The 72,089-nt window shown below is 42.4% G+C and overlaps 1 protein-coding gene across 2 annotated transcripts; it reads right to left on the bottom strand.

The window, feature by feature from the left end:
- Positions 1–16,460: 16,460 nt before the first annotated feature.
- On the bottom strand, positions 16,461–69,415 carry LOC128850284 (regulator of G-protein signaling 7-binding protein-like). Of its 2 annotated transcripts, XM_054053307.1 has the most exons (6): positions 69,257–69,415; positions 56,301–56,467; positions 40,978–41,108; positions 21,726–21,876; positions 19,837–19,907; positions 16,461–16,552 (listed from the first exon to the last, which is right to left on the bottom strand). In XM_054053307.1, the coding sequence occupies exons 1-6, from the start codon at positions 69,413–69,415 to the stop codon at positions 16,461–16,463; spliced, it is 771 nt and encodes a 256-aa protein (XP_053909282.1). The 2 variants fall into 2 exon arrangements, with proteins under 2 accessions (XP_053909282.1, XP_053909283.1); XM_054053308.1 differs by lacking the exons at positions 16,461–16,552; positions 56,301–56,467; positions 69,257–69,415 and having other exon boundaries at positions 19,875–19,905; positions 40,978–41,041.
- Positions 69,416–72,089: the final 2,674 nt, after the last annotated feature.

The following is a 72,089-nucleotide window of genomic DNA, read 5'->3' as shown; positions in this document are numbered from 1 at the left end:
TCGTGAATTTTCTGGTCCTGTCACTGGTAGTAGTTTGGCAGTCTTCATAGGAATTTGTATCCCACCTATGCCTGTAACAGTACTGAAAGCTACATCAAGAGGCCACTGAGGAGGCCATTCAGTTTGAGAAATTACAGAAACATCAGCTCCAGTATCCAACAATCCTGTAAATGTCTTTTCCCAGTATGTTAATTGTAAGTGTAGGTTGTTTTGCTGTGACTTGCTGAGCCCAAGACACTTGGGCAGAATTAGTACTGTCAAATCATCCCTGCCCTGGAATCTGAAGGGAAATTTAGGGAACGGAAAAGGGTAACAAAATAATTTGTGCAACCTTCTGATTTATTGTTATGTAGCACAGGGTTTGAAAGGCAGCTGACATTATTTGATTTGCTCCCATATAGTCTGAATCAACTATTCTCGGTAACACAAATAAATCTTTTGAAATCAGTCCTACATACCCTGTTGGTAAAGGTCTCCACTCATCAGTCCCTACTGTTTGAACTTTATGTGGTTCTAAAAGAATTAATTCTGAGACAGTTGCCAGATCTAATCGGGCGCTGCCCATTGTAACGGCTGAAAGGTTGGAGACTGAGCATTTATCAGAGGTGGGGCATGGGTATATTGTACAGGAGCATTCCAAACCCTGTTGATTTGAGGGGCACAGGGCTGCATGCCCCTCTTCCTGTTTCCTGAGAGAGGTCACCCAGTTTTGACAAATTTAGATTTGCATTGATTACTCCAGTGATATCCTTTCTGACATCGGGGACAAAGCTGTGTAGGTTTTATATTTTTATGTATCTGCCGCTTTCCAGGACATTCCCTGCTTATATGTCCTTGTTTTCCACATTTCGGTCTCAGAATCATTTGGGACATCTTTAACCTGATAATATACATTTTGACCTTCGTCTCTATCTTTTTTAACAATAGTCTTTGAAGGTTTGAGCTGTGCCAATGCAGAGTATAAGAACCACCATGTCACAATAACAGCATCAGGAAACTCAAAGCCTAGCATTTTACCTGCCTGTAAGCATTCCCCCACTCGCTCCCACACAGCACTATCAAAAGTGCTGTCTACTGGGAACCAATTGCAATGTTCTTTTACCAGTAGTAATAGTTGTGCTAAATGTTTTTCAGTTACACGATAGCCAGCGGTGTGCAATATTTGTTGCAGCACTTTTAAGTATAGCTCGTGCTCTTGCAAAGCTGTCTGTCCCATTGCAGTATGATCCTGTAGCTTTCCCGTTCAACGGGTGCTACTGTTCCTATTTAAGGAATGTGGCCACAAAAATTTTATATGAATAAAAATAAGCAAACTCACCGGTCAGATCACACAGTCACCCAGAAGAGCCTCACACGGGGCACCAATCTGTGGCGATGAAGGAGATGCAGACCTCACAGCTTTTCTCTAAGTATAATCTTTAATCACCACTGCATGCAGAAGAAATATTAAGGAAGCTCTCTCGCTCCTCTTTTTCAAGCCAATTTATACAGCTCTCTGGTTCCTGAACTGAAGCCAAACAGGATGTTTAATGTTGCTCTTTGTCGCACCCTCACTTGTGACTGTTTTCAGTCACATTCTCACACCTTTCCAGGCAGTTTTCCCAGCCTGACTTTCTCACGCACTCAAGATTCACTGTCCCGTGTGACTTGTTTGGAACCCCTGGTCTTTTAATCATGTTTATTCTTATACATTTGGCATCAGCTTCATGCTTTTATCTTAATCTTGATTAATCTTCCATATACTTGGCACCTCTCTCACAGTCTGGGAATTTAAGCAGACAATGAAGCAGTTATTAGAGAACCCTTTGGGGCTGTCAGAACAGCTTGACCAGTTTTTAGGCCCCGATCTTTACACTTGGGATGAAAATAAGTTTATCCTGAGGGCCCTATTCACATCAGAAGAGAGACAGATGACAAGGATGACTGGAATCAGGATCTGGGAGCGGGAGAATCCCCCTGACACTCAAGGGGGAGTTCCGGGAGAACAGAAATTTCCTATGGCCAGACCCATTTGGGATCAGAACAATGCTGAGGGAAGGAATAATATGTCCCATTATAGGAGATTGATTATCTGAGAGATAAGGGAATCTGTCGGTAAGGGGCAGAATTTTGAAAAGGCTTTTGAGAGTAAACAGCAAAAAGAGGAGCCACCTACAGATTGGTTGGAAAGTTTAAGGAAAAATATGCAGCAATACTCAGGAATAGACCCTGGAAATGATGCATGGCAAGAACTGTTAAAGATGAATTTTGTGACGAAGGCCTGGCCCTATATAAAGGAAAAGTTGGAGAAGCTGGAGAATTGGCATGATCAGGATTTAAATGAACTATTGAGGGAAGCCCAGAAAGTTTGTCAGGAGATATATATACCAGAGCAATATACCAGAACACATTGGCCTTAGACTATTTATTTGCAGAAGAGGGAGGTGTATGTGGAAAATGGAATACTTCTGATTGTTGTCTTAAAATAGATGATAATGTCCAAGCGATAATGAGCCTCGCAACTGAAATTCAAAAGATTGTGCATATCCCAGTGCAGAAATGGAAATCTATGATAGATTCTAGTTGGTGGGATAACTTCCTAGGGGTAGCTTGGTAGAAGAAAGTGGGCTTCTTGTTATTATGTGCACTCAATGGGTTACTCTTTTTACCATGCCTTATACTGTGCTTTATAAGACTGATTTCCAGTGTGGTAGAGGGAATGCAGGTAACCAGTATGCTGATAAATCCACAGATGGCGGCCTCAGGCCAGAGTGAAATGGCCCAGAAGATTATGGTGTTGAAGAAAAGGGATCAGAAGAAAGAACAAGATGAAAAGATACAATTAATATTGTGTAAATTAGAACAAAGTTATGGGCTTCAGCAAAAATGTAATAAATAAAAAGGGGGTGGATTGTGAGGATGAATTCATAGGTTTTGCCTCAGCCATTTCATATGTTTTAATTATTTTGCAAGATGCAACCATTTTTGTACCAGGAAACGGCAGGTAGACAAAGACTAGTCTTTGGGGAATGTTGACACAGTTTAAGATAACATGAAAGAATAAACACTCCCTTAAAAGGAAAGGAATATGAACTGGGTTTATGATGGGGCAGCTGATTGCAGAAGAATGTGAGCCCCAAGTCTCAAGCCAATGAGAGAGGGGGACAGGAAGTCAGGTAATTGAGAGTGAGAGATAAATACCTCAAACCTTTGTAAGCCTGATGTGCTCCACTTGAGGGACGCATTGGACTCAGCTGACGGGTATATTTTAAATAGACTGTTAGGTCTTTGCTTTGAAGATTTTGTCCTCTTTGATGTTTTATCAGTGAGCCAGTGTTTCTCACACTTTGATTTTGGAAATTCATTTGTGACTTGCATTATGAATAGGCTCAGCTGATTAAAAATAAGATTGATCTGGTTTTGGGAGATGGGTCTCTGGGGTTTCTTTTCTTGAGTCATGTCCTACTATGTCTATTTAACTTAACTGTGGGCTCAGATGGAAAATCACACACTTTCTGTACCTAAAATTTGCACTATTCTGGTCCTCCTTCCTGCATAGCATCTACTGACTTTTCTGTTATACTCTTCATTTATACATATGCATATAAGTGGGAAATATATTCTGTAACCAGCCTTTGTCTCATTGCACATGATTGATGGAGAACGCTCCTGCATGTTACGCAGGCCTGAGAAAGGATGCTAAAACTCCAAAACAAGTCTTAGAGAGTTTTATTTGCCAGCATTTTTGGTATCACTGTGATATAAAAGAGGATATTTTCTCTATATATGTTCTAATGAAAGTGTGCAAGCAATGCAGTGACTCTTTACTGAATTTGGGTACATTTTGAATATTCTTTTCAAATTTGTTTTGGCATTAGCTGATGGTTGCAGTTGAAGGATACTGGGTCATTTTTCAGCTTTGTGAATGGTGTTTTTCAGAATGCAGCCACTGAAGCACTGAAATTTAATTTGCAAGGACTATTCATAGCAAGAAAAGTTCTCTCAAAAGGTGTTGTTGGTTTTGGTTTTTTTTTTTCTTTTAAGTAACCCACTATAATCTTTAATTCTGCCAGAGATTCACTATTATAGATGCAAAACTCAAGCACATTTGTATGCTTATTATGTACGTAAGGAGGATAAAAAAGAAGCATGTTATGTGAATGATGCTGGCATTACAAAAACAGAAAGCAAGGAAAGCTGTTGTACTTCTCCTTTTACTACCAGAGGACTCTGTTAAGGAGAATGAGATGAATGGCTGAAAAAATAATCCAAATAAATATATTGTGTTATACTTCACTTTCACATAGGATCTTACTCTCTTTGGGCATTCTAACTTATTAACCTGGGACTTCTGGCACCAAATGATAGCTTAACTCACCCAGAGTGCTTCCCATGTCATCAGATACTGTACACAAAGATTGCTTCTTGTCAATTAGCTCTACTCTGCATGAGCCCCTTTATTGCTTTCAATTTTTTTCCAAATTTCATTTTTCAGCCTGTATTACATTGTGAAAGGACCGGAAGAGCTGACTTCTTTCACTTGTGTGACCAAAACAGGATTTGTTTTAGAGGACTTCTTAACACGTGGCTTGAGTAAGGGAATATTTCATCAATGGTTGTGGTTTTTTTCCATTTCAAGATTCTTTTTTCAGTCTCTGTGGCTAAGTCGGTGATAAAAGCTTTTACGAATTATTAGACCTGAGGTGAAGGTTAACTCGGCAGCATACTTCACATAAACAAGCACTCTGAGTTGCCAGTTGGAAAGGCAACTTCTCTGGTATGGAGGCAATTTATGACATTTTAAAATTTTAAAAAATTTTAAAATATCTTCCAAGCCCATATTCAGTATTGTTAGTTTAAGGCTGAAACCTATTTTGTCAGTACATTCAGGTCCTCCATGAATAATAGTAATACAGCTGGTTGTCTGGTGGTCCTGGGCAGTTTTTGGGAAAAAATGTTGACTTTGGACTATGAGGAATGTTCTGCTTAACTTCCATGTCCTGTCTCTGACTTGCAGGGTTTTTTTTTTTTTTTCTCAAAATACATTGTTGGGGGATTAATTTCTTAAGATTTTAATTTTTTTAATCTACCTTCTAGATGTCATCTTTGAATACAGTAGGGCTTCCAAACCATCCAGGAAATGTTTTGACATTAGCAAAATCTTGTCATGACAAAACGCATGTACTAGTGAGTACTTAGTGCCGAAAATAAATGGCAGTTAAGTTAAATAAGTCATTATATGAATTTGGAACTGTGTGACAAACACATTTGAACTGTGCATTTTGGCCAAATAGGCAGTGAAATCTCTTCTACAGACTCTTGGACTGAAATAATTCTGTTAGTCCCTTTACGTCCCTGCATAAGACACACTACACATTTATTTCTCATTTAGTTCACATTAAAACAATGCTTTTATGTTAAAAATAATTGGGAAACAGCCTCCAGATATTTTACCAACAGATTAATGGGTAAAAGATTCATTCCAAATAGATTTTTATTCTCCATTTCACAGCTGAGTTCATAAATAAACTTCCACAATCTGCTATTTAATCAAGCTTAATGCTTTTAAGTAATTTCTTCAGGAAGGATCTGGGACCATTAAAAACAGAAAGTAAAGCTTGGACAAAAACTTTAAATTTACAGAAATATGAGGGAAGTCATAAAGCACCATTAAATGGAATACCGTTGCACAAACTCTCAAAATTCTTTGAGGCTTTTTCAAAGTAAGTGTTCTTCCTCCTCATTCACAGATTGTAGCCTAGCCTTTTTTAACTTCTCAAAAGTGATGGATGTTCTTTAACTTCTGATATTTTTTTGTAAATCATAATTTTTCTTTTCAAATATTTTTGTCCAGCTGGTCATCTAACATTTGAATGCCAAAAATTTCTCAGAGTACATCATCAAAGTGATACTCTTTTAGGTGTTAGCAGCACTAGCAGTAAAGACAGTGAGGAAGAAGAACTACAGGGATTGCAAGCCATGCATTAAAAAAAAGAGTAAGTTTGGCTTTGTTGGTCTGGTTTTTTTTTCTTTAAGAGTAAATTGGATAATGGTCTGCTGAAGTATTGGGACTATAAGTTTATCCTTTTCTGAGAACTACTATTAGTTCTTTTAGCCTGTACTTTAAAAGTAGATCTTTTACGTCATGTGTTCAGACTTCAGAGATTTGATACGCCCATGTCCCAGAAGTGGCCATGGGAGATTTAAATGGTATTCAGGGAGTACTGCGACCCAGAGCACCGCAAACAGGAGGGCGCAAAAAGGGGGGAGCTCATCAGAGGGGCAGGCTCAAACAGTTTGTAAGATCAGTTCGTGAAGGCAGGGCGCTTAAGGAGGGTGCAGGCTCCGTGCTCAAGAGGTAAGCTCGGTCGGTGAGAGGGAGCCCAGCCATGGTGTCTACCCGGTGAAAGGCTGCATCCTCTGCATCTGCCAGGAGGGACACGTCAGTTCAGACTGAGCTCCCGGGAAAGCATGCAGCTGTCCAGGTCTCAGGCTGCACAGAGTGCCACCAGCTTGCACTGGAAACAGAGGGCAGCAAGGGCTGCATAAGGTGCGAGCAGGTGGACTACCTCCTCAGCCTGGTGGCAGACCTGAAAGAGGAAATAGAGAGGCTAAGGAGTATCGGGGAGTGTGAGCTGGAAATAGACTGGTGGGATCACACCCTGACCTCCAAAGCACAAGAGAAGACACAGACACAGGTAAGACCCCAGGATTAAAAGGATCTGACATCTTCCTCTGCTAAGGTTGTAGGCAAGAGCTCAAAAGGAGGTAGTGAGTGGCAGTGTGTCCATCGATGGGGCAGAAAACCAACCCCGTCCTTGCCCACATCACCTCAGGTGTCACTCCACAACAGATCTGAGGCTCTCAATGTGGAGGACGGACCAGAGGAAAACATGGAGGAAGATGCACCCAAACAGAGCAGAGTCAGAGACCGAAATGGCATAAATGCTGCATTGCTACAACTGCCACAAAGACTGACAGGAGAGTCATAGTTGTAGGAGCCTCTCTATTGAAGGGCACAGAGGGTCCAATATGTCAAGCAGACCCCACTCAGAGAGAAGCTTGCAGCCTCCCTGGAGCCCAGGTAAGGGATGTGGCCAGGAAACTTCCCAACCTGGTGAGAATTACAGACTATTACCCGTTACTGCTGCTCCATGTGGGAGGGGACGAAGCAGCACTAAGAAGCCCAAGAGGGATTAAAAGAGATTTTAGGGCCTTGGGACAGCTACTGAGGGAATCTGAGGCCCAGGCGATTTTTTCTTCCCTCCTTCCAGTTACAGGTGGTGACATAGCACAGCTCAGACGGGTCTAGTCAATGAATACATGGCTCCGTGGCTGGTGTCACCACAATAAATTTAGGTTTTTGGATAATGGGATGGCTTACATGGCACTGGGATTATAGGTTTCAGATGGGATATCCATCCCCCGTTACATATCCATAGTTCCCCATCGTCCTATCCCCACAAGCCTTCATGAATAGCTCCTTTCCAGCTTTCCTGTAGGCCTCTTTCAGGTACTGGAAGGTCACTATAAGATCTCCTCTGAGCCTTCACTTCTCCAGTCTGAACAAGCCCAACTCTCTCAGCCTGTCGTCGTAGGGAAGGTGCTCCAGCCCTCTGATCATCTTTGTAGCCCTCCTCTGGACCCATTCCAACAGCTCCATATCCTTCTTACGTTGAGGATTCCAGAACTGGACAGTCTTCCAGATGAGGTCTCACAAGAGAGGAACTGCGGACTTCTCCGACCCAGGTGCAGGACTTAGCACTTGGCCTTGTTGAACCTCATGAGGTTCTCAGAAGCCCACTTCTCCAGTCTATCCAGGTTCCTGTGGATGACATCCTGTCCTTCCGGTGTGGCAACTACACCACTCAGCTTGGTGTCATCCGCAAACTTGCTGAGGGTGCACGCATTGATAAAGATATTAAACAGCACCGGTCCCAGTACGGACCCCTGAGGGACACCACTCGTCATGGATCTCCATCTGGATTTTGAGCCATTGACCACTACGCTTTGAATATGACCATCCAACCAGTTTCTTATCCATCTTACTGTCCACCCATCAAATTCATATCTCCGCAATTTAGAGAGAAGGATGTTGTGAGGGACTCTGTCAAAGGCTTTACAGAAGTCCAGATATATCACATCCATCAGTTTACCAGTGTCCACTGCTGCAGTTACCCCATCATAGAAAGCCACCAAGTTGGTCAGACATGACTCGCCCTTAGTGAAGCCATGCTGGCTGCCATTAATCACCTCCCTGTCTGTTCCATGATCTTCCCAGGCAAAGAGGTGAGGCTGACAGGTCGGTAGTTCTCAGGGTCATCCTATGTACCCTTTTTAAAAATGGGCACAACGTTACCCTTCTTCCAGTCACCAGGGACTTCTCCTGACTGCCATGACTTTTCAAATATCATGGAGAGTGGCTTGGCAACCACATCTGCCAGTTCCCTCAGGATTCTGGGATGCATCTCATCAGGTCCCATGGACTTATAAATGTTCAGGTTCCTCAGGTGATCATAAAACCTGATCCTCCTCTACTGTGGGAAGGAGTCTACCCCCCTGGTCACCATCTTGCTGTCCCATGACCCAGGAGGGGTGAGGAGAGCAGTTATCGGTGAAGACTGAGGCAAAAAAGTTGTTGAGTACCTCAGCCTTCTCCTCATCTGTTGATACATGATCCCCATTTCCAGTCATCAGTGGGGGTACATTCTCTTTGATCTTCCTCTTTCGATTGACGTACCTGTAAAAGCCCTTCTTGTTGGTCTTTACTTCCCTTGCCAAGTTCAGCTCCAGCTGTGCCTTGGCCTTCCTGACCTCATCCCTACACAACCGGGCAGCGTCTCTATACACGTCCCAGGTTCCCTGTCCCTGCTTGCACTGCCTCTGCAGTTCCTTCTTCTTTTTTAGTTTAAACAGCAGGTCTTGACTTAGCCATGCCGGTCTCTTCCCTTTCCTGCCTGATTTTCTATATACGGGGACTGAGTGCTCTTGCGCCCTGTGGAAAGCTTCCTTAAATATTTTCCAGCTCTGTTCTGCTCCCTTGTCTCGGAGGACCGTGTCCCAGAGGGTCCTACTGACTCACTCCTTGAAGAGCTGGAAGTCTGCTTTCCTGAAATTTAGGGTCCCGACTATACTCCTCGCCTGTCTCGTATCCCTCTGGACCTTGAACTCCACCAGTGCATGATCACTGCAGCCCAGGCTGCCACCAATCCTATCGTCACTGATGAGTTTGCTTGTATTGGTGACCATAAGGTCCATTATTGCTTCTCCTCGAGGGGGGGTCTCCATCAGCTAGACTAAGAAATTATCTTCAATGCACTCCAGGAGTCTCCTGGATTGCCTACAGCTTGCCGTGCTACTTCTCCAGCATGTGTCTGGGTGGTTGAAGTTCCCTAGTAGGATGAGAGCTTGCGAGCGCGAAGTTTCCTGTAGCTGGAGGAAGGCGGCTTCATCAGTTGTCTCTCCTTGATCGGGTGGCCTGTAGTATACACCAACACCAAGGTTCCCGTTGGTTCTTCCATCTTTAATTTTTACCCACAAGCTTTCAACCTGTTCGTGGCTACTCTTTAATGACAGCTCTTCATATTCTATCCCTTTCCTGAGATACAGGGCACATTGCCGGCTCATATCAAGCTTCTCATCAATCAGTACCCCCAATTCCTTTTCTGCAGGCCTATTCTCAATACCATCATCCCCCATCCTCTACTGAAATCATGTATTGACCTGGCCCAGGTGTAGGACCTTGCACTTGGCCTTGTTGAACCTCATGAGTTGCACAGAGGCCCCCTTCTCCAGTTTATAGAGGTCCTTCTGGATGACATCCCGTCCTTCCACTGTGGCAACTGCACTACTCAGCTTGGTGTCATCTGCAAACTTGCTGAGGGTGCACTCGATCTTTCTGTCTATATCACTGATGAAGATATTAAACTGCACTGGTCCCAGTACAGACCCCTGAGGGACACCACTTGTCACGGATCTCCATCTGGACTTTGAGCTGTTGACCACTACTCTCTGAATGTGATCATCCAACCAATTTCTTATCCGCTGACCAGTCTACCCATCAAATCCTTCTCTCTCCAGTTTAGAGAGAAGGATGTTGTGGGGAACCATGTCAAAGGCTTTACAGAAGTCCAGATAGAGCACATCCACTGGTTTTCCCGTGTCCACTGCCATGGTTACCCCATCATAGAAAGCCACCAAGTTGGTCAGACAGGACTTGCCCCTGGTGAAGCCATGCTGGCTGTCTCAAATCACCTCCCTGTCCTCCATGTGCTTTAGCAGAGCTTCTAGGAGGATCTGTTCCATGATCTTCCCAGGCACAGAGGTGAGGCTGACAGGTCAGTAGTTCTCAGGGTCATATTTTCTACCCTTTTTAAAAATGGGCACAACGTTACCCTTCTTCCAGTCACCAGGGACTTCTCCTGACTACCTTGACTTTTGAGATATCATGGAGAGTGGCTTGGCAACCACATCTGCCAATACCCTCAGGACTCTGGGATGCGTCTCATCAGGTCCCATGGACTTATATATGTTCATGTTCCTCAGGTGGTCACGAACTTGATCTTCCCCTACAGTGGGAGGGGCTTTATTCCGCTGGTCGCCATCTTGTTGTCCCACGACCCAGGAGGGGTGAGGAGAGCAGTTGTCAATGAAGACTGAGGCAAACAAGTTGTTGAGTATCTCAGCCTTCTCCTTGCCTGTTGATACTCGGTCACCATTTTCATCCATCAGTTCCCTTGTAAAAAGTCTGTCTCCATCTTTCCTGCAGGCCCCCTTTAAGGACTGGAAGGCTGCTATAAGGTCCCCCCAGAGCCTTCTCTTCTCTAGGCTAAACAAGCCCAACTCTCTCAGCCTGTCCTCATCGGAGAAGTGCTGCATCCCTGTCAGGATTTAGCCGCACCCAGACTGATGGTCATCGAAACATGAGCAGTTTTGAAATCCAATCACTCCCTCCACACACAGGGAAAAGGGAAAGGCAAATTAAAGACAGAGACTTGTGGGTTGGAAAATACAATTAAAACAGCTGTAATGAAACAATAATAATAATAGTAATGAAAATACTATTAATAAGAAAATAACAAAATATGTACAAATATATGAAATTACACACACACACACACACACACACAATGACTACGTCACCACTGGTGCTGCAAAGTAGACACAGGAAAAAGGTCCTGGGATGGACTCAGGAATGCACGGATTCAGGATCAGGGACAAAAAGACAGACGAGGTCCATATTAGATGCTGTCAATCAAAGAAGAGATCTTGACATTTGTGATCTCTCAGTTTGATTCTGAGTATGACATATATGGGATGGAATCCTCTGCTGTTTAGGGTCCAGTTTAGGGTCACCTGTCCTGTCAGCTCCTCCCTGTAAGTGTAACCCTTCTTCACCCCTTTCAGTCACAATGTTCCACCAACTTGAGGATGACCTTCGGCTCCATCGGGATAGATGTAAGCAACAACCTTTCTGCACATCAGTGCCCCTTGTTATTACTTCTAGAGACAGACACTGTCTGAAAACATGCACTTAACTTTCAGAAAATGAAGTCACTCAGATGAGGTTTAGCTGAAAAGTTAGAAAATCAATTCTGCTTTAGCTCAGTTCAGTACTTCACCCTTCTCCATATCCTGAGCAAGCAGGTCTCCTATTTCCTTCTGGAGAGGGCCCACATTCTGCCTACTCTTCCTTTTGTCACTGACATACTTACAGAAACTTTTCTTGTTGACCTTGACATCCTTGGCCAGATTTAATTCTGTCTGGGCTTTGGCATTCCTGACTTGATCCTTGGCTACTCGGACAATTTCTTTGTATTCCTCCCAGACTTCCTGCCCTTGCTTCCACCCTCTGCAGGCTTCCTTTTTGAGTTTGTTTGTCCAGGAGTTCCTTGTTCCTCCATGCAGGACTCCTTGGATTTTTGACTGACTTCTTCTTTGTTGGGATGCATCACTCCTGAGTTTGGAGGAGGTCATCCTTGAATACTGACCAGCTTTCTTGGGCTCCACACCCCTCCAAGGCTTTATCCCACGGTACCCTACCATGCAGATCCCTGAAGAGGCCAAAGTCTGCTCTCCTGAAGTCCAGGGAAGTGAGCTTGCTGAGTGCCCTACTCACTACTATAAGTGATCTTGAACTCCGCCGTTTCATGGTCACTGCAGACAAGGCTTACCTTGAGCTTCACGTTCCCCACCAGCCCTTCCTTGTTGGTGAGAACAAGGTCCAGCGTAGCACTTCTCCTTCTTGGTTCTTCTATCATTTGGAGAAGGATGTTGTCATCAATGTATTCCAAGAACCTCCTGGATTGCTTGTGCTGTGCTGTGTTGTCCCTCCAACGGATATTGAGATGGTTTAAGTCCCCCATGAGGACCAGGGCTGCGCCTATCTGTCCATAGAAGACCTCATCCACTCACTGTATCTGGTCCAGTGGCCTGTACCAGATCCCCACTATAATGTCACCTGTCCCTGCCCTCCCTTTAATCCTGACCCATACTCTCTCCGTCAACTCCTGATCCATCCCCAGGTGGAGTTCTATGCAGTCCGGATGGTCACTGACATAGAAGGGAACATCCAATCCTTGTCTCCCCTGCCCATCCTTCCTAAAAAGCCAGTATCCTTCAAACCCAGGACTCCAGCCATAGGATCCATCCCGCCATGTCTCTGTGATGGCAGTGAGATCATAGCCCTGCAGGAATATGCATGCTTCCAACTCCTTTTGTTTATTCCCCATGCTATGTGGTTTGCATAGAGTCACTTGAGTTGGGCCCCCATGAAGCTGTCTGACTGGCAGGAGGTCTTTTGTGTTGCTCTTCAGGTGCTTTCCTGCTGACCTGTGTTCCTTCTCCAGGCTCTGGGCATCTGTTGCTGTCACTGGCACCAAACTGGGATGGACAGAGGTTCCCCTTCTGTAAGGGTCAGTCAAAGGATCAATTTCTGTCTCAACATTTCCCATCAGGGGCTAAACCACAGGTGCAAGCCTTGTGATGCTTTGTACCTGTCAAAGCTGGTACAGGACGAATGCTTTGTACCTGTCTCTAAGCCCCTACTATTGTGAAAGATCCGTGAAGCAAGACCACTATTGTGAAGCGAGACAGGAAAATTAACAATGGGACTTACAACAGACCCATACCCCAACGGAGCATGCACAAGGACAAATCATCCAAAGTTCAAGGTGAGGATGACTACTAGCCTTCATCAGGGACCCCAAGTCAACCACTGCCGCCAGGAGGAGTGCATGCGCAAGGGGGATGAGACCTGCCTCCAAAGCCAACCATACCTCAGGCACTCCTCTCTTGGCATGTGTGGTCTGCCAGGTGGAGATTGGCATATCTCCATAGGACTGAGGTGGGACAAAGGCAGGTCGCAAGGAGGAACCAGGTACATGGACTAGCATAAAAGACAGCTCTGGAGCAGCTGAATTTCGAAGATCTTCCCCATCGTGAGATCGCATCGATCGAAGACAGAAGCAGAGGAACGCCTTCCAGACCGGGACCCCAGAGATGTCTGTGGACCTGTGGTGGTAGCTATAACCCCCCTTTTTCCTTCCCTTTTCTCCCCGTCCTTTTCCTTATTCTCTCTCTCTCTCTCTTTCTATCACAAGCCGCTTTACGAGCATGATTAATAAAGTTCCGAAAGTTACTGTGATTTAACTCCCTTGACTTGTTGAATTATTGTTTTGCTTTCTTTTTGCACTCCGAGATCATAGCTGAAAAGAACCATCACACGTCCGCTTACGAGTGCACCGTGACACCTTCCCTGACAACTTTAGTTTAAAGCCCTCTTCACCAGGTTGACAAGCCAATGACCAAGGATGCTCTTCCCCTTCTCTGACAGATGGACCCCATCAGTCCCCAGTAGACCAGGTTTCTCAAATTGAGTCCCATGGTCTATGTAGCCAAACTCTGGCTGTAGCACCAGTCCTGCAGCCATTTGTTGATTTGCCAAACTCAACTGGCCCTTTCAAATCCTATCCCTTTGACCAGGACAACTGATAAATAAATTGCCAGTGCTACAGAGTCCCTGGAATGAGAAATACGGGGGGTTTATTCTGCTCTCTGTCCCTGTCTTCCAACTCAGGGGCTGAATGCCCTGGGGATAACTGATCTGACTATTAAAGACTGAGGTAAAGAAGGCATTAAGCACCTCAGTCTATTCCTCATCCTCAGTAGTGATGTTCCCCCAGCATCCAGTAAAGGATTGAAATTCTCCTTATCTCTCTTTCTGTTGTTGATGTATTTGTACAAACATTGTTGTCTCTTACGACAGTGGCCAGATTGAGTTCAAGTTGGGCTTTTGCCTTTCTAACTTTCTCCCTGCATGACCTAACGAGATCCCTGTACTCTTCCTGAGTCGTCTGCTCCTTCTTCCAAAAGTGGTAAACTCTCCTCTCTTCCCTGAGTCACAGCCAAAGCTCTCTGTTCAGCCAGGCCAGTCGTCTTCCCCGACGGTTCATTTTGCGGCGCAAGGGGACATCCTGCTCCTGTGCCTTTAAGGCTTCCTCCTTGAAGAATGTCTAGCCTTCCTGGACCCCTTTGCCCTTCAGGACTATCTCCCAGGGGACTCTCTCAACCAGTGACCTGAAAAGGCCAAAGTCTGCCCTCTGGAAGCCCATGGCAGTGGTTTTGCTGACCCCTCTCCTTACTTCACCAAGAATCGAAAACTCTATCATTTCATGGTCACTAAGCCCAAGATGGCCTCCAACCACCACATCTCCCACCAGTCCTTCTCTGTAAACAGCAGGTCAAGCGAGGCACCTCCCCTGGTAGTTTTGCTTACCAGCTGGGTCAAGCAGTTATCTCCCACACATTCCAGGAACCTCCTGGACTGTTTCCTCTCTGCTGTGTTGGATTTCCAGCAGATGTCTGGTAGGTTTAAGTCCCCCATGAGAACAAGGGGTAGCAATTGTGAGACTTTTGCCAGCCACTTGCAGAATGCTTCATCTACCTCCTCATCCTGGTTGGGTTATCTATAACAGACTTCCAGCAGGATATCTGTCTTGTTGGCCTTTCCCCTCATCCTTACTCATAAGCACTCAACCTTGTCATCACAATCATTGAATATTATATAACTGTTGAATATATATATAACATTGAACATATATAACATTATATAACATTGAATATATATAACTGTTTGGGTGTTTCCTGTGACAGGAAAACAACATCATCTTATCCCTTATCCACCACTAAACCTTCATGCAGTAAGAAGGAATTTGATTGCTGTTGACATGCTGAGTCATGGTGGAATGGCAGAAGGGCTCATAGTCACCTTCCTCATGTATTACTGACTACACGGGCATGGTGACCTGCTCTATACAGTACTTACAGATTGTTATGGGTTTCATAGCGTTGCGCTCTAGTACAGGTTTAGTTGTGGTGCCTTGCCTATCATCCTGAAATATCAGTACAATGAGTCTAACTTGGTCATATCTGTTGCTGCTACTAGCTGTCATTTTAGCATTTATATATCCATAAGAATTTTTTGTCTGTCTTTGTAAACATACATCTTGAAACAGAAACATTAACAAAATTTTTTGTAGTACTCTGGCAACAAAATTAGAAGAAAACATATTCTGGCAATATAACTAGAAACAAGACAATGTTTAATTTAAATAAAAAACTTTATTAACAGTGTAAAATATTTAATAGCTTGCAGTCTGAGATAGTTCTGGCATGCCCTATACGAGTTAATACTTAGTGACATGCAGACATCATGCTACAAATCCTTCTGGAAACAAAATGGATTGGTGTGTTTCACATTGTTTATTTCAATACAACTTATTTTGTGAAGTTATTTATTTTTTTCAAATAGCTTGTAGAGATACTATAGGCTTATGCATTGTATAGTATGTAGGTTTTATGCTTTCTTCGTATTTACAAGTTCTGAGTATTTTAATATATGGTTTGTGTGTCATAAATGAAGATATTTTTCTATGAAGCTTTTAATTTGAGATATAGCAGAAGACTAAATATGAATGAGAGCACTAAAAGGAACTAGAAATTTTGTGTAAATTCTGTTACAATATTGTTTAAATGTTTTAGAACTATAATACTTTTGCTGTTAAATAGTTTTCTATGCTTAAAGACTTAGAATATGATCAAGTATTTTAATATAATACTATTAAGAGTACTGTACTATGCACAAACTTTTAGCTGTAGCTTGAACAATAAAAAAATCTTAAAAATTGCCCATTAGCCATAATTCATGTCTTCTCTGAATGGTTGAAAGTAAGCATGCGAAAAATACTTTAAAAAGTTTTTAAAACATTCTTAGTTATTCTAGATCTATTCCACAGCTAGTTCTTGACCCTCATAACTTTAGACTATTAAAACCCTTATTTTGAAAAGAAGGATGGAGCAGAAGAGAAAAAGCAATAAGCTAGTGTAGAAAATATACTTTATAATCAAAAGTAGTAACGTATATCTTTTCAATGGTCAAATGATAGTGGTTTAATCAGTTATTATTTTCTATATTTAATCTTCTAACTTGAGACAAGACAACACAGTCCAAAGAATCTTCGCTTCTGTCTTCTCACTAATGGGTAAGGAGTCAAATTTAGGAGGCTGCTGTCATCTGTGATGGAAAAACCCACATTTTAATACAGCAAGTACACATGCACACATACAAAAGACTTTATATCATTTATGTGTCCTAACAACATCTACAAGATCAAGTAGTAGATCCCATTGTTCTAGGGACAGAGCAAATAATAATCTGATTTTTGTATACAAGAGTCTTATAATGCTAATTGTCGGGATCTCCATGATAATGCAATAGAAATTTTGGCAAGAATACCAGTTGAATGATGAAACCTAAAGGAAATTACACCTTCAGTACTGGGAGACCTAAGCCAAAATATTCCTGCATGGATGAATAATATTAGGGTCACAAATAAAACCTAAAGATTAGTTTGACATCTTGAAGATATGCAAGTTTGGAAATTGCTGATCCTAAGGTTAAATTCTGGCTTTATTCAGAGATGAAAAAAAAATATTATTGAGTAGTAGTTTGTGTACATCAGTGAGAATTTCCATTTAGAACTCCAACATTGGAACATCTTGGCATATCAAGACTAAAAGCACTTGTCCGGGAAAGTTAGCACGATATGCTCACTCTGTTTCTAGTTAGCTTTCTACCCTATATATTAATTCCTTTTAAATTCATAAAAAATGTATATGTTATTGCCTGTACATATGTTAACTTATGCACTGTAAGCAAACTGTCTCAAAAAATCTTTATAATTTACTTTGAATTTAAGCCATCTTCAGGCACGGTTTCAGGCTAAGAATTAAGCCTCTTTATTTTCCTGTTCTTGTTACATTAGGGATTTGGTTTTGGTTGAAGGCTCTAGATACTACTGTAACACAAATACTTAACTATAAGAACATAGGTAAGAATTCTGAATTTCTTAGCATAGAAATTTCTTCCATAGAAAAAAGCAGGTCTGTGAGCAGTCAATAACATTATGTAACACTCCCGTGGGCTTACAGTCTTAACTCCTTTCCAGCTGTCACTGAAATCAACAGAAAAACACTCACTGATTTAACTGAAAGCAGGATCAGGTCTTGTAAAGATCTGTTCATTCAATGGAATTTAGTCATCTTATAATCATTCTCTTAAACCATGCTTGTAATTCATATAAATGTAAAAATTGCAGTCCAGGCCACTGGCATAGGCTTCCTAGAGAGATGGTCAATGTCCCAAGCCTGTCAATCATAGAATCATAGAATGACTAGGTTGGAAGGGACCCACTGGGTCATAGAGTCCAACCATTCCTAACACTCCCTAAACCATGTCCCTCAGCACCTCATCCACCCATCCCTTAAACACCTCTAGGGAAGGTGACTCAACCACCTCCCTGGGCAGCCTCTGCCAGTGCCCAATGACCTTTTCCGTGAAAAATTTTTTCCTGATGTCAAGCCTGAACCTCCCCTGGCAGAGCTTGAGGCCATTCCCCCTTGTCCTGTCCCCTGTCACTTGGGAGAAAAGGCCAGCTCCCTCCTCTCCACAACCTCCTTTCAGGTAGTTGTAGAGAGCAATAAGGTCTCCCCTCAGCCTTCTCTTCTCCAGGCTAAACAACCCCAGCTCTCTCAGCCGCTCCTCATAAGACTTGTTCTCCAGCCCCCTCACCAGCTTCGTTGCCCTTCTCTGGACACACTCCAGAGCCTCAACATCCTTCTTGTGGTGAGGGGCCCAGAATTGAACACAGTTCTCAAGGTATGGTCTCACCAGTGCCGAGTACAGAGGGAGAATAACCTCCCTGGACCTGCTGGTCACGCCGTTTCTGATACAAGCCAAGATGCCATTGGCCTTCTTGGCCACCTGGGTACATTGCTGGCTCATGTTCAGCTCATGTTCAGTCAGCTGTCAACCAACACTCACAGGATGTTGAAGAGACATTTGGGCAATACCCTTACTGACATGGTTTAACTTGGTCAGCCCTGAATTGGTCAGGCAGTTGGACTGGATGATCGTTGTAGGTCCCTTCCAGCTGAAACAGACTAGTTTAGTCTATATTAATTACCTATAATGCTGTTTGTTCTATTTACTTATACTGTTATTAAGGTTTAATTTATTAAAGGTCTTGGAATATTAAGAAAAATTAAATGCCATATGAAAAATGAGTATGACTATCCATTCTTGAGGCAACAATTCTCAGAGGTCATCTATAAACTATGATCACAACTGTAGTCTGTGGTGCAGCAAAACCACCACTTATGATTCCCTTATGTCTCAGAGCTTTTAAACTCTAGCTCACACATTTCCCATCCTGCTGCACAGGCGATCAACGGTTTTCTGGCCAGTGTTGAAGGGCGGCATAGACACCAGAGAAGAATTCTGTATGCCTTTGTCTCTGTTCTGAATTCAAGTTGGTATATGTTTTATAGTCCCAAAACTTTTCTTTTGTTTCCTTATTTCCATCATGCTCTTTTCTTCTAGGTTAGGCACAGACTTCATGGCATTTTTCCAGAATCTGTAGTGGCACATCTGTATCATGTATTGTAAGCAATTCCCTTTCTCCTTTCAAATAGCTTTCTATCAAGCCATCCTGCCATAAACACTTAATTGTATAATGAATTCATCCATTCTACATTCATCTTTTACCATATTATGATGAACATTAGACTGCTTAATAACTTGGGACAAGATCTAGGACACATTAGACATACTTCATCAGCTGTCAGTGTGCAAAGGCTACACAGCATTTAAGAAATACACATTATCAAGAAGAAACAAAAAATGAAAATTATTATCGTTTTTAACATTGTTTGCATGAAGAGAGTCCCTGTAGATAAGGAGTATTTAAGACTGCTGAGTCACAAAATGAAGGTCCATTGCTAAATACACACATAGGGTGGAGATCCTGTATTTGTATAGGATGCCTCATAGCTGGCTAATGGGAAAAGCAAGCTGTTAACAGTCTCAAGGCAAGTATCTCTTCTGCATATGGTCAGTGTCATATCACAGAAGCTGAAAGCCTTGCAGGGATAAAGCAAACTGCATCACTCAGCAGGATCTCTATCATAGTCTATGCAATTTACACTTTCATCACCTTTGAAAAGGAATGCCTCCTGACACAGGGAATTAGTTGTACTGCTGCCTTCATGTCACCAGGAAAAGCCTATTATTTTATCTATAGATGTTTTACCTATAAACTTCCAAAATACCTCATGTGAAACTCAAGGGGGCAGAGTTCACATATTAAATTCTGGCTCCACTGAATCAGTAGTGAAGGGACTTCACCTAGATTTTTCTTTATACAATTTCTACCAAAACCCCCTAGATTTTTCAGACCTAATGGAAAGTAAAACCTTTACTTATCCTAATTTTCTTTACATGAAGAATATAAAACCTACCTTGATTTTTCAGTGGTAAAGGCATAGTCTCCCTGAGTTTACTTAAAAGGTTTTTCATTTCTCTCATATCTCTGTGGAAATAAACATTTAAAGAGATAAAATAGAACAGCAGTTGAAGACTGAATGGAGAGTGGCTCACAGTATAGCTTTATATACTGAAATAATGGACCAATAAACCAAACTAAATAATACAAAAATCTATTAGGCAAGCATTTGGTTCAAATACATGTATCAGAAGATGCATACCAAAATAAACAGCAGTAGATTTAATAAGTCTGATTATCTAGTAGCATCCAGTCCAAATTTAAGATCTATTCTGGCAGTTGAGTATTAAATGAGCTGGTGGGGACAATGTGATCCTAGTGGCAAAATACACAATAGGCCTTAAAATTAGCACAAGTTAGTACTAATGTTAAGTTAATACTCCTTATCAGCATTTTGTAGCTCGTGCCATGAATGCATTTCATTGTTTATAAGGAAATTATAATACACATAGCTAATCCATGTCACGTAAGCTTCCTGCACATTAAGTGCAAATTTTAGAAACAGTGCTGTTACTCTCACCCCCTCTTTTAAGAGGACTTTGGCATGAAATTTGCTAAAAGGCAGAAGATGGAAAATATGATAACTAAATATCATCTCACAAGTTGCATATGAATGTTTTGAGAGAGGCTGTAAGTTGCAAAAAGATCCCTCTCTTACCGAGAGATGGCAGACCAGCAATTTTGTGTGCAGACTTATAATGTCTTAAGGCTCTCAGGATTTAAAAGCAGTGTGTTCTTGCCTCATTCATCTACATATAAAATGGTTCTTAAAAATGAAGCAGTATGACTTTCTTATCGCACATATTTTTTTCTCTGATTTACTCTCTCAGTAGAACAGAACTTTATTTTATATAAATAAACATGGTAACCATTAAAACCTCAGCAGCAACTTAATGTACAGAGCCATCAAAACAGGTATTTTTTGCAAAGAAATGTTGGCCATCAGGATTACTCCCTACTAAAGGGTCTCAGTTTTGTCTTTCAACTGCATAGTTAAGAGAGTAGGAGAAGTCCACATTGACATATCTGTGGATGATGTTCCACTCCCTTCCTAACACTTCCACGTTCATAACCATGGGTGGGCAGAAACAACTGACATGAACTAAATTCTGTGTTTTTGATTTACGAATGCAGAAGTGCAGGCCAGCAGATTTCAGGTATCACAGAATCGTTTAGGTTGCAAAAGCCCTTTAAGAACATTGAGTCCAACTATAAACCCAGTGCTAAACCATGACCCTGAGCACCACATCTACCGGTCTTTTAAATGCCTCCAGGGGTGGTGACTCCACCATCTCCCTGGGCAGCCTGTTCCAGTGCTTGACAACTCTTTCAGTAAAGAAATTTTTCCTAATATCCAATCTAAACCTCCCCTGGTGCAACTTGAGACCGTTTCCTCTTGTGCTATCACTTGTTACTTGGAAGAAGAGGCTACAATCTCCTTTCTGGTAGTTGTAAAGATCAATAAGGTCTCTCCTCAGCCTCCTCTTCTCCAGACTAAACAATCCCAGTTCACTCAGCTGCTCCTCATAAGACTTGTGCTCTAATAACCACTTAAGATGAGACAAAAGCTGCCTCTTTTAGAGAACCCGGCTTGCTAGCACTATAATTTTCCTACCCTTTGTTTTTGGCAATTACTGTCTGGTAATTAGTCGAACTATGAATGTCGCCTCTTTCCACCCTTCTTTTAGGAGATGCTCTCAGATATGTTAAATGTAACAGAAATCTATTAGACTATTTAATTTACTAACACCTTTTATAGTAGCAATACTGGCCACCTCATTGTAAAAGACAAAATAAATCCTAGACAGAAATTTGGTTTATTTAGGAATGAAGTACTATACATACCTTTCAGTGTTTTCAATATCTGTAGAAACCTGCCAAAAATGCTGTTGAATATCGGTTGGTGATGATGATGATGTGTCTTCTAAAATAGGTACTTTGGAACTCTCCTCCACTTTAGTATCTAGGATCTTGGGTGGGGCACAAGGCTCTTTTCCTTAAAATATTTAAACAAAACATGTATCTCCATTATTTATTAATTAAAACGTATGCTCAGATTATATCATTGATATTTTGAGCTTGATCTTGCACTGATTAAGAACTGTTCAGAAAGAGGGCAGACATCAATCTGCTAATCAGAGTGCTGCTATATGTTACTTCTACCAAACAAAACTAAGAGAGCTTAGAATTTTACTCAGTATTATGAAAATTTTCAGTTAAACTCCAGAGGCTCACATGTAACACAAAATAAGAGTCAGAGGACAAAACAGAACAAAATAAATAGGGAACTAGAGCATACATTCTGAAAGCAACTCCCAAAACTTTGACATTAAAGAACATTGCAATCCATGTCTCCTAGTATTACTGCAATACTAAGGGAAATAAAAGATAAAACTGTGCAATTTTGCACTTGACAATTAAAAAAGCAATACATAGATGCCACCATTCACGGCCCAATACACATTATATTCTGAATTTCCATGTTTACACTTGCCTAATTCATGCTTACTATATGAAAATGAAATGAAGTGTTGGAATTGACTGGGGACTTCATAACAGATCTGTCAGGGCTTTTGTCAGGGAGAGACTGGGATAAAGGATGTGAGCCATGATAGTGGAACATACAAGAGTGTTTAGTACTGGTGGGATTTTTTTGTATCCTTGCAAACCTCCTGGGGATTGTCTGATGGTATTTCTTTTCTGTAGTGGTAAGTACAGCCCTGGCACTCAGTACGGAATGGGACAAATTCTTCTTGTGAGCATCATTTAAATGAAAATTTTCAAATTGGAGTGCACTCCAGAAACATTATTGAGAAATTACAGTTTTTCCCCTCTTAGTTCTCTCACAAAATGGAGTAAACAGTTCTCAGAAAGAAACAAATAAAACTTTCTAAAAACAGAGGGAGCAACATCAATGTTTAAACTAATAGTATGAGGAGCTGAGTAGGAAATGATTTTAGCAATTTGATAAATTTTCACATCAGGAAAATCCTGAGCACTTCGCATAAGGTTTGACAAAGAACAGTAAGAACAAGAAGAGCTAATATAGTGGTGGTTATTTAGCCCATTTTTCTGGGACACTAGATACCAAGGTTGCAGATCATGCTATATTTCTCTTCCACGTCACAAATAAGTACCCCAGCTATCAGTCTTGTAACCTGTTGTGGTTTTTCTTCCTTTAAACTAAAAATTAGTGGATCTTAAGAAACTCTTCTTGAGCAGGTTCTCTAAACTGTTGTATTCTGGTAAATTTTTCCTTTTTTGAAAAAAAAATTTAGCTACTTGTCTGAATGTCAAATAGACATTACCTATACTACAAAGGATATCTGCCTAATGTTTTAATTATCCTTTAATGTCAGTAGGAAGCCTTTTTCCCTACTTCCCCCAGACTAAGTCATCTAACTATGACTCCAAGAGATAGCATGATTCTACTTAACAAGTTTATCATATATGAAAAAATGACGTCCTGTGTCCTTTCTCTGCTGCTTACTTTGGTATCCACTGATAACTTCTGCTTAGCCAGATGCCTCTATGAGCTGCTTTAACTCATCAAATGGTAGATTACCCCAACAAAAGGAAAAATAAAAGGTGAAGAGTTTTCTAATGAGTCAGATCAGTAATGAACGCAGCATTTTCCAGAGCAAGTGCCAGAGAAGGAGGTTGATCTTATGGCCAGAAGCAGCAGAAGGGAGGAAGAAGTGAAGGCAAGATGAGGGTGGTGGGGAGAGAGAGAGAAGAAGGGATCATGACCTTCCTGTTAGTAACAAGCCTTTATGTTGACTCAGTTGCTTATGGAACAGCAGCCTACGCCTACTTCCCAGATTGTGTTTTACTGTGTATCACCCTGTAGATATAACTTCCAAATTCTTTCTAGTTAACTGCAGCTTATGCTGTTATTTTAAGGGAGTTCATATTGTACAATTTTAATTGTTCATTTGTTTGAGCTTCATTATTCATCGCTTTTCCCATTACAAGAAACCCATAACACAATATACTGTTACCAATATCTCACTTACCACTTCTTCGTAAAAGATAATTGCCCCAGGGAAACCATCTAATTTGCCACTGATATCACAAGGTGTTATTGTTGGAACTGGACAGTAGTTTATTCTCCCATTTGAAGTGTTATGTTGGAACTCTGACCTGACATTTGGGGGCATGCTGTCAATAACAACCCTGTCTATAGATGCATCCTTCAGGGATGTGAAAAGTGATTCAATGGAAACAATAACAATCCTAGATGAAATAACAATAAAGGCTTTTTTCCCCAACTTGTGAATAGAAACACTGAGACTACAACTTTTCTTTATTAGCACGAATGTGAGCTCTGGCAGATTTAGCAGAAATAATGGCACATATTTTTTTTCAACTGAAAAGAGCTCTTTACCAGTAATTCTCTTGTACTGTGAACAAATCATGATGCCTTCCTTGAATTTCAGAGCATCTGCTCAATCACTTGAAAACAGTTAAAGAGTCAACTAATAATAAAGGCTTTGCTTGAATAATGTATATGACTCGGGCTTGACATTTCTACTACATGGCACAGACTGTGGAGAAACAAAAGCTTTTTAATCTTCTCATCCTTCTAGTGGGGGTAAGGATATATATTGTATTACACATTCTTAAAATAGGGATATGAACCCTAGATCTTACTTTCAATTTATTCAGTGGAAAGACTTTCATTAATTTCAGTTGGAGTTTGATCATGCACACAGTGTTTTCAGAGGTGTCCATATTCAGTTGCTTTTCTTGCCAGTTGACTAGACAGAGGCTCTTTTTACTGTGAAATTTTTAAATAAAAATTGATGTATTCTTCATCTTCTAGCCTCTGATTCAGCACATCTTTTTATTTCAAGAAGTGGAAAATTCCTTTGGTATGAAATTACATTAATTGAATTAAATAATGCTGAAGATCCAATTTGAGTGACAATAAATAAGAGGATAGAAAATGATCAGCTCAGTAAGGTGACATACATCACCTATGATCACTGTGCTTTATTTTCTTCACCTGTTGTGCTCCTTACTGCTTCTGTCATGCTAAACTATGCACCTACTCTTAATCATCACCTGCTACCCAAACTTACATAATGGGAAAAAAATCTATTATAGGTCCCTCAGAGCTAGTTAGATTCCACTGCAGATGAATAGAAAAGATCTTTGAGTGGAATAACAGAATTTAACAAAGCTGAGAGAACCCATCTCTCAAAGAGAAGGCAGCACTTGTATCAGACTTCTAACTTGGCAGTTAAGAATAAATGCACAAGCTCTAGATCATAGCTCAAGTAAATAAAGAGGAGAATATTAAAAGAGGAATATGAAAGAATCATGTAGAAAGTAAAGAAATGTGGAAAATATGTCTAACAGTCTGATGAACTTAATTCCTGACTTACACTTGGGATATGCAGAACTCAAATATTGTCTCATTGGAAATATCATTATCAAGGAAAATGCAATGGGAACAAGAAACATGTGATGGGAATTGTGTTTTACATGTCTGTTTTTGTTCTATTCATTTTGACCTCTTCAGTGTCCACATGAGAATGGGCGATTCTCTGGATTTTTTAAGTGCTTATTTCTCCACACCTGTGTGCTTCTTTTCTCTTGCATCTTATCTCTCTTACTTAGACATATCTACCAATCTTTAAACAGAATGCTGAGACTGTAGTATGTCAATTAAACAATCCTTCCTTTCTCCTTCAAAACAAATAGCATGTAATTTAAACAAAGCCAAATAAAACAAAATCCCTTCACTGAACTGAGGGTTTCTTTTTGTAATCTGCAACGTAAGCTATCACAGGCTTATAGGTACTGTTTTAAGGAAATACATGTTGTTTTCACAAAACACATACTGGAAAAACAACAATTATTCTATGAACTTCTTGTATGGTATATGATCCACAGTTATCTGTGATTTGATATCATTCTGATGTACCAACAATGCAGGAAAGAGTTCAGTTTGAATTTGCATCACAAAAGCCTAATGTTTTCTGTCCATAGTATGTATAAATGATTTTCCCATTAGACTCAATTCTTCCCTTTTTCACCTAAGTATTCAGGCACCTACCACTCTGGTCAGTGCTGGTATCCTTCTGCCATCAGCTATGTTTATACAAGTCAGATAGTACCAACACATCTCAATTACAGTGAAAGAACCATAATTTTTTCTTTGAGGCTTCCAAATAAACTTGTGGTAAGAATAAACAATATGTAGGTTACAAGCATTAAAGTATTTTGCATCTTATTCTGCTAAATTATTCATTGTATTAGGTTTGTCTATATGTCCCAGTGTGCAAAGACAAGACCACTAAATCAAGGTTAAATCAAATATGTTTTATTGTTCAAATAACCTATTATACCTGGCTACATAAAAAAAACTTATAAGCCTACCGACCCGTGAATTGGTGTCAATCACAGAGCAGGAGAAGGAGATGGAGCATGGTGCTCAGACAGAGTCATAGGTACTGCACCTTCAGGGCATCCCCTAGTAAAAGGTGTGTATGTAGTCCTTCTTAACTCCTACCCACCCAGCCCAGCTCCTTTTATCTTCCTCTCCGGGACTGGAAAAGGATCAGCAGCATCACCCGCTCCTCCTGTGGCCAGCGCGAGAGCAGCTGAGTGCCAGCTTGTTGTTTGTCCCATGCTAACAGTGATTACGACACCAGACCCTATCTCCATAACAGCTACAAAAGTATTTATAACTTTTAACATACTTTCTCACCACAAGCTGGCTAAGAGTTATTGCTTAAGCTAATTCACTACTTTACTCTAAACTTATCTAACATAAAATTCGAGTGTACAATACTTTAACAATATATATATATTGTCTATATCATGTCCCACAACGGATGATTATTTATTATCTCTGATACATTCATGTATAAACACATCATTTAGAAAAAGACACAGGAAAAAATAAAACTTTGAAACCATTTCATATAAGAAACTGTAAGATTCTGGGAATCTAATATATCCTGGACTAATTTTTTCCCATACATATTTAAATTCTATTAAAATGCCTAGAGCTATGTGTAAATAACTGAAAGCAGGAATTACTCTCCTTGGTTGTACACTCCTTTTTCAACAAGTTACAAACAATATAGTAGGATCACCTGATTCTGGACCATAAGAATAATATAGTCTTATAACTGTACATGAGCAGTGACTTATTTTGTTCAAATTCACCATAAATGGCTACCAGCTTCAATCCTTGTACTTCTTTGACAAGGCAGCTTTGACTATTTTTACAGCATGTTTTGAAATCTGGAAAACACTTCCAGCTCATTTTAACCTTCAAAACTGCTGTCCCTTCTTTTCTTTGGTTTGTTATATGGGCTAACTCCCTTAACTAGAAAAATGAGTGCCTTGCTCAAATGCTGCATAGCTAGCTAATAGAATGATTGCAATCTGCAATTTAGGATTTTAAAAAACATTTTCTAATATATGTAATTATATTACCAAACAAGTCAATTATATCTGTAGATGATCCTAAGAGATTAATGTTTTCTATGTAAACATGTATGGGCATTAAACTTCAGTACCATGTACTTGCACAGTGACATGCTATAATGATCCAATAATAATAGTAATATTTTACAGTTCCTTACAATGAAAGGAATATATTATTATTATTGATATATGAATCAGTAAAGCTTTTTTACCTGTTATGTTTACAATTACAAATTAAAATGTAATGAAGTCCTTTATAAAGTACCAATGTAAAACTTTGACACTGGAATATTGTGAATGAATACAGAAATGTATGCTGAATTGCACTTAAGAACTTTGAGGTAATTATGGATTTTTCTCATATCTTGACAACCTTGGTATTAATTTGGAAAAAAAGGGTAATCACATCCAGCAGCTTCCACAGACAGAAATTATGTCAACTACTACTTCTAATACCTTGCTAGCTAAGCCAGGATTTGCTTATGTAATCAAAAGAATAGTCAATGTTGGGAACATGCAATGTCAATAAAGTAAGCATACAGCATTTAAAGGAATTAGAGATGATTTTTGTAAAAACTTCAGAGGGGTACCTAAGCTCATTCAGAATATCTACCTTTCCATGAAACTCTAATACAAATTTTTCAAGTATTACCATGTTTAAGACCTGTGTTTGACACTGTTCCCTAAGGCACAAAGCTATATAATTCAAATGATGGAGTGGAACAAATAAAGCAAAGCCAGTATTAGGAGAGAAGCTTCAGGTTTTAGGTAAGTAAACTCATCTGTTGCTTGACAAAGTCTGAGAAAGATGATTCTATCCAGAGAAGTTCTGCATGAGCGTGGGAATGATGCAGAAGAAAACTAGGCAAAATGTTCTAGGGGTAAACAAATGCAGTGAGATTTCCTGGAAGAGCTGGAACATGAGCTGCCATCTGCCACCCTCCCTAATATGCATTTTCTATGGCAAAAGGAACAGCAAAATCCTTAAAGCCTTTATGTTAAGGACTGCAGGAAGACACAGGAGTTTCTCACAGTGCTGCCCTGAAAACTGGACTCTGTTTTCATGTGATCCTATCCAAGTTGCTTAAACTTAGGTCCTCAAAATAGTTATTGACAAAGTATTTCTAAATCTCTGATTGCTCAACCCAGACTCTGCATTCAGCTGTGACTGAAGCTACTGAGAAATTACCCTGTAAGCACATATAGCACTGCATAAAGTACACTGAAATCTCAGATTCTAAATTATCACTCTTTAGCTTTATCTCTTTGTTCCTTCTTTACAACATGACAAATTGCTACTACCTCACTACTCAAAGCAGTTCAGAAGACACTGCCATTAGTGTGAGTTACTGAGAAAGGTCTGAGGAAGAGAAGGATTCTGCCTTTAGAACAGAATTGTGTACAATAAATACAACATATGACACTGAACAATTGCGATAAAAGAAAGATGAATGCCCAAGTAAATATTAACATGTATATTAGTTAGCCAGGACTCTTGGGAATGTGGAAAGGAGGAGTAGTAAAGTATATGATCAGGTAACCAAAGACTTAATACATGCAAAAAAGTTGAATTAAGGCTACTTGGACATGTTTCATTCTGGCTTTACAAACTTTCTGAATGTTGAACTTTGCAAAAATAATGTATTTTCAATAGTGGGTCTTTTTGGTCTATATATCTTAGAAACAAATTTATTAGAGAGCACTTACCTCAGTTTACTTACTGCATAACACAGCTGGAAATATTTATAGCTTTTGGCCCCATTGTGACTGTTACATCTCAAAGAAATAACAGATTGTCTGACTTTTCTAGCAGAGGTTGTATTACAGCAGTAAGTTAATCTGAAGTACTATAAATATGCAAGACATTCCTGTATAGGAAGCTTGATATATACTATATAATATACATAGGAATGTTTGTTCAGTAGAACAGAAAGATGAGAGATGAGAAGAACAGTGCTGTGAAAGTGAAAATATCCAGAGCTCAGCCCTTCAAACTGTAATGTGGTGTTTCGTAAAAGAGCATGTTTCCCAGTAGGGAACATTGGACAAGCTCCTCTTGGGAAATGAGCATCAAGCATCAGCTCACTGCCTTAGCTTTATCAGTTCTATAGTTTGATAATGTCTGGTCAAGATACCAGTAGCCACATTATTATTTATTAGCTGCAGGTTGGTGAGAAAAACCTACATGTTATTCTACTTGAATCTCTGCTGGTTCCAAAGTAAAAACATAAATTGGTGAAATCTCATGGGAGATTTAAAAACCAAACAAACCATCTATCCAACAGGCAAGAGGACTAGAAAAAAAGAAAATATTCATAGAATCATGGAATGTTTGAGTTGAAAAGGACCTTAAAGACCATCCAGTTCCACGCCCCCTGCCATGGGCAGGGACACCTCCCACTGGATGCTCAAAGCCCCATCCAGCCTGGCCTTTAACACCTCCAGGGATGGGGCAACCATGACTTCATAGAATCACTAGGTTGGAAAAGACCTTTGAGATCATCAAGCCCAACTGTACCTGTCCACTACTAAATCATAACCCTAAACACATCATCCACCCATCTTTTAAATACCTCCAGGGATGGCGACTCAACCATCTCAATGGACAGCCTGTTCCAGTGCTTGATAATACTTTCAGTGAAGAAATTTTTCCTAATGTCCAATCTGAACCTCCCCTGGTGCAGCTTGAGACCATTCCCTCTTGTCCCATCACTTGTTACTTGGAAGAAGAGCCCAACATCCACCTCTCTACAACCTCCTTTCAGGCAGTTGTAGACAGTGATAAGGTCTCCCCTCAGCCTCCTCTTCTCCAGCCAAACAACCCCATTTCCCTCAGCTGCTCCTCGTAAGACTTGTTCTCCAGCCCCTTCACCCGTTTTGTTGTTCTTCCCTGAACACGCTCAAGCCCCTCAATGTCTTTCTTGTAGTGAGGGGCCCAAAACTGAACACAGGATTCAAGGTGTGGCCTCACCAGTGCTGAGTACAGGGGGAGAATCACTTCCCTGGTCCTGCTGGACACGCTGTTTCTGATATAGACCAAGATGCCATTGGCCTTCTTGGCCACCTGGACCACTGCTGGCTCATTATCAGCCAGCTGTCAACCAACACCCCCAGGTCCTTCTCTGTCAGGCAGCTTTCCAGTCACTCTTCCTCAAGCCTGTAGCGCTACATGGGATTGTTGTGTCCCAAGTGCAGGACTTGGCACTTGGCTTTGTTAAACCTCATCCCATTGGTCTCAGCCCACTGATCCAGCCTGTTCAGATCCTTCTGTAGAGCCTCCCTACCCTCGAGCAGATTGACACATCCTCCTAGCTTAGTGTCATCTGCAAACTTACTAAGGGTACATTCAATCCCCTCCTCCAGATCATCAATAAAGATATTGAACAGAACTGGACACAACACTGAGCCCTGGGAACACCACTTGTGACTGGCCTCCAGCTGGATTTAGCTCTGCTTATCACCACTCTTTGGGCCCGGCCATCGTGCCAGTTTTTTACCCAGTAGAGGGTTTGCCTGTCCAGGCCAGTGGCAGCCAGTTTCTCAAGCAGAATCCAGTGAGAAATGGTGTCAAAGGCTCTACTGAAGTCCAGGTACACCACATCCACAGCCTTTCCCTCATCCATTAAGCAGGTCACCTTGTCATAGAAGGTGATCAGGTTATTTTGGCAGGACGCGTCTTTCATAAACCCATGCTGACTGGGCCTCATCACCTGGTTGTCTTGTGTGTGCTGCTTGATAGCACTGAAGATCTTCTGATCCGTGAACTTCCCAACACCGAGGTCAGACTAACAGGTCTGGAGTTCCCCAGATCCTCCCTCCGACCCTTCTTGTAAATGGGTGTAACATCTGCCAACCTCCAGTCAAGTGGAACTTCCCCAGTCAGCCAGGACTGCTGTTAGATGATGGAAAGGGGAGCTCCCTCAATACCCTTGGTTGGATCCCATCCAGCCCCATCGACGTGTGAATGTCTAATTGGCCGAGCAGGTATCTAACCATTTCCTCTTGAATCATGGGAGCTTTGTTCTGCTTCCCCTCCCTGTCTTCTGGCTCAGGGGGCCGAGTACCCAGGGAACTGTTGACTGTACTATTAGAGACTGAGGCAAAGAAGGCTTTAAGTACCTCAGCCTTATCCTCATCCTTTGTCACTATTGCTCTCTTTGCATCCAGTAAAGAATGGAGAGTCTCCTTGGCCCTCCTTTTGTTGTTGATATATTTGTAGAAACATTTTTTGTTATCTTTCACAGAATTGGCCAATCTAACTTCTAGTTGGGCTTTAGCCTTTCTGATTTTCTCTCTGCATGACCTCACTTCAACCTTGTAGTCCTCCCAAGATGCCTGCCCCTTCTTCCAAAGCTCATAGACTTTCCTCTTTTTTCTGAGATCCATCCAGAGCTCTCTGCTCAGCCAGATCAGTTTTCTTCCCCGTTGGCTCATTTTCCAGTACACAGGGATGGCCTGCTCTTGCACCACCATGATTTCCTTCTTGAAGAGCATCCAGCCCTCTTGGGCTCCTTTGCCCTTAAGGACTGCCTCCCAAGGAACTTAATCAACCAGCCTTCTGAACAGACCAAAGTCTGTCCTCCAGCACTCTAAGGTGACTGTTCTACTGACCCCGCTCCTTACTTCTCCTAGAACTGAGAATTCTATTATCTTGTGATCACTGTGCCCCAGGCGTCCTCCAACTGTCACATCTCCCCCAAGGCCTTCTCTGTTCACAAACAACAAGTCCAGTGGGGCACCTTCCCTAGTCAGTTCACTTACCAGTTGTGTAAGGAAGTTGTCTTCCACACGCTCGAGGAACCTCCTAGACTGCTTCCTCTCTGCTGTATTATACTTCCAGCAGATGTCTGGTAAGTTGAAGTTCCCCACAAGGACAAGGGCTAGCGATCGTGAGACTTCTCCTAGTTGCTTGTAGAATAACTCGTCAGTCTCTTTTCCTTGGCTAGGTGGTCTATAGCAGAATCACACCATGATATCTGCCTTACTGGGTGTTCCACTGATTTTTACCCATAGACATCCAACTCTATCATCACCATCATTAAGCTCAAGTCTATCAAATCCCACCTGAAGAGTTTATAGCCAACCATGGCAGCACTCCAGTTATGCGAGTCGTCCCACCACGTTTCCATGATGGCAATTATATCATAGCTTTCTTGCCATACAGTGACTTCTAGCGCCTCCTGTTTGTTGCCCACGCCATGTGCATTGGTGTAGATGCACTTCATTTGGGCTGCTGATCCTGCCATGCTCCTGAGGGGGATAGTCTTAACGACTAAGTGACTCCTCGCTGAATTTTCTAACTCATCAATAAACTTTGCATCTTTGCTGCCACTTGGAGTGCTGTCCCCCACTTCCTCTGAGGTGGCAGACCAAAGAGCATTGCTGGCACACCATCCCTCAGACACTGGAGTGCCATTCCCAAGCTTTCTTCTATCAAGCCTGTTTTTGCCCCACTCCCCCTTAACATCTGGTTTAAAGCTCTTTGATGAGCCCTGCTAGCTTCTTGGTAAGCATCCTTTTGCCCCCTGGGGACAAGTGTACCCCCTCCTTGGACAGCAATCCCGGTGATGTGCACACCAACTCATGACCAAAGAACCCAAAGTTTTGCTCCTCACACCAGGTTTGGAGCCAGGTATATATTTGCTGTCTCTTCCTACTCCTTCCCTCATAATATCATAGTATCACATTATCATAGTATGATAGTATCGTAAGGGATGGAAGGGACCTTAAAGATCATCTAGTTCCAACCCTCCTGCCATGGGCAGGGACATCCCACTAAAGTAGGCTGCCCAAGGCCCCATCCAACCTGGCCTTGAACACCTCCAGGGATGGGGCATCCACAATCTCCCTGGGCAATCTGTTCCAGTGTCTCACCACTCTCATAGAGAAGAAATTCTTCCTAATGCCTAGTCTAAATCTGCCCCTCTCCAGTTTATACCCATTCCCCCATGTCCTATCCCCACAAGCCTTTATGAATAGCCCCTCTCCAGCTTTCCTGTAGGCCTCCTTCAGGTACTGGAAGCTCGCTATAAGATCTCCTCGCAGCCTTCTCTTCTCCAGGCTGAACAAGCCCAACTCTCTCAGCCTGTCCTCGTAGGGAAGGTGCTCCAGTCCTCTGATCATCTTTGTAGCCCTCCTCTGGACCCGTTCCAACAGCTCCATATCCTTCTTATGTTGAGGATTCCAGAACTGAACACAGGACTCCAGGTGGGGTCTCACAAGAGAGGAACAGAGGGGCAGTATCACTTCCCTCGACCTGCTGGCCACACTTATTTTGATGCAGCCCAGGATACAGTTGGCCTTCTGGGCTGCAAGTGCACATTGCCAGATCATGTTGACCTTCTCATCAACCAGCACCCCCAAGTCCTTCTCTGCAGGGCTGCTCTCAATCACATAATTCCCCGATCGTGTACTGCCTCGACCCAGGTGCAGGACTTAGCACTTGGCCTTGTTGAACCTCATGAGGTTCTCAGAGGCCCACTTCTCCAGTCTGTCCAGGTCCCTGTGGATGACATCCTGTCCTTCCGGTGTGGCAACTACACCACTCAGCTTGGTGTCATCCGCAAACTTGCTGAGGGTGCACGCATTGATAAAGATATTAAACAGCACCGGTCCCAGTACGGACCCCTGAGGGACACCACTCGTCATGGATCTCCATCTGGACTTTGAGCCATTGACCACTACGCTTTGAATATGACCATCCAACCAGTTTCTTATCCACCTTACTATCCACCCATCAAATCCATATCTCTGCAATTTAGAGAGAAGGATGTTGTGAGGGACTCTGTCAAAGGCTTTACAGAAGTCCAGATATATCACATCCATCAGTTTACCAGTGTCCACTGCTGCAGTTACCCCATCATAGAAAGCCACCAAGTTGGTCAGACATGACTCGCCCTTAGTGAAGCCATGCTGGCTGCCATTAATCACCTCCCTGTCTGTTCCATGATCTTCCCAGGCAAAGAGGTGAGGCTGACAGGTCGGTAGTTCTCAGGGTCATCCTATGTACCCTTTTTAAAAATGGGCACAACGTTACCCTTCTTCCAGTCACCAGGGACTTCTCCTGACTGTGGGAAGGAGTCTACCCCCCCTGGTCACCATCTTGCTGTCCCATGACCCAGGAGGGGTGAGGAGAGCAGTTATCGGTGAAGACTGAGGCAAAAAAGTTGTTGAGTACCTCAGCCTTCTCCTCATCTGTTGATACATGATCCCCATTTCCAGTCATCAGTGGGGGTACATTCTCTTTGATCTTCCTCTTTTGATTGACGTACCTGTAAAAGCCCTTCTTGTTGGTCTTTACTTCCCTTGCCAAGTTCAGCTCCAGCTGTGCCTTGGCCTTCCTGACCTCATCCCTACACAACCGGGCAGCATCTCTATACACGTCCCAGGTTACCTGTCCCTGCTTGCACTGCCTCTGCAGTTCCTTCTTCTTTTTTAGTTTAAACAGCAGGTCTTGACTTAGCCATGCCGGTCTCGACTTAGCCATGCCGGTCTCTTCCCTTTCCTGCCTGATTTTCTATATACGGGGACTGAGTGCTCTTGCGCCCTGTGGAAAGCTTCCTTAAATATTTTCCAGCTCTGTTCTGCTCCCTTGTCTTGGAGGACCATGTCCCAGAGGGTCCTACTGACTCACTCTTTGAAGAGCTGGAAGTCTGCTTTCCTGAAATTTAGGGTCCCGACTATACTCCTCGCCTGTCTCGTATCCCTCTGGACCTTGAACTCCACCAGTGCATGATCACTGCAGCCCAGGCTGCCACCAATCCTAACGTCACTGATGAGTTTGCTTGTATTGATGACCATAAGGTCTATTATTGCTTCTCCTCGGGTGGGGGGGGGGGGTCTCCATCAGCTAGACTAAGAAATTATCTTCAATGCACTCCAGGAGTCTCCTGGATTGCCTACAGCTTGCCGTGCTACTTCTCCAGCATGTGTCTGGGTGGTTGAAGTTCCCTAGTAGGATGAGAGCTTGCGAGTGCGAAGTCTCCTGTAGCTGGAGGAAGGCGGCTTCATCAGTTGTCTCTCCTTGATCGGGTGGCCTGTAGTATACACCAACACCAAGGTTCCCGTTGGTTCTTCCATCTTTAATTTTTACCCACAAGCTTTCAACCTGTTCGTGGCTACTCTTCAATGACAGCTCTTCACATTCTATCCCTTTCTGAGACAGAGGGCAACGTCTCCATCCCTCCTTCCCAGTCTGTCTCTCCTGAACAGCCTGTAGCTGTAGATAGCCACATTCCAGTCATGGGACTTGTCCCACCATGTTTCTGTTATGGCAACCAGATCACCCCTTTCAAGTAGCACAGTAGCTTCCAGCTCCTCCTGCTTGTTACCCAAGCTTCCTGCGTTAGTGTAAAGGCACTTCAGCTGGGCTGCTGATTGCATCACCTTCACAGTGGACCTTCTTTTACATATAAGGTGTTTTGGAGAAGTCTCCTCCCTATCACCTGACCCCTGACACCCATCCTTCCACCTCTTGTTAAGGGCTAGCTTGGTGTTATCCCCCTCCCACTTCATATCTAGTTTGAAGCCCTATCTACAAGCCCTGCAAGTTCCCAGGCAAAGACCCTCCTCCCCCTCTGAGAAAGGTGGCTCTCATCTGAAGCCTGTAACCCTGGTGCCATGTAGGCCATCCCATTATCAAAAAACCCAAAGTTATTGTTGTGACACCAGCCATGGAGCCATGTATTAACAGACTGGACCTGTCTGAGCTGTGTTATGTCACCACCTGTTACTGGGAGGAGGAAAGAAAAAATCACCTGGGCCCCAGATTCCCTCAGTAGCTGTCCTAAGACCTTAAAATCACTTTTAATCTCCCTTGGGCTTCTTACAGCTGCTTCATTGCCTCTCACATGGAGCAGCAGTAATGTGTAATAGTCAGTTGTTCTCACCAGGCTGGGAAGTTTCTTGGTTACATCCCTTATCCGGGGTCCTGGGAGGCAGCAGACTTCCCTGTGAGTGGAGTCTGCTCGACATACTGGACCCTCCGTCCCCTTCAATAGAGAGTCTCCTACAACTATGACTCTCCTATCGGTCCTTGTGCCAGTCTTAGCAATGGAGCGTTTTGGTCTCTGCCCCTGCTCTGATATGGGTGCATCTTCCTCCATGCTTTCCTCTGGTCTGTCTTTCACATTGAGAGCCTCAAATCTGTTGCGGAGTGACATCTGAGGTGGTGTGGACAAGGACAGGGTTGGTTTTCTGTCCCATCGGTGGACTCGCTTGCACTCCCTACCTCCTTTTGAGCCTTTGCCCACAACCTTACCTGTGTATGTGTCTTCTTCTCTTTTGCTTTGGCAGTCAGGGTGTGATCCCATCAGTCTATTTCCATCTCACACTCCCTGATGCTCCTCAGCCTCTCCACTTCCTCTTTCAGCTCTGCTACCAGGCTGAGGAGGAAGTCCACCTGCTCACACCTTATGCAGCCCTTGCTGCCCTCTGTTTCCAGTGTAAGCTGGTGGCACTCTGTGCAGCCAGAGACCTGGACGGCTGCATGCTTTCCTGGGAGCTCAGTCTGAACTGATGCATCCCTCCTGGCAAGTGCAGAGGATGCAGCCTTTCACCAGGTGGACACCATGGCTGGGCTCCCTCTCATTGACCGAGCTTGTCTCTCAAGCACTGGAACTGCGCCCTCCCTGTGTGCCCTGCCTTGGCGAACAGATCTCACTAACTGATGCGAGTGTAGCCCCTCTGACGAGCGCGCCCCTGTTTGTGCGCTCCTGTTAGCATCGCTCCTCGTCACGTTGCTCCCAGAAGACCATTTAAATGTCCCGCGGCCGCTTCTGGGACCGCCCCCACCCCCCCACCCCCGCGTCACCCATCACATACGAGCCTGGGCTTGAGGCAGTCCGGACCCACCCGCCGGCGCTCCCTCCGGGGTTCCTGGGCTTTCCCCGCTCTGTCAGTGACCCCTCCACCTCGATCCAGTGCCCGGCTGCAGCACTTACCGTGTCTGCCGCCAAACCGTGTTGAACCTAATTCCCTGTAGATGGAATGACAGAGGAGAACACTACCTGTGCCCCCGATCCCTTCATCATTTGTCCCAAGGCCCTGAAGTCCCTTTTAATTGCCCTCAGATTTCTTGATGGGATTTCATTACTGTCTACTCAGAAAATCCATAGTGGATAATAATCCATGGGCCTGACCAGAGTTGGAAGTTTTCTTTCTACTTCTCTAACCAAGGCCACAGGTAGGCAGCAGACTTCTCTGGGTAACTTGTGCCAGTGCCTCACCATCCTCACAGGAAAAAAATTCTTCCTAATATCTAATCTAAATCTGCCTTCTTTCAGCTTCAAACTGTTCCCCCTCATCCTGTCCCTGTACTCTCTGAGAAAGATCCCCTTCCCAGCTTTCCTGTACTAGAAAGCTGCTATAAGGTCTCCCCAGAGACCTTACATCCAAATGAAAAATATTACCTCCAAAAATGAACTTCCAAGACACAGCAAGAAATTGCATGCAGGGAACAAAATCAGACATGCAAATTTATGAATTAAGCAAAGTTAATACATATTGGATATATTCACTGTTTCTAAGGTAGTACTTTTCATAGATAAGGAAAACAATTTATTTTTTAAATATTATCACTTGGTAAAAACCTAAACAGTTGAAAAAGTTGAAAAGCTACATATTAGCAACAGCACAATATATTTTACAATGGTGAAATTACTGGCTCTTAAATTCCTAGAGATAAATTTATGCACTTTGCCTACACTGCAGTACTGTTCTTCATAAGTAGAGAAATTAAAGAAATGTACAGGTTTGTTCTGCTCCTTGTTAAATAGTATGTTCTGGCAGATACAGAATCATTGAATAAATTAGGTCATGTAGTCTAACCCCCTACTGAAAGCAGGGCCAACTTGCATCAGATTGCTCAAGACTTTGTCCATTCGAGTTACGGATATCTCCAAGGGCAGAGATTTCACAGCCTCTTTGGGTGCCTGTTCCATTATTTGACTACCTTCATTGTGAAAAAATACTTAACATGTAACTAGAATTTCCCTTGTTGCACAATACCTTTACAATACTTCTAGGCGTTGTAAATAAACAAGTATTTAATATATAAGAACAATGTTCTATTGGCTAAGTTCCAAAATTCAATTTATTCAAATCCCTGTGATTATATAACTTTTGCCTATTATGAATTTTTCTCAAAGTATGTCACAGAAACTTGGAGCCAAGTTACTGTGGTTATCTCTGTATAGATAGAGGACAAAAATAACTCTATTTAGCAATGGCAAAATGGCTACCATGACTTTCTGTGGTGAGATGAGAACCAAAGTATATCAAAAGTACTGCCAGATAGGGAATAAGTTGGCCCATACTATAATACTGTAATTCATCTTATCCAGCTTTAGACATCTGATAGTTTAATGTTTAGTTTAAGTTAATCATGTAGATTCCATCCAGAAGCAAAAAAAGAGGGACAGACACATTGAGGTTACTCAGGTCACCTCAAGCTACTTTCTTTCTGCTATTACAGATGGTGGTTTGACAACTGTAACCAATGCTAGGAAATGTGGTACAATCTTTCTTCAAAAATGATGATTCATTTTAGCAAGTACTGGTATCTTGGTATACAATGGCACTATTAATTCTGTCTCTTCGTATTTTATATATTTCTTTTCAACTTGAGAATAATCACTGAGAAACTCAATCGAGCAATTATGAAACTCTAATTCTTAATTTCATAATAAAAAGTGTCACTGGCTGTAGCTGTATCCTGTAGCTACATGTGAAAAATACATTATGGGATCTTTTAGTGTGAGAAAATACATAAGGTTAATTACAAGATCTTCATTACAATTCATTATGGAACTTTGTCTTGTCTTTACCTGGTATATTCTACTGAGATATCATCTGGCAAAAAAGTAGTTACAGTTAGCACAGATACAATACCAATCAGTGCATGCTGTCACAAAGTAATGAAGTTACTGAGTAACCTGTTCAGTAAATTATCTGCTTTTCTACATATTCCTTTCAGTAGATAGCTAATCAAACATGACATTATTAGAGATGCATTTTCACTAAAGAAAGGACATCTCCTTTGGGTGTAAACATACTCTGTGGGGTAGATTTCAGTTCTGAATCTAGTATCTAGTTTTATGAAAGTGGGCAGCTTTAAACCATAAGATATTCTTTACATTTAACCATCTTTTGCTACAAGCTGGAGTTGCTGAATAAATAACAACAAAGATAGTTGGGGATCAGTTTAGTACTAAAATCCTGCCATATCGCTCCACCAAACATTTGCCCTCAAATATCTTACCCAACAAATACCTCAGTATGGTCATCATGCTTAAAGTAACCAGCTGTTTCTTTCTGACTTAGCTGTTTCCTTCCTAGACTGAAAATTTTCACACCAATACAGATATCAGTGTGATCAGAATCGCTCTGCATATTTTAAACAACTCTTCAAGTTCTATCAGTTACTCCTTTTGTTCATCAGTAGCTTATTACATGTGGGTCAACAAAAAGGCAAAACACATACTGTGTGTGAAGGACAGTTGAGAAACAGGATTTCTACAATACAACTGTGGTAGATTCATCCTGAAAGGCAGTGTGGCTAAAGCAGCTGAAATACTGACATTAAAGCACTGGAAACACAGCAGCAGAGTCAGCTCCATCAGAGATCACCTTACACAATTCCTAAGAGCCCACACGGGAAATGACACTTTACAGTCATCCAAAATATTTGAGAAACTTGCTCATTAGTATGAAATGTAAGGCGAACTTCCTTACTACTGTAAGTCATCTGTGTTTTCTCACATTCTTTGTCAGAGTTTATCAGAGCAGGAGGAGCAAATGCTTTAGTATACTCCGAGACTTTGGAGCACCTGAATTTGAGTAAAGTAAATGGCAAGTACAGTAACTTGATTAGACAGCCCTTAAAATGGTTCATTCAGGATATGCAAGCAATTTTTGGAAGCATAAAACCAAAATAATGGAACTAAACAAACCCTTAAGCTGCAAAGGGAACAGAAAAAAGAAAACGTTAGTTTGAGTAACAGTTATTTAACAATGATGTATTAAACAGAAGATAGGGACTTTTAAAGGGATTTTAAATCATTAAGCAGCCTTTGTTATAGGTCAAGCTCCTTGTTACCTTCATTTTAATTACTGTCCTACCGACATCCTCTGACTATTGAGCATGACTGGAATTACAGTTTGGCTAGACAGATTCTCCTATGAAGAAAAACATGGACCTAGAGCATTCTGGCTGTAACTCCTATAAAGCTCCTAACAAAGCAAACACATTAGTGTTGAAATTTGATCTGAAACAAAACACCATGATGTGCATGAACTGAAATTTTTCAAAACCTTTCATTATGCAGTAGTTACTCTAATAAAACGACTAAGATAGCTTGCTCACTGATCTGACTAATGACAGATAAAACTTTTGGCTTGGAATCACTCTCTTAAAAAAAAGAATCAGCCTTCTAAAGTATAAGGACATTAGTGATACATGCCTAATATGACACACGTCTGTAAAAATTATGATAATGAAATAGAAATACAACTTGTTTTCAGTAGCTGAAAAGCTTCAGTGGTATAGTTCATTTTACAGTTTGGTGCTTTGTCTTTCATGAATATCCACGCATGCCCCAAAGGGCTGTTCTTTTTTTAAAAGCAGCATCTGTATATTTGTGCAGTTCAATACCTTTCTGATGAAACTGCAGCGATCCTAGCAGACATATGGACTTAAGCATTTCTGTTGTGTACATTTCTAAGCAACACTGCAACTGGATGTATAATCTACAGATTTCAGGATGAATTTCACCATCTTCTGGGCTGCAATAAAAGAGAAAAAAATTAGTTAGGAATGGAATTGGGAGGTCCTGAGGATCATTAAATCCACTTCCCTACTGTTTCAATCAATCTTATCATAATCTGCTTCATAAACTATGAAGCTATGTGTATATGATAAAAAAACCTGTTTCTATCAAAATATATTTAGAAACAATTCTCTATAAAGCTCTGGGCTTAAAACAGCTAAACTTGGGTTGGTTTTGGTAAGATTGCATGGTCTTTATTTGCCCCTCTGCATATTTTTGGAAAAGGGGTAAATAAGTGACTGAGCTCTCTCCTCCTCTTTAAAAGCTTTGGCAAAGTATTTTCTAGTAGACTGAAGGGTTCTTTTGCCATCCAGTTTCAATTACCCTTGGTCCTGGTCCAGATGGAGAAGGATTGCAGGGCCCACTTTCATGGGCACTGCTCAGGTTACAAAACCTGGATCAGGCATAATCAACCCTACTTTGAAGACACTAATCAGAAACAAGTCAGTTGTAGTCTTTTCGTTCTATAGTTTCTGTCTGAATTTCCTTCCCCCCCATGTTTAAATTATTAGTTGTGATACTGCACTGTGAAGAGAATGGAAGGTTCAAGAATTTTTTTCAGAAAAGTAATAGCAATTTTGAAAATTAAAACTGAAATCAAGAGTAAACCTACACCTCCAATTAATCACTTAGGACACTAAGAAAGTAATATACCCAGATCCAGGAACCAATTCTCATGCTTGGCTGTAAAATTGGACATCAAATCTCACCTTTGTAGGCTGAGAATGCAGAATGGGAATAAACATGCTATTATATAAACTTAACTGTTTCTGTGAGTGCTAAAGAAGTGAGTTACCCAGTCCTACCTGAGAATTAGGTTTTGAATGCCCCTTCCAAAGCTACTTTCAATAGGCAGTAATTGACAAGACTGAACAGTTAGGATTTCAGCCATATTATGTTCAGACATTTTTGCTATTGATTTGCTACATAATGATGTTAAATAGTAAGACAATCCCTAAAAATAGGTTTTATAATGACTAGAGAAACTTGCTTTTCTGAATAACCTGAACCTAATACAATTTATGAATACTACTGCTAAGAAACAACAAAAAAATTTCAACATGCTTTCAGATTTCTAGCTTATGAATAATATAAATGAAGCTTTCACAATAAAAGGTTGCTGGCATTCTTTATAGTGATTGAATTTCCTGTGGTTAAACTGATACTTCAAATGACCCCCCCGTATAGGAAATAAAATTAGACTTCTGGATTTCCTCACAGGCACCAAAGCAACTTACCTGATAAATTATTTGCAGCAATACTAGATTGGTCTGCTATGCTCAAAAAATTTCTAAATATCAGTTTACGCCAAACTGCAAGACTTACAGCAGACAATGTCTACTTAAACTAGTAAAATAGGTTCTTTCTGACCTAAGGTAAGAGGTCATTATTTATACCTAGATCCAGGGTCCAGTCAAAATATTAAGTCCAGTTCTTTTGTCAAGAACAAAGCTTAAACACTCTATTTTAAGGAAAATGCTATCAGTTTGTACAAGTACAATTTTACTGATTTTCAGTTCAAATGAATACTGCATACTAAAACCTGTTAATTCTTGTATTTGAGATTCACCATTACTTCTAACAAAGGAGACCATATGTTGCCTAGAAAGCGTGTACCTTCTGCCTCTGATTTCAGCGATATGAAGGAAGACACTAAGCTGGGTGGAAGTGTGGATCTGATGAGGGTAGGGAGGCTCTGCAAAGGGATCTGAACAGGCTGGACTGCTGGGCTGAGACCAATGGGATGAGGCTTAACAAGGCCAAATGCCGGGTCCTGCACTTGCGGCATAACAACCCTATGCAGTGCTACAGACTGGGGGAAGAGTGGCTGGAGAGCTGCACGGAAGAGAAGGACCTGGGGGTGTTGGTTGACAGCTGACTGAACATGAGCCATCAGTGTGCCCAGGTGGCCAAGAAGGCCAATGGCATCTTGGCTTGTATCAGAACCAGTATGACCAGCAGGTCCAGGGAGGTTATTCTCCCTCTGTACTCGGCACTGGTGAGACCGCACCTCGAATACTGTGTTTAGTTCTGGGCCCCTCATCACAAGAAGGATGTTGAGGCTCTGGAGCATGTCCAGAGAAGAGCAACGAAGCTGGTGAGGGGGCTGGAGAACAAGTCTTATGAGGAGCGGCTGAGGGAGCTGGGGTTGTTTAGCCTGGAGAAGAGGAGGCTGAGGGGAGACCTTATTGCTCTCTACAACTACCTGAAAGGGGGTTGTGGAGAGGAAGGAGCTGGCCTCTTATTCCAAGTGACAGGGAACAGGACAAGAGGGAATGTCCTCAAGCTCCGCCAGGGGAGGATCAGGCTGGACATCAGGAAAAAAATTTTCACGGAAAGGGTCATTGGGCACTGGCAGAGGCTGCCCAGGGAGGTGGTTGAGTCACCTTCCCTGTAGGTGTTTAAAGGACAAGTGGATGAGGTGCTGAGGGGCATGGTTTAGGGATTGATAGGAATGGTTGGGCTCGATGATCCAGTAGGTCCTTTCCAATCTAGTGGTTCTATGATTCTATGAAGAATATGTTCAGTCATATCCTGGGATGAGAAAGCAGATAGGGCCAGTATAAGATAGGCCCTGGTTTATTTCTGTATACGTGGCTCGGTGGACAGGGAAAAGGAGCAATCTCAAAAGAATATTTGATGCAAGGACTTGCCATAATCTGCCTCCAATAAGGGAGAAACTGTGGTTTTCCAGGGTCCTCAAGGGTTCCTGCCCCTACAAGTGACATCAGAAATCAAATGGGACCATAAAGGTTTCACAGAACTGGTCAGAACCTTCCTAAAAGGAAAAAAAAAACCTTAGCACTTCCACAGCATATCAAGGATAACTACTGATGTTTGTACATGCCAAGGAAGACTGATAAGAATCAGAGTAGTGGTAAGCTGTACAATCAAGAATGTTTAAACAGGCAAAAAAATGCAGCCAAAAAGGAAAACAAGAGAGAGACTGAAGACTGAAAAGAAATCATGCCGGACTTAGTCAGAAGGGTCAAAGGAAGATTGGTCCCACCTGCCAATCCATTGCAAAGTAGAACTTATCAAAAAGGCAGGAAATTACTGGAGTACAAATTGCATTTGCTGTGACCTGTTTTATTTCAGGAACAATACCATACATATGATAATAAACCTGTCCATACTAGGAACTTTATTTCTTTTGGCTAGACTATTATATATTCATTTCTCTTAAGCCACATATAGTTCCCCTTTTAAAGTGAAGTCTGCGTTTGTTGAAAAACTGTACCATACACAATATGGTCTTTCCTGCATCTTAGAGTAAATATGGAATTGTGTTCACTTCCTGCATCCATCATGGAATGGAAATTTTCTTGCTTCTCCCTATCCACTCGGGTAAGATAAAGAGGTACTGACAACCTTTAGAGGATTTGGATAGACAAGTCATAGCTTCTTAGGGATACTTCATCTGGCAGGGGAGCACTGCTGCCTTTCGCAAGATGAACGCAATGAATGGCCCATGTAGGGAGGGACCAAAGATAGAATTTATGGAATTCTACTGCTCTGAAAAAGCTTTTTGACTTGCCAGTGAAGCCACAAGACACATGTGTTCCCATACATGAGGAAGGAGAAATGGAGAGATGGGTGTACACATGCTTAAGCAAATATTTTGCATGTATGGTAAAGTTTATAAGTCCATACAAGCTGCCATATTGCTTAATAACTCACAGGCTTCGTTCCCTTCTGGTCTTCACTGAAACACTGATTTTCAAATAGAACTAAGAGAATGGGTTCCTTCATACAGAGACTTTTTGGTTTTGTTTTTAATAATAAAAACTCTGTATGAAAGAAAGCCAGATGGTTAGCTTATTACTACCAACAACCACATTTCCCATCATGAAGTCTGTAGAACTACTTGTTTGATCTAGAAACACTTGCTGATATCTAGGGAAACTGAAAGATCATTTGGCTTTGATTTTCCTTTTTTCCTCTCTGCTAAATTATGCTGATAGCTGCATATTAAATACTTCCAAATATCCTGTCTCTCCCTTACTAGGAATTTATGTAGTTATCACATCAATACTATACCACCAGGGTGCTATTAAGGGTAGAAGTCATTATTCAAAGATGTGAATACTACTCAGTTGATGAGAAACTTGTACAGTTTGAGAGCTCTGATATCCACTACCTAAGTAGTTACGAAAGAGAAAATGCTGGTTTATTGCTTTATACAACAGTAGCTTAAGTCACACAGTTTATCAGGCAGCTATTAAAATTAAAAGTATACATTTTTGTAAATCCAACTTAAATACGTCTATAACATTATTATATTTTTTCATACTTTAACTGTTGATAAAAAAGATGGTTTTCTTTCCATAAAATCCTGCTTTTTAAAAATCAAGTAATGTTGCTCAGCTGAATATGTTTATGAAGCAGTGACAAGAGGTAGAATTTACTTTCCTTATATTTTCCTAAGCTGATATTTAAAATAAAACCTATAGAAGGAGCTCTTATACCAAACATATACTACCTGGTGTAAGTAAGAAAGGTGAATGCTGCACTTCTGATAATCATTTTAAATTAAAAGAATAAACATGATTAAAATGCCCCTCTTTAACATGAAATGGTAAAGAGTGAAAACTCCAAGAAAAAATTTGATTTTTTTCCAAAATAGTTGACAAATAATTTTATTGTACTGTCAAAATGTTGTCTAGAACTGAAACAAAACCTTCGGGTTTTCCTGAATTCCCAATCGTGTCCAGCATTCATAGTTCTATTAAAATTAGTGAAATGTAATATTGATAAAACTGAACAAAACTCCTGGTCTAATTCTGAATTTAACCTCAAAATTTTCATCACACATTTACAACAGAGCAGTATTTTCCTACTACTGTCAACAACATTTAAAAATACATGTCAGTTAAAAGAATGGCTAAGTTATATAAAGGAATGTTATATCTTTTTGTAAAAGTATTTTGACAAATTCTATGCTTAACTCTAAGGAAAAGTAATTTTTTTATGAACAGAATCAATAGTTCTAAAGCATTATGAGCTAAAAGAACTATCTGAACATATGATGAAGACTGTTTACTTTAGATATCAGCTAAAGGAAAGTAAACGTCCGTGACAAGTGGTGTCCCTCAGGGGTCCGTACTGGGACCGGTGCTGTTCAATATCTTTATCAATGATATTGACAGCGAGATTGAGTGCACCCTCAGCAAGTTTACCGATGATACCAAGCTGAGTGGTGTAGTTGCTACACCGGAAGGACGGGATGTCATCCAGAGGGACCTCTATAGGCTGGAGAAATGGGCTTCTGAGAACCTCGTGAGGTTCAACAAGGCCAAGTGTAAGCTCCTGCACCTGGGTGGGGGCAATCCCCGTTTTTAGTACATGATGGGGGATGACGTGCTTGAGAGCAGCCTTGCAGAGAAGGACTTGGGGGTGCTGGTCAATGAGAAGCTCGACATGAGCCAGCAATGTGTACTCGCAGCCCAGAAGGCCAACTGTATCCTGGGCTGCATCAAAAGAAGCATGGCCAGCAGGTCGAGGGAAGTGATTCTGCCCCTCTATTCCTCTCTTGTGAGACCTCATCTGGAAGACTGTGTCCAGTTCTGGAATCCTCAACATAAGAAGGATATGGAGCTGTTGGAACGGGTCCAGAGGAGGGCTACAAAGATGATCGGAGGGCTGGAGCACCTTCCCTACGAGGACAGGCTGAGAGAGTTGGGCTTGATCAGCCTGGAGAAGAGAAGGCTGCGAGGAGATCTTATAGCTACCTTCCAGTACCTGAAGGGGACCTACAGGAAAGCTGGTGAGGGGCTATTCATAAAGGCTTGTGGTGATAGGACGAGGGGGATCGGGTATAAACTGGAGAGGGGCAGATTTAGACTAGACATCAGGAAGAATTTCTTCACTATGAGAGTGGTGAGGCACTGGAACAGATTGCCCAGGGAGATTGTGGATGCCCCATCCCTGGAGGTGTTCAAGGCCAGGTTGGATGGGGCCTTGGGCAGCCTACTTTAGTGGGATGTCCCTGCCCATGGCAGGGGGGTTGGAACTAGATGATCTTTAAGGTCCTTTCCAACCCTAACTATACTATGATTCTATGATTCTAAACCTTTGGCAAATCAGAAGTGAAAATTAATCCATCAAATTCTGCCTTACACAGCCTATATATACTTCCCATGAAAACTAACGGAAACTGGCTTAATAAGTGGTGGAAAATCAGGGTCTACAAATATTCCCCTGTAGGTTGTCTTTTAATGTATTATTAGGATCACTGCAGTTTAGAAATGTATAGCAGCTACAAAAATACCACAAAAAAGATCTGTATACAAGACCTACTGCAGAGATTATAGTTCTTCTGATAGAATTAAGAATGTGAAAATTATTGCGGAGGAGAGATGTTTAATCCCCTTAGATACTGAGGGCCAAAGTCCCCTCTGATTATGGCTCAGGTGCAACAGCCTAATAAACCTGCCTCTGTTTTTGTATCTTAAACATATCATTTATTTCTTTATCACTTAACCATTCACCTTTAAAGTAACAAAAGACTTGCTGATTATTTTGACCCAAAGTAGAAAAAGTCATCCAACTACAATGTTTTCTTCTAAAGAGATCTTGAGAAAACATTCTTATTTGTGTTTCTCCTATCTGATGGATCTGCTGGAGGGTAGGGAGGCTCTGCAAAGGGATCTGAACAGGCTGGACCGCTGGGCCGAGACCAATGGCATGAGGTTTAACAAGACCAAATGCCAGGTCCTGCACTTGGGGCACAACAACCCTATGCAGTGCTACAGACTGGGGGAAGAGTGGCTGGAGAGCTGCACGGAAGAGAAGGACCTGGGGGTGCTGGTTGACAGCCGACTGAACATGAGCCAGCAGTGTGCCCAGGTGGCCAAGAAGGCCAATGGCATCTTGGCTTGTATCAGAAATGGGGTCACCAGCAGGTCCAGGGAGGTGATTCTCCCTCTGTACTCGGCACTGGTGAGACCGCACCTTGAGTACTGTGTTCAGATCTGGACCCCTCACCACAAGAAGGATGTTGAGGCTCTGGAGCGTGTCCAGAGAAGAGCAACGAAGCTGGTGAAGGGGCTGGAGAACAAGTCTTACGAGGAGCGGCTGAGAGAGCTGGGGTTGTTTAGCCTGGAGAAGAGGAGGCTGAGGGGAGACCTTATTACTCTCTACAACTACCTAAAAGGAGGTTGTGGAGAGGAGGGAGCTGGCCTCTTCTCCCAAGTGACAGGGGACAGGACAAGAGGGAATGGCCTGAAGCTCCGCCAGGGGAGGTTCAGGTTGGATATCAGAAAAAAATTCTTCACAGAAAGAGTCATTGGGCACTGGAGCAGGCTGCCCAGGGAGGTGGTCGAGTCACCTTCCCTGGAGGTGTTTAAGGAACGGGTGGATGAAGTGCTGAGGGACATGGTTTAGGGAGTGTTAGGAATGGTTGGACTCGATGATCCAGTGGGTCCTTTCCAACCTGGTGATTCTGTGATTCTGTGATTCTGTTTCAGTAAAAATCTAGAGAAGAAAATTACTTAAATATGCTGGTGAGACAGATCTCAAAGGAGTAGTCCTAAACAGGACATAAAGGCGCTCTTCTTGACAGCCTTGGTTATAGGGACATTTCTTTAACAGCGCAACTGCAGCTTTCAGCTACATCTGTGAAGCTAGGCATGAAGGTTCAGTATACTTTTTTTTTTCCAATAAATGTGTTTTTTGAAAAATTTTGCCAAGAAATAAATTTTCTCTCAGAAATACTGGAAAAAATATATTTTGGGTTCATTTAACATTAATTTTGAACCCATGTAGGCTTCTGTGGTGCCCCTAATTTTTGTGAGCATAGGGACATTATGTCATGAAAGACTCATAATAAGCTGCATTTGAAAGTCTTTAAATACTTTTTAAAGTTCTAAATCCCTTTATAAAGCAGTATTTACTGATATAAGTTAGCATCACTCAGGTTTTTGCTCAGGAAGAGCTTATTGACTGATTCTACTTGTGACATGCCAAGATACGTACAGGAGTTGCTATGTGTTGTTACGTGTTAGGGCCTAAAATTCCAGCAAATTAATCATTTAAAACAAAATTCTAAAGAAATAATTTAGGAAAACAATATAATAAAAATGCAATTTTCATATGCTTTGTTTAGGAAACACTATAGCAATAATAAAATTGGATATTTGAATATTATGCCTTGCCATGAAAGACTGAAATATGGTGTAAAAGCATTAAATAATGTACACAGTATTTGTCAGAGATAATAAGTACCAGTACACCTATTTAATAAGTGATTTACCTAAAGGATCAGGCAGAGGTTGAATGAAAGATTTTCAAGATTTTTCCCAAAATATATATAAAAAAATATTCAAAACATTAATTATTCTTGTTAATCATGTTTATTACAGTAATACCAGAGATCTAAAGGAAATTGGAATCCAGTGTGCTTGTTATTATATAAAGTACATTCCGGTCTCTGCCCTGAAGAGTTTCCAAATAGTTAACGTGGCAGCAGCAAATATGATATTATATTTATTACTGTTTGGAGATGGGCTGGGGGGGGGGGGAAAGGAAGAAACAGAAACACTGAAGAAAAGGATGACAAGGGAGAAGAGGGTTTGAGAAAATTTGGAGCGAAGAAAAGATAACAGGTAACTGTCAAAAAGAGTCAACGCTTAAGTTATGTAGGCTTTTCAAAATCCCTACATTTCCTGCTTCTGTAGATGTGCCTAACAGCTGGATCCTTTGACTGATTACTTCCTAGAGAAAACTGCTTTCATAAAAGTCTGAAAAGCTTTTTATGTCCAACAGTGATAGCAGATATTCTGACTGAAAGACAAAATGGGGCAATGGAAGGGCATGAATTTAGAGAATGCTTGCAGAAACACTGAATTGTCTGAACAACGACAGCTCTGATGTTACAGCATTTCTAAACGGACTCCGCCAAACTAATTCAGTCCTCAAATTTCTCTGGCTATATATGTTGCTTGCCTTAACTTCAATTTTGTGATGCAAAAGGTTTGCATATCTCAAAATAGGAGTGTAAAATAGAATGGTCATTTTGACCATTGCTACAAATACATACACTGGGCCCCAAAACCGTTCCTCTCACCAACTGACAGAAAACAAATGAAATTGCTGCTACTTTACTTGAAAAATCTGGATGTTCCTACAGCTCTGTCTAGTAGCATTGGAAATATATCATCTGTTACTTCTGTTCTGCTGGATTCTGGCTTTATTTTTCCCCTCTAATATTGCAAACTGTGCCGGCAGATGCCCGCTCTGATACTTCAAAATGGAGAGGAACTCCCAGTGTGACAAGGAACAAAAGCTGCCACAGTAGCTCTATAAATATACCCAACAAGTGGATCCTATGGGGTCCCACAGGTTCCTTCCTTTTTTTCTCATTCCCAAAGGCATAATTTGGTTAGTTAAAGAGAAATACTAGCTTTGTTTCTTTACTGTTTATCTGGTAGAATTCACCGATTTATGATTTAAAGATGGATTGTCAAGATGCAGTAAGATTCAGGAGATAAAACCAGTGTGTTTTTTTTTCTTTTTCTCTGTTTCAATGCTGCAACATCAGTATGGTTTTGTTTTCCTTGGCAATGCTGAGGTGGCTAAATGTGTCCTCTATTTAGACAGGGGATATCAGGTGAGAACTAGCAGACTGTGTCTGGTGCAACCAGTTACCAGTTGCAGGATGAGATGCTTTTCTCTTTTTCTTAATGCAGAATAATTGCACTATAACACAATGTAGTACAATATTTTTCTCTCCATTGCTTTCATGCATCCTCTTAAGCTACAGAATGAGAGAGTTGAAGCCAGGTTTAGTGGAGTATAAGTACTGTGCCTGGGACTGACTTTGGTGTGTGATTTTTTTGTTTGGGGTTTTAAGGGTGGGGTTTTTTTCAGATATATTCAGATGCATTAGGATTGCTTTTCTGCTCCAGAAGCAGAGAAACCTATTCGCTACTCTTAGAATGAAATTTAAGAAAGTATAGCCAAAAAACGAGTCCTGAGACTATTACCAGTTATGCAGAGTGATTACAGCGGGATGCATGAAGAGTCAGAATGTCACTCATTTATTTTCTGAGCATGAGAATCTGAGGGCTTGACTTTAAAATTTAGTAGGTCTGACAGAATTCAGGTGCTAGATCCAGGTTTTTAGCATGCTTATATGCTGGGATATGTTGAACTCCTGGTGGTAATGATGGCTGCAGAATTATGAGCAGTTACTCTTGTCTGTTTTCATGTAGTTTGGAAATTGAGATCACAGAGTCACAGAATGGTAGGGGTTGGAAGGGACCTATGGAGATCATTTAGTCCACACACCCCCCACCCCCCCCACCCCCCCCGCTAAAGCAGGGTCACCTACAGCAGGTTGCATAGAGGTGCATCCAGGTGGGTTTTGAATATCCCCAGAGAAGGAGATTCCACAACCTCTCTGAGCAGCCAGAGAAACTAGTAAGGAAACTAGCAAGGAAACTAGTGAGAGCAATGTATGTGCATCTTATCCTCTTGAGAAAGGTGTAAGCTATGGTATACTTATTGTGCACTAGTTTGTCCATAAAAAGTGTGTTCAAAAAATATCTGTATCTGAGCTTACTTCCCAAAGCATTCCCTTGCAGACCAATTATCATTGGTCAAAAATGTGATCCGAGTCACTGGAACAAGTGCAGTCTTTGATATACAGTACTGTTAAGTCTGGAGTCATTTAATGACTAAGAAATTGGTGAAGATATTCCAAAGTGGGAAAAAAACACAGTCAGAATTTGCCCTTAGAATCTGATATGCTCAAAATCACAGTTGTAAGCATTTAGTAAAGTTACGGTAAATGTTTACAGAAGCCAGATACAAAGGTTGAGGGAAAATGAGACTTTATCACAGAATGGTAGGGTTTGGAAGGGACCTCTGGAGATCATCCAGTCCAACCTCCCTGCTAGAGCAGGGCCACCTACAGCAGGTTGGCTGATGATCGGTGGGGAGTGGAACATTCTAAGGCGTGCCCCGGTAAGCTATTTCTCCGGAGAATCTCCCATGCCTACCAAATTGTTGTGGGGGGAGAGACGGCCCATCAGTGGGCAGACCAGGTATGTGATTTATGTATGATCTGGTATGATAATTTGGACGTACCTTCAGCGGAATTAGGGGAAGAGTCTGTATAATCGTGTCTGGGATGCCTCACGTGACAACGAAGGGTTAGGGTTGCTTTGCCAAGATCCCGTAAGATAGTGAGGGGGGATATAAATCCCCTACTTGCGCTGGGTGAGGAGGTGGCACTACCCGCCCCTGGGAAAAATAGCGAATTCGCTGTTGTGGTATGGTATGGGTGCTCCCTGCTGTGATAGCAAAGCACCAGGTAAAATATAATCCCAAGATTCTCATAAGACGGTGGACGCGGAGTGAGGGATTATGGTTATAATTCCAAGATTCTTGTAAGATGGTAGACACAGAGTGAGGGATTATGGTATTATAGATAAGATAATATTATTATAGTATTATTGTGAATTGGGTATTCCTTGCTGAGGAAGCAGGAGTGCTGTATATGAGATAGCGATCATCTTCTACATCTGTTGCAAATCTTCAGTATCGGTACCATGTATATTTTAACATCGCTAAGAGCTCATTTTAAATTTCTCCTAAAATGTGGAGTGTTTGTATGTGAGTGCGTGGTAGCGTGAGACACACAACTGAACGCGAAGGGAGTGCGGAGTTCCAATCCGCAGTTCTTCTCTCCTGTGAAGGAAGCAGACGGAGACGAACGAAGCAAGTGATCACTGCTATACGTTGCATGTTTTATGTCATAAGCATACTCTGTGACTTGTTTGACGTAAAACAGAGTACCAGCAGAATTGAGGAGGATAGCTTACTGGGGGACGTTCTTCCTCCAGAGACAGGAGCCAGAGTCGGATTGAGCTCAAAATGTTGAAAGACCTGCAAATTGTTTAGAAGCCCTGTTTGTCTTGATCCTAGGAATGCACCTATGAAGCCTTTTAATTCCACAAGTCCATTGAACCGGCAAATGGGTATATTTACCTTGGACCTTTGGAATGGAAGGCTGCAAAGGATAAAATTTTAAAATACCTAGCATAGAAGAAGGGGAAAAAAAAAAAGGAGAAAAATGGGAGAACCAGCTGAGAGTGCAGTTAGGTGCTGTGTGTGTGAGTTAACCCTTCCCCTCCCAGAATGTGAGTTAAGTGTTCTGTGTGAGAGAAAAAAATAATTTGAAAGTGTAAAAGCAAAAAGGTTTGCATAGACGGGGGGCAGAATTCTGCAGGCTGTGGGAATGGATCAGATTTGGTGTTCAGACTATCATAAGGTTTTATTGTGTTATTCAGCTAGATTGGGATCACTCTATTGTCCTGAGTGTCTATAATCTGTAGACGGGAATTGTTGTTGTTGCTAGTATTGTGGGAAGTCCCTGAGAACTTAGAGACAAGTAATTTGTAAGTGTTTAAATGGTTTGTGGAAGTTAGAGAAAGGTAGAGTCGGAAGGTAGCATAATGGGGGCAAAAACGAGCAAGAATTTCCTCGGGCAAGCCCCTTAGGATGCATATTACAGCACTGGAAGGAATTGGCAGGAGGAGCCGGGGGCTCAATGAGTAAGAAGAAGATTGCAATACCATTTTGCAACTAATGTTTTTAAGGAGAGAGGGAAAGTGGAATGGAGTGTTTTTCACCCTCCGAAACCATCCGGAGTGGCAAAGAGACTGTGGCATTTTGCCACCACAGGACCCTATGGTACTCGCCCTTGAGCGGGAAAATAACAAAGAATTTAAAGGAAAACTGAGGCGGTGTTGCATGACGTGCAGTACTGAGCAAGGGTGCACTAGAATAAATAAAATTCACCGGACATCAGAACACGATTTACCTTATTTGCTTAAGTCTCCCCCTTGATCACAGGAATGGGATACGGGCTCGGATGGGACCCCCCCCCAAAATAGCCCGGTATCTTCCTGCATCAGGGAAAGGTCTGATTTGACAGTTTTACAGGCACCTCTCTGGGAAGACCGAGATGAAAACAAACAAACAAACAAACAAAAACCCAAACAAAAACCCAAACAAAACTGATTGTAAAACTGTAGGGGATTTGGAAAGAGTATTTCCCATCCAAGACCCAATGTGGGATCCAGACAGATCTAAACATGTAGGAAAATTACAGGTATATCAGGAGTGAATCTCAAAGGGAATGAAAAGGGCCATTCCCAAACAAGTAAACAAGGTCCCTCTAAATCACCATCTGAATTCCTAAATCAACTGAGGGATATAATGTGCCACAACACACTGCTGGATCCTGAGTCAAGCGTAGGAATACAACAGCTAGGTTTTTGGTTTTAGGCTAGTCTAAAAGAGGAATAGTGGCTCATGTGAAGCAGTCCCATCTGCTGACTACCAGTGATTTCTGAGCAATACACTACCCTCGTAACTGTTTAATAATGGCAATGATTTAATACATTCCTGTCCCTAAATAGTTTTTTTCCTGATACTTTTTCTTCCTACCAAATTAGGTTCCCGTTCCAGATCCTATACCATATGCACTACATCGTTCTTCCTGCTGAATTAAAAAATGAACCTCTGATACTATTTATTACTCCTCTCCTCCTATTTGTTTCCCACACTGAAGCCTTGCTTCACGTTCATCTCCCATCTTTCCTGACAGATACACCAAAGAAGTTGTTAGCTCATGTGGCTTTCCTCAGCTGTAGGAGGGTGAAGATGTGAAGCACATATTGTAAAATGTCTGCCAAACTAAACAAGCAATTTCCAGAGGGCTTCTAACACCTACCAGTTGTGATGGACATCACATTACTATCGTAGTTATTTAAAACAGTTTTAGATTAGCTAATAGACTAACAACCATGAAATGATTACTTAGAAAATCTCCATACTTCCAAATGAGCATGTGTCTATGTTCAGATGTATTATTTTGGTTTGTATTAGTCTCTCTTTTGAGTCTGAAAGTGCTCAAGATCAGTTTCACTGCTGGCTGTTTGTTTCCACATTTTCAGTACTACAGTACTGAGGTAGTGTACACTGGGGGAAAAGAACTGTATCTTGTGGCTGGTTTGTTTGGTTTTTTTTTTAATTTTCACAGACTTTAGTAACTTAAAAGCATGTATTTTGTTTGAAGAACAAATCAGAGCTGAAATATCAACTTAAGAGTCTTTGCGCAAAAATCACACCTGAAAATGTTAACAGTTCTGCTAAAATGACCAACCAGTGTTTTCTTCTGTTTGATTTTTCAGTGTGATCTTTTCTTATATACTAAGCCTATGACAAATTTATCATATACATTAAACTAATGAAAGAACTTCAATGGGGATTAGGCAGAGCTGCAAAAAAAAGAAAGTTCTTTTTCCAGTGACACACAACAGTTTATGTTGGATAAAACAGGTGCAGAAAGCTCTGACGAAGTGTGCTCAGAGAGACAAAACTCAGGAGGTACATGTGTTAATACAAATACACCAGTCACCATACTGTGAAGAGCTCACAAATAATTAGACTGTGTAAGCAGCATGAATTCACATTTTATAATATACAGCTATTTATCCTGATTTATCTTGTTCTGAGGCATAGTTTCAACCATGTGATGATACGTTTTGTTACCATGGAAAGGAATATATACAATGTAGTGCACTAAATCCATCAAAGAATAAATTCAAACATTATACGTTGGCAAAGCTTCAATGCTCCTTTCAACACAAAAAAAGGATTTAAAAACATGTAGAATGTAAACACAAGTTTTCACAATAGTATTTGCATTCCCCTCCTTACGTAATTTTCACCTAATTATTTTTTCCTCCAATTTTGCTAAATCTCTAGTTGAGCTGAATTAGTTGTCTCTAACTGTTCAGATAGGTATACCCAATGATTGGGCAGAAAGCTGTTGTTATTTCACCCTTGAAAGGCAAGGCTTCTCCCTTGATCTTTTTAAGTTGTCTAGTGATACAGAGCAAAATCCTGTTCATCTTACATAAAAGCATCCAGTGAAATCAGTAAGGGGACCAGGATTTGACCCAAAATTTCTCTATCATAAGGATATGAGCGTTATGTATAATTTGTGGTCATACATCTCTATGCCTAAAACAGAAACACAAGTTAATGCTTTTACTGAAAGTTTCCTCAATGTAGTATTTAGCAAAGATGTGCATATGAGTAAAGTTTTAATTAAACAGAAGTAAACTCCTACCCAGAAATTGCTGCTAGTTTTTGATGAGCCCGATAGGCCACCTCGCATCCTCGGATTCTAGTTTTGTGCATTTCAATATGCAGAGATGGACAGGTGACTGAGACATGCCCAATAGAAATGACCAGCTCCCGGTATAGAGCCACCTGGGTATTGAACTCCTGGACAAGCTGAAAAACAAAGAGGATTTACTTACATAAGACATTTAACTACACTGATAAAAACAAACAAGTTTTTAAAAAATATGCTCAATCTAGGTCTTGTTCCTGCTGCTCCCAAATGCATGGCATACAGGAACAAGCGCCTAAGATTTAGTAAATGACCAGGGTGTCCACACCAGTTGCCTCTTCTGTGAGCTATAAATGTTCATTTGCAGTAAAGTGGTGTTTCTGCTTTTAATCTCTGAAAGTGTTTGAGTTATTAGCATTAATTATTAAGCAGACAGAAAAACAGCTGTTTTATTAGTAGCAATAGGTTATTTTTCACTACCATAAAAGACAAAAACATCTCCAGGAATGATTGCCTTTGCTCTTCCTACTTCCTGATTAACATTTATGAACTGTAATGTAGCACTTGCTTTTACACTGGACATTTCACTAATTTATTTTGTAATGATTTCTGTTCTGTCACTGGCCTCTAATCCAACTTTCAGATTTAAAACTGATCAGAAGCTATTGACTGAGAATATGTACCAGATAGAAACCATTTTAACTGTTTATCTTAAGATGTTAAATAAAGCACTGCTGGCAGGCAGTATAGCTGAGCAGAAATAAAACATAGCAACACTTAGCTCAACAGGGAAGAATTTTTAAAATCGTGAATCAAAAATAAGGTAATGCCAGCAGACAGAGCAACGAACTGGAGCTCTGCCCAAGATAAATACCAATCGTTCAGCATGTATGGAGATCTCTGGTCTCCCTAGGTATCTTTACCCTCACTGCTATTATACTTCTCTAACCACTTATGCCAAAAGTGAGGAGACTGATGGTAATGTTGGTCCTTGGAGTTCTGAATTACAGTCATTGCCCCTATGTCCTACCTCAGTTACAGTTAGCATTGTTTCAACAGCCAGATAAAGAGTTAAGAATAAGGTAAAAGTGCTTCACAGAAGTTGAACCATGATAACCAGAACGTGGCCTGTTGAGAATATAATTAAATATTAAAAATAATGTGATGACACGTAAGAAAACAAAGCAAGCAGTCAATATTCACTGAAAGAATCAATACTGTTATACATGGCATACCAACAGCAAAATGTTACCTGAATTCATGTGGGGTTTTTTTCCCAAAATATTGCAGATATTTAAAACATTAAGAACTTAAAAATTCAACCTTAAAAAACCCATTAAGTAAGTACAGAATGTTGAGATTCTGCACTTCTTAAAGCTATGGGAAATATAAGACTTCCCATTTGCACTCACAGGCATATACTACAAATCATCTCAGTAAGTTGTTCCAATCTGGCAGTCCAGATCCTACAATTATTACAATCAAGGCTCACCTGCAAGTTACTTTACTCAGTAAATTGTCCTGATGACTTGACTGGGACCATCCAAAATGAGAAAAGTCAGTGAGATCTTTTTCTCCCTCAAAAGAAGAGCTTTCAGGAACTGGAGCAAGTTCAGTACTGAGCATTCTTATATAAAGTTATCACCGATGATAACTTTTTGACACAGGTGGTGGAAGAGCCAATGAGGAGAGAAGTGCTGCTGGATCTTGTACCAACGAAGAAGGATTGGTTGGGGATGTGAAAGCTGGTCAATAATCAAGCACCACTTCCTCCAAGCTCAAGACAGATGCATCTCTAAGTGCAGAAGGATGGCTCATGATTTAATAGCAGTGAACAATCCAGGGTTTGCTGTCTGTAGCTAGGCCTGACCTTGAGATAAGATAAAAGGGAGTAGAATACAGGAATGTGGAATCCAGCACGGGAAAGTCCCGAAGAGTTGTGATGAGAACCTTGTATCTGCCCCTTTTGCGTGCTCAAGAGCGTCCGGTCAGTCGCGTGACAGCAGGACATAACCAATTAGGATTTGTTTGTTAGCGCGTGCACTATTGGGATAAGTATATAAGAAGTGTAAGGTGTATGAATAAATGAGAACGATCATACTCATATTGAGACTCCATCATTACTCCGGGTCCGCCTCCCACTCCGACATCTGGTAGCAGAGGATGGTTACAGGACACCTTTGACTTCTCCGAGACTGCGGTAAGCAGCTAGAGGAGGGGAGTGGGAAACTGCGGCTAAGGAAGTGCTGCCTGTGCATAGTCAAGGTAGACAGCTGGTGTGAGGTCGCTCCTCACCCCTTAGGGATAATTATGGAAACAGAAGCTGCGGCAACGCTACTTGTGGGAATCCTCTCTAAGAGAGGGCATGAACTGCCTGCAAAACTGCTGGAAACAGAAGCTGCAGCAACGCTACTTGTGGGAATCCTCTCTAAGAGAGGGCATGAACTGCCCGCAAAACTGCTGATAAAACTTCTACATTTAGGTAGAAATTGGGGACACTTTACTGATCCGCACACGATGTTTTTTGTTACGGAGTGGCGAGATTATGGAGAAACGTTGTGGCAAAAGACTATATCAGGAACAGACAAAGAGGAAAAGGAAATTAAAACTGTTCGCGGGGATTGGAATTTGGTGTTGGACACTTTAAAAGAGATGAAAGCGGAGAGGGAGGTGGCTTGTGCAGCAGCCCAAATGCTGGGACCTCTACCTAACGTCGAAAAAACCCCAGCCGGGGCAGGTTCGATTTCCCATTTATTCGGATTGCCTGCGGTGAAAGACATGAAAGGAACTATTTGCAAGAATGTTGGCGAGTTAGTGCGAAAAGCTGAAACAGGGGAGAAGGAGGGGGAGCGCTGGTTCAGGAAGGAGGAAGTTGATGCGTTGGGAGACATGGAACCGACTGAGAAAAAGCAGGAAGTACCCAAGGGTGGCTTTAGTTGCTGCCCATGTTTCTGTACTCCTCCTTCGGTACAGCCTTCTGCCCCCCCAATCGAGGAATTAACTCCTCCGGTGCCGCCTTCCCCTCCGCCTCTGTATCCTTCATTGTCGCCGCCCAGTGATTTGTCCAGTGATTCATCTGGCACTATAACACCAGATATAGAGGAAGGAATTCGATGTACCAAGGAAACGGCCACACAGTTGCTGCAAACAGTTCTGCAACATCTTGACCATTTGGACCTATGTTTAGATGACAAGGAACAAGCCTTACCACCCTGCTTATCCACTACTCGACCGGCTTTATTACGGGGAGTGCGATGGAAGGGAATTATCAAAGATGCCATAGTGCAAGGCCAGTGGATGTCACCTAACAATAGTGAGGGGCTAATGCCCTTAACCTTTTCTGTCGTCCAAGAAAATGGACAGGGGAAGTGGGAACCTCACGATTGGAAGATTTTACAACAGGCACATGCCACCGTGACCACATATGGGCCGAAATCCGAAGCTGCGCGACAGATAGTGACCTGGATTTTCTCAGCAGATTTGATGTGTCCATATGATTGTCAAAATTTAATGAGACTACTTTTGACCCCGACCCAACTTTTGCTATGGCAATCCTCATGTCAGCAGCGTGCAGTTGCAGCAGCAGCACGTTGCCAGGATCCACAGGATCCCCTTAGGGGGGTAACACCAGATATGCTCACTGGTCAAGGTCAATATGCTGATACCAGAGTGCAAACCACCTTTCCTGAGGATATGCTGTGCTTATCCGCCCAATTAGCTTTAGAAGCCTTTTTGAGCCTACCAGGACCTAGTGCCCCATCGTTTGGTAACCTGGTGCAGGGTGCAACAGAGAAATATACCCACTTTGTTGATCAACTTTGGGATAACATCATGAACCACCCTGATCTCTCTCCTGAAAGTAAAGAGCAAATGTTTCGAGTATTGGCCTTCGATAATGCCAACAAGGCTACCAAACAGATTCTAGCCGGGCTCTCAAACGGAGCCGGAGTGGAGGAGATGCTTTTAAGAGTAGAAAGAGCTGACTCTTATAAACAAAGTAGCTCTGTTGCTGCCGCAGTGCAGGGAGCTGTACGTGAACTTGTGCAATCACTTGCTACCGCAGCCCAGAAAGGAAGGGGCTGTGTGCTAAAGGGAGGAAAGTCATCAACCAACCAACCCTTCCATGGGAAGTGTTATCGATGTGGGAATGAAGGGCATTATTAATTACAATACCTGGATTGATCGACGCAGATTATACAGGGACGATACAACTCATGGTGTATATACTTTGTCCACCTATCTTTATACCGGCAGGTAGTGAAATAGCACAGATTGTAGCCATTGAAAGTATCTTACCTTCACAGTCCCGAGTGGAATTCTATAGGGGCGACCGAGGTTTTGGATCTACAGGCCCTGCTGTTTGCTTTACCACTAAACTACATCAACGGCCTGTATTAACAAGTGGACTACTCCGTGACAATGAGAATCGACAGATTCGAGCCATGTTAGACACTGGTGCAGATATCACGATAATCAGCTGTGAAACATGGCCTCTACATTGGCCAGTGGAGCAACCTTTATCAACTATAGCCGGAGTAGGAGGACACTCTCTCCCACAGATCAGTTGGGAACCGATTCAACTAGAGTTCCCTGAAGGACAAAAGGCTGTATTAAAAGTATATGATAACCAAGGACTGTTACCTGTTAAACAATTGATACAAACCTTATTTTATAATAAATGTGTATATTCTAAGTGTTGTATGTGTTCGGTACCGTGTATAGTTTAAATATCCATACCGTCGTGCTATTCTTATTGACTGGTCGTAAACAATATTGTATAGGTATATTAAGCCAGCTCTCAAATAGTGGTTCTGTGTGTGCGTATGCATGTGTGTGTTTAAAGCGCTTTAAACATTTGTAAGATTTGCAAATTGGGTTTTGGTTATAGGAGCTTGAGCCTCTGTTTGTTTCGATTAATCTTAAAAATGCAACTCTGAGACCTTTCAATCTCAAACGTCCACTAAGCCGGCAAACAGGTAGATTTAACTGGGACCTTTGAAGTGAAAGGCTGCAGAGGACACAATTTCAAACTGAAAAAAAAAAAAAAAAAAAAAAACCAAAAAAAACCCAACAAACAAACCCAAAAAGAACGTAGACAATAGAAAAAGAAAATGGAAAAATACCCTCAGCCCTGTGGCTGTGTGTGAGGGTTTTTTTCCCCCCCCCCATTCCTCCCCGCCCTTACTCCTGATATGTGAAGGTTTTTTGTTTTGTTTTGTTTCAGCTTGGCAGTCCTTATCTTTCTCTAGGGGAGTAACAATTTATGAAGAACACTCTGCATTCCAGTGTCCGTTATAAGAACCGTTTGATGAACTGGCACTGCAGACATTGAGGGATATGCTGAGAGATAAAGGACTTGTTGTTGCACCTGAAAAAGTACAAAGGTCAGCTCTGTGGAAGTATTTGGGCTGGTGCATTTCTGATGCCCAAATCCCACCACAGAAAATCAAACTGACGACCAGTTTATGAACTGTTAAAGATGTTCAAACACTGTTAGGGAATATTCAATGGGTCCACCCGTTGTGTGGACATTTCCAACTCTGATATTGCTCCCTTGACTGTATTGTTGCACAATGCTGACACAGCCTCCAAAATTGAGCTTACTGCAGATCAAAGGACTCTTTTACAAAAAATCAGTTGTCGCTTACAAAATATCTTGGTCATCTTGGAAGATACTGAATTTACCGATATCGCTTTTGGTTTGTAAGAATAGCGAATCCCCATATGCAGTCGTCTGTCAATGGCAAAACAAAAGAGGGGAATCTGGGAAGAATGGAGACCTGAATGACCCTGCCATTGACAGTAGTAAGAGAACTGATAAAGCTGAAAAATTTTGGGTATTGGAATGGGTGTTTCTGGGTGTGCAGCCAAAAACGAGCATTCAAACCAGACCCAAAGCTGTGGCAGAGTTAGTACGAAAAGGCAGATCTCGAATTATTGAGATCAGAGGTCAAGAACCTGCAGACATTAGCATTCCAGTTAATGCTGTAGACCTAGAGTGGTGGTTACGAAATGTAATACCACTTCAGGAAGCCCTATTAGGATTTGAAGGACAAATACATTCGCAGCAGCCGCAAGGGAAAAAGTGGCAGATATTGTCACGAAAGCAGTGGCTGGAAAGAATGAAAGTCAGTATGCAACCACTGGTGGATGGCCTTACTGTATATACTGAGGCCGGAAAACGACTGCATCGTGCTGTTTGTGTATGGCACGAACGTGCTGAATGGCACAAGCATATTTTGGAGGGACAGCCCCAAGATTCTTTACAGACCTTAGAATTAACTGCTGTTGGTTGGGCCCTGTTGAATTGGCTAACCACCCCTCTTAATGCTGTAACGGATTCACTATATGTAGCAGGAGTAGTCCCAAGATTAGAGGATGCTCTTCTAAGACAGACAACTAACCCAAGATTAGGAGCATTGTTTGTGCAATTACGCTCCACGCTTCAACAACGCACAGAGCCTTGTTGTGTTATTCATGTGCGAAGTCATCAACTTGACGTGGGACTAGGAAGGGGTAATCAGATAGCTTCGTTAGTCCAGCTCAGCATATGCCCCCTATGGATAAATTTTGTGTAGCAAGACAGAGTCACGACCAATTTCACCAGAATGCCAAAGGATTAAAACGACAGTATGGCTTAACAGGGAATGAAGCCCGTAGTATTGTACAAGCCTGTCCAAGATGTGGAAATCACGGTCCAGGAATAGGGATCGGGGTTAGCCCTAAAGGACTAAAGTCCTTAGAGCTTTGGCAAACGGATGTCACTCGCATTGGGGAATTTGGAAGACTAAAATATGTTCATGTGACAATCGATACCTTTTTGAAATTTGTATGGGCAACCGCATTACCTGGTGAGAAAGCACAACATGTGTGTAAATACCTGTTGTCCTGCTTTGCTGTAATGGGGGTGCCTGAGACCATAAAAACAGATAATGGGCCTGCCTATACTAGTCAAAAGACGAGGGTCTTTTTGTCCAAGTGGGGAGTACAACATATCACAGGAATCCCGCACTCTCCCACTGGGCAGGCTTTGGTGGAGCGAACTCATCAAGTGTTGAAAGATTATTTACAAAGACAAAAAGACACTGAAATGGACGTGCAAATGAGATTGAATAAGGTTTTGTTCACATTAAACTATTTGTGTTTAATGAGTGATAGAGAAGAGCCACCAGTGATAATACATCATCAAAGTATAAGGTTGAATGAAAAGACAATTATTCCCAGCTTTCGAGTATTATATAGAGATCCAGTAACGGGAATATGGAAAGGACCTGTTGCTGTAATATTTAATGGTCGAGGATATATGTGTGTTTCCACGGAAGGTGGTCCTAGGTGGATACCAGCGAAAAGCATTCGACCGTATCTACAGACATCATCAGAACGTGATCAACGGCCTACACAAGAAGATCCTGCACAGGAATGAATGAAGAAAGCTGTAATTGTGGGAATTGTGATCCCTGGGTGTTCCATAACTGTGGTGACTGTGATAATAATCAGTGACCCTGTAATATGGACTATTAAGGATCAAAACTGGAAGAAAGTAAAAGAAAACTGTAGGCAATCTTGTAAATGGAAACAGTATCGAAAAATGTATGGGTTACTCTTGCACAAGTCTTGAACATTACTAGTTTTGTGCCAGTTTGGCGACCATTTGTGACTTGTCTTATAGGACTTCCCAAAAAAAAAAAAAAAATTTTTTTTTAACTTTAATCAAACAATGCAAGAGTTGAAGTTACAGTTTAACATCACTAGTAACTTACTCTTTCGATGGGAAAAACAGAGCGAAGCATTCGATAAATATGATAATTGGGAAAACAAACTTCCAATTGGATCCAAACCACAAGAACTTGAACTTGTGGATTCTCTGAATGCTACGTATTGTTTTTTGGTTTTGTTTTTTTTTTTTATAGGTTTAGCATCGTGGTCTGAGGTATAGAAGGAAACAAGACTAGCAGACCAAGCAGCACCAACAATAATTAATCCCATGGGGAACAGCAGTAATTGGGAGCGGAAATGGTCCAACATTACAATGCGAAATAAAACTCACTCCGCTCCTGGCACTGTATTACCAAGATGATTACCACCAGGATACCTTTCAATCTGTGGTAATCGAGCGTGGGCAGGCATGCCCTCTAACCCAAAGGGTGGACCATGTACCATTGGTCAGCCCAGTTTGGGCGTTCCATATCATCATCCAAATCAAACTCATCCCACAAGGTGGAAAAGAGACCTGAATTATGGAATTTTTGGGAAAGATTTTTGCATTTCTTTTGCTATCAAGAGTCGCAGCCATAAAAGCGCATAAAAAATTAGAAGAATTATTTTGTTGGTTAGTGAAGCAAGCCAACATGACAAGTCGAATTTTGTCTGAACTGGCTGCAGCAATAAATTTTTTCTTCTTTTTTGTTTATTATTGGCGCATGGTCATGGCTGTGGCGATTTTGACCTAGGTCTCTCCTTTTATTTCTCTCTTCTCTTTGATTTGGATGGATTATCCAACTGGTTAGGATTGACTGGTTGGCTTAGGAGCGTATTAAAAACGGGATTAATGTTGTTGATAGTTACACTTGTAGAAATAGTTCTTTTCAGTTGTGTAAGGTTATGTCTAAGAAAAATGCTATCGCGAACAACAAATGAACCCTGGCTTGTTCAAAACAAAAAGGGGGAATTGCAGAAGGATGGCTCATGATTTAATAGCAGTGAACAATCCAGGGTTTGCTGTCTGTAGCTAGGCCTGACCTTGAGATAAGATAAAAGGGAGTAGAATACAGGAATGTGGAATCCAGCACGGGAAAGTCCCGAAGAGTTGTGATGAGAACCTTGTATCTGCCCCTTTTGCGTGCTCAAGAGCGTCTGGCCAGTTGCGTGACAGCATAAGGCACGTGAACAGCGGGACATAACCAATTAGGATTTGTTTGTTAGCGCATGCACTATTGGGATAAGTATATAAGAAGTGTAAGGTGTATGAATAAATGAGAACGATCATACTCATATTGAGACTCCATCGTTACTCTGGGTCCGCCTCCCACTCCGACATCTAAGAGCAAGAAATCAAGCAAAGGAGGCAGGAGACTTGCATGGATGAGCAAGGAGCTTCTGGAGAAATTCAAACAGAAGAAGGAAAAGAAGGAAGTTTTTGACTGTGGAAAAAGGGACTGGCCACTTGGGAGGAATATAGGAACACTGTCAGAGTACACAGGAATGCAACGAGGAAGGCTAAGGCCCACCTGGCATTAAATCTGGCAAGCGATGTCAAGGAAAAGAAAAAGGGCTTCTTCAAATACATCAGTAGAAAAAGAGAAGGGCAAAAAAGCTGGTGAAGAGTTTAGAGCACAAGCTTTATGAGGAGCATCTGAGGGAGCTGGAGTTGTTTAGTTAGGAGAAAAGGAGACTGAGGAGACCTTATCGCTACCTACAACTATCTAAAAGGAGGTTGTAGCGAGGTGGGGGTTAGTCTCTTCTCCTTGGTAGCCAGTGACAAAACAAGGGGAAATGGCCTCATGATGCCCTAGGGGAGATTTAAGTTGGATATTAGGAGGAATTTCTTTACTGAAAGAGTTGTCAAACATTGGAACAGGGTGCCCAGGGAGGTGGTTGAGTCACCATCCCTGGAGGCATTTAAAAGATGAGTAGATGTCGTACTTGGGGAGATGGTCTAGTGATGGACTTAGCAGGGCTGGATCGATGGTTGGACTTGATGATCCTAAAGATCTTTTCCAACTGAAAGCATTCTATGATTCTAAGAAAGGAAAACTAGGGAAAATATGGGCCCGCTGCTGAATGAGGTGAGTGTCCTGGTGGCAGAAGGTGCAGAGATAGCAGGGTTATTGAATGCCTTCTTTGCTTCAGTCTTTACTGCTAAGGCCGGCCCTCAGGAATCCCAGACCCTGGAGAAAAGAGAGAAGATCTGGAGAAAGGAAGACTGTGCCTTGGTTGAGGAGGATTGGGTTAGAGATCATCTAGGCAAACTGGACACCCACAAATCCATTGGCCCCAACGGGATGCACCTATGAGCAGATGCCAAGCCGCTCTCCATCATCTTTGAAAGATCATGGAGAACAGGAGAGGTGCCCAAGGACTGGAGAAAAGTCAATGTCACTCCAATCTTCAAAAAGGGCAAGAAGGAGGACCCAGGCCAATGGTGTCCTGGGGTGCATTAAGAAGAGTGCAGCCAGCAGGGCGAGGGAGGTTCTCCTCCCCATCCACTCTGCCCTACTGAGGCCCCATCTGGAGTCCTGTGTCCAGTTCTGGGCTCCCCAGCTCAAGACAGAAAAGGAACTACTGGAGAGAGTCCAGCAAAGGGCTACAAAGATGATGAGGGGACTGGAGCATCTCTCTTACAAGGAGAGGCTGAGACCTGGATCTGTTTAGCCTGGAGAAGAGAAGGCTGAGAGGGGATCTTATAAAACTTTATAAATATATAAAGGGTGGGTGTCAGGAGGATGGGGCCAAACTCTTTTTAGTGGTGCCCAGTGACAGGACAAGGGGCAATGGGCACAAACTGGAGCACAGGAAGTTCCACCTCAACATGAGGAAAAACTTCCTTATTGCAAGGGTGATGGAGCACCAGAGCAGGCAAACACGCTGCCCAGAGAGGGTGTGGAGTCTCCTCTGGAGATATTCAAAACCCACCTGGACGTGATCCTGTGCAACCTGCTGTAGGTGGCCCTGCTCTAGCAGGGAGGTTGGACTGGATGATCTCCAGAGGTCCCTTCCAAACCCTACCATTCTGTGATAAAGTCTCATTTTCCCTCAACCTTTGTATCTGGCTTCTGTAAACATTTACCGTAACTTTACTAAATGCTTACAACTGTGATTTTGAGCATATCAGATTCTAAGGGCAAATTCTGACTGTGTTTTTTTCCCACTTTGGAATATCTTCACCAATTTCTTAGTCATTAAATGACTCCAGACTTAACAGTACTGTATATCAAAGACTGCACTTGTTCCAGTGACTCGGATCACATTTTTGACCAATGATAATTGGTCTGCAAGGGAATGCTTTGGGAAGTAAGCTCAGATACAGATATTTTTTGAACACACTTTTTATGGACAAACTAGTGCACAATAAGTATACCATAGCTTACACCTTTCTCAAGAGGATAAGATGCACATACATTGCTCTCACTAGTTTCCTTGCTAGTTTCCTTACTAGTTTCTCTGGCTGCTCAGAGAGGTTGTGGAATCTCCTTCTCTGGGGATATTCAAAACCCACCTGGATGCACCTCTATGCAACCTGCTGTAGGTGACCCTGCTTTAGCGGGGGGGGTGGGGGGGGTGGGGGGTGTGTGGACTAAATTATCTCCATAGGTCCCTTCCAACCCCTACCATTCTGTGACTCTGTGATCTCAATTTCCAAACTACATGAAAACAGACAAGAGTAACTGCTCATAATTCTGCAGCCATCATTACCACCAGGAGTTCAACATATCCCAGCATATAAGCATGCTAAAAACTTGGATCTAGCACCTGAATTCTGTCAGACCTACCAAATTTTAAAGTCAAGCCCTCAGATTCTCATGCTCAGAAAATAAATGAGTGACATTCTGACTCTTCATGCATCCCGCTGTAATCACTCTGCATAACTGGTAATAGTCTCAGGACTCGTTTTTTGGCTATACTTTCTTAAATTTCATTCTAAGAGTAGCGAATAGGTTTCTCTGCTTCTGGAGCAGAAAAGCAATCCTAATGCATCTGAATATATCTGAAAAAAAACCCCCACCCTTAAAACCCCAAACAAAAAAAATCACACACCAAAGTCAGTCCCAAACACAGTACTTATACTCCACTAAACCTGGCTTCAACTCTCTCATTCTGTAGCTTAAGAGGATGCATGAAAGCAATGGAGAGAAAAATATTGTACTACATTGTGTTATAGTGCAATTATTCTGCATTAAGAAAAAGAGAAAAGCATCTCATCCTGCAACTGGTAACTGGTTGCACCAGACACAGTCTGCTAGTTCTCACCTGATATCCCCTGTCTAAATAGAGGACACATTTAGCCACCTCAGCATTGCCAAGGAAAACAAAACCATACTGATGTTGCAGCATTGAAACAGAGAAAAAGAAAAAAAACACACTGGTTTTATCTCCTGAATCTTACTGCATCTTGACAATCCATCTTTAAATCATAAATCGGTGAATTCTACCAGATAAACAGTAAAGAAACAAAGCTAGTATTTCTCTTTAACTAACCAAATTATGCCTTTGGGAATGAGAAAAAAAGGAAGGAACCTGTGGGACCCCATAGGATCCACTTGTTGGGTATATTTATATAGCCCAAAGCAACAGATATGGGGTGCATCGTGCTGGTTTGGAAGAAAGTGTCAGTATCCAAACATTTTGAGCATGAATGGAGAAAAATGTCATACCACAATGTGGCAGACTAAAATTAACATGGATGTGTGTGCTTGATCTGAGATTTTACAATTGCAATCAGCTACTTTGGGGAGAATGGAAACAGGTACCACGCATGTCAGGGACAGAATTTCAGAGCCTCAAGTTCTGAATCCTGTTTTAGAGGCAAGGGTGTGGTTGCTGCATACAAGACAGCAAGCAGAGTGTAGCGATGCACCTAAGGCAACTATTTACCTATTCAGGCTGCAGTGAGTGCAAGTCTGGGGACAAATTTGGCGTTTGGCAGCGCCGCAAAGGCAGCGTATGCAGGGGCTGCTCCTGCAGGGCCAGGCGCCCGGCTCCAGTTTCTACCATATCTGTCCTGCAGCACCCAGCCGACTCCCCACAGGTCTAGATTTTCCCTCCTCTCTCCCATGTTTGAACCGCTACGAGTTAGGCTACTGGTCAGCACCCCCGACAGGGACTGCAGTTTTAAAAATACTGCAACTGCACGTGATGGGAATAGGCAAGCTGGCGGGAGGAGCGGCGACACCGCCAGCTTCGAGAACACCAGGAAAATACAAAAATTAAGGCAAGCCCTTTGTGGAACTCACCATCTTGCAGTCATCCTGGGCTCTCTGGGTCTGGTAGGCGCTCTCGCATCCGCTGCCCCGGCGTTCACTCTCGAGGCTATGCGGCGTGGTCTTGCTTCCTTGGAAGATGGAGGCGGCGGAGCGGGGACGCTTCCTGCGCCCGCTCGGTGCAGAGCTCATGCACACGCATCCGCCACGGGGAGCCGCGCGCTGCACGGGGCTCCGCCGGCGCAGGCAACGCCTTTCCTGAAGAGGGATGCAGGCCAGCACCGCTCGTCACCTCGGCCCGCCTGGGGCCGCGCTAGTCACGACAGCGATCGCAGTTTCTGTAGGTGGCACCTGTGGGAGAGCCCGGGGAGCGCCGTGCAGCATCCCCTTCGCTACCGCAAGGAGAGGCAGAGGGGCTGGCGCTTTTCCTCTTTCAGCAGCATGTCAGTCCCTGCGTAACCGCCCCGGCAGTGGCATACTCTGCTGTCCTCCTTCCCGCAGCCAGCATGCGGGAAAGCCCGGCCGTGCCTGGCGAAGAACTATCCGACGAAACTTGCTCGATGCTCACAGGGCGGGAGGCCGCCGCGCCGCTAAGCACTGCCCCGCGGCGCGTCTCTTCGGGGCGCCCGCTGTGAGCCGCTCGGAGGTACCAGAGGGGCGGCGGGGCCCGGCGAGCTGACGCCGTTAACAGCGCGCCGCCCACATAGAGAGCGCATAGAGCCAGCAGCGGGGGCGCCTCTCCCAATCAGCCGCCCGCCACGGGAGGCGGGTTAGCGCTGGGGCGAAGCGCCCTCCTGGTACCTGCCCCAGAGAGAAGCTGGGCAGCGCCTTCCCTCCAGGTGACCACAGCCTCAGCGGGAACCGCCCCAGGGCCTCCGGGGCAGTTTTCCTACGGACGTTAGCACATCACCTGTCCAGCTTTTGCCGAAATTGATGCTAATCCTCAAGAAGCTTACTTAGAACATATTTCTATATTTAACGAAGACTTGTTTCACTGCTCAGATTTGTTTTCTTTCACTAAAAAAACATCATGTTTAGGTGCTCTAAGAAAAATGGAAAGTGTGATGCAATTACACTGTAGATTGCATTTGTTCATTGTAGAAAAGATTAAATAACAATCGATTGGAGAAATTATTCCCTCTGTGCTCCAGCACAACTGCAGTTGCAGTTCAACAGGCTAATGTTCACAGACTCCCCAGGCCTTGGGCACCAGCCCTTCTGACGCTTAAGTGTAGCTTCTCAAGTACGCAAGAGGAGAAAAGTCTATCAACACCCTGGCTGACCAATCAGCACGAGCATGGATGCTGTGTGAAAAAGAGAGGAGCTGTGCAGGAATGTTGCATCTCTACCACTCCTTAACTTAAAGATGAGAGATCCAGCTGCTTCCTCTTCTCCTCACCTGGGATATTGGCCACGTTTGGGAGAATGGGGGGTGGGGGTGGTAAGCAGCTGGGGCCACATTCCATTTTTTGGGGGTGATGCAAGTTGTTTATTCAATGGTATAAAAGCTAGGCCCCTTATGGCAGTTTTTGGGAGACCCCGCCTACAAGTGGATGCACTGTGTGGGAACCCTAATTGCCAGGACAAGCTCTCCAAATCCTCACCATGAAAAAGGGGCTCCCTCTGGCAGCTGCGGATCTGGATGATGATGAGAGGGCAATTGGTGATGTATCTTTCATAATTACTATACTTAGTCTCTTGTAGTAATGATTAGACGCATTGCCTTTAAAAGCTGTTACTGTTAACCTGTTGTTGATCACTACTAATCATTTGTTACCTTTCTTGCTGTAATAAGTTGAGTAAAACTTGATTTCACAGAGTATTTGAGGGTTTGGGCTTTTATGCTGATTGTGCTTTGTGCTTAGCATCTTGTGGTAAAACAACACCCCTGAGGGACGGGATACCATCTAGAGGGACCTTGACAAGTTGGAGAAGTGAGCTTGTGAAAAATCTCATGAGGTTCAACAAGGCAAAGTGCAAAGTCCTGCACCTGGATCAGGGCAGTCCTCTGCCTCTATTGATACAGGCTGGGGGATGAAGAGTTTGAGAGCAGCCCTGCGGAGAAGGACCTGGGGATCCTGGTGGATGAGAAGCTGGAGATGAGCTGGCAATGTGTGCTTGCAGCACTTTATCCTGGGCTGCATCAAAAGAAGCATGGCCAGCAGGTCGAGGGAGGGGATTGGGACACAACAACCCCATACAGCACTACAGGCTTGGGGAGGAGTGGCTGGAAAGCTGCACGGAAGAGAAGGACCTGGGGGTGTTGGTTGACAGCCGACTGAACATGAGCCAGCAGTGTGCCCAGGTGGCCAAGAACAGGTAATCTTGAGTGCTATCATGAAGCACATGCAAGAGAACCGGGTGATCAGGCCCAGTCAGCATGGGTTTACAAAGGGCAGATCTTGCCAAACTAACCTGATCACCTTCTGTGACAAAATCACTTGACTACTGGATAGGGGAAAGGCTGTGGATGTAGTCTTCTTGGACTTCAGTAAAGCCTTTGACACAGTTTCTCACAGCATTCTGCTTCAGAAACTGTCAGCCTCTGGCCTGGACAGGCGCACGCTCTCCTGGGTTGAAAACTGGTTGGATGGCCGGGCCCAGAGAGTGATGGTCAATGGAGTTAACTCCAGCTGGAGGCCAGTTACAAGTGGAGTTCCTCAGGGCTCAGTACTGGGTCCAGCTCTGTTCAATGTCTTTATCAATGACCTGGATGAAGGCATTGAGTGCACCCTCAGCAAGTTTGCAGATGACACTAAGCTGGGAGGAAGTGTGGATCTGCTGGAGGGTAGGGAGGCTCTGCAAAGGGATCTGAACAGGCTGGACCGCTGGGCCGAGACCAATGGCATGAGGTTTAACAAGACCA

Source organism: Cuculus canorus, chromosome W (genome assembly GCF_017976375.1).
Source record: "Cuculus canorus isolate bCucCan1 chromosome W, bCucCan1.pri, whole genome shotgun sequence".
NCBI classification, from domain to species: Eukaryota; Metazoa; Chordata; class Aves; order Cuculiformes; family Cuculidae; genus Cuculus; species Cuculus canorus.
This window is presented reverse-complemented; position numbering and strand designations above follow the sequence as displayed.

Excerpts from the sequence above, each read along its gene's own strand:
- LOC128850284 (XM_054053307.1), bottom strand. The coding sequence starts at position 69,415 with ATGAGCTCTGCACCGAGCGGGCGCAGGAAGCGTCCCCGCTCCGCCGCC. Across the intron at positions 21,877-40,977 it reads GCTGCAGTTTCATCAGAAAG|GAAAAGAGCCTTGTGCCCCA; the intron begins GTATTGAACTGC and ends AAATATTTTAAG. Across the intron at positions 16,553-19,836 it reads TTTACCACTGAAAAATCAAG|ATGACAGCAGCCTCCTAAAT; the intron begins GTAGGTTTTATA and ends TTTCCATCACAG.